The sequence below is a fragment of the Rhyacophila brunnea genome, unplaced genomic scaffold (genome assembly GCF_057557595.1).
Source record: "Rhyacophila brunnea isolate RB1 unplaced genomic scaffold, BYU_Rbru_1.0 scaffold_8, whole genome shotgun sequence".
Classification (NCBI taxonomy): Eukaryota; Metazoa; Arthropoda; class Insecta; order Trichoptera; family Rhyacophilidae; genus Rhyacophila; species Rhyacophila brunnea.
The window spans coordinates 44,923,741-44,995,829 of record NW_028233350.1 but is presented as its reverse complement, the minus strand read 5'-3'; the positions used below and the strand labels follow the sequence as shown (position 1 = coordinate 44,995,829).

General features: G+C 32.7%; 2 protein-coding genes and 2 long non-coding RNA genes across 4 annotated transcripts in view; 2 read left to right on the top strand and 2 right to left on the bottom strand.

Moving 5' to 3' along the window:
• Positions 1-11,043, top strand: part of LOC147064287 (putative cytochrome P450 4d14) — a 14,684-nt gene extending 3,641 nt beyond the window's left edge. The window contains exons 4-10 of the mRNA XM_085958686.1: positions 2,119-2,188; positions 3,579-3,769; positions 4,997-5,106; positions 5,751-5,884; positions 8,179-8,276; positions 9,705-9,884; positions 10,881-11,043. Coding sequence (XP_085814812.1) covers positions 2,119-2,188; positions 3,579-3,769; positions 4,997-5,106; positions 5,751-5,884; positions 8,179-8,276; positions 9,705-9,884; positions 10,881-11,035 — 938 coding nt within the window. The 3' untranslated portion in view covers positions 11,036-11,043. The remainder of the gene's footprint in view (positions 1-2,118; positions 2,189-3,578; positions 3,770-4,996; positions 5,107-5,750; positions 5,885-8,178; positions 8,277-9,704; positions 9,885-10,880) is intronic.
• A 5,632-nt stretch (positions 11,044-16,675) lies between these two features.
• Positions 16,676-52,209, bottom strand: LOC147064286 (uncharacterized). The gene is made up of 9 exons (XR_015071974.1): positions 52,080-52,209; positions 50,653-50,712; positions 39,014-39,171; positions 22,414-22,464; positions 21,650-21,861; positions 20,002-20,237; positions 19,375-19,610; positions 18,498-18,627; positions 16,676-17,058 (listed from the first exon to the last, which is right to left on the bottom strand). It is a non-coding gene; the product is annotated as an uncharacterized LOC147064286 (long non-coding RNA).
• LOC147064285 (cytochrome P450 4c3-like) lies at positions 22,417-62,251 on the top strand. Its single transcript, XM_085958595.1, has 11 exons — positions 22,417-22,739; positions 38,093-38,199; positions 49,505-49,595; positions 52,097-52,282; positions 52,937-53,006; positions 54,054-54,259; positions 54,728-54,837; positions 55,029-55,162; positions 55,485-55,591; positions 56,695-56,874; positions 60,185-62,251. The coding sequence occupies exons 1-11, from the start codon at positions 22,586-22,588 to the stop codon at positions 60,343-60,345; spliced, it is 1,506 nt and encodes a 501-aa protein (XP_085814721.1). The 5' UTR covers positions 22,417-22,585; the 3' UTR covers positions 60,346-62,251.
• A 2,866-nt stretch (positions 62,252-65,117) lies between these two features.
• LOC147064284 (uncharacterized) lies at positions 65,118-70,790 on the bottom strand. The gene is made up of 3 exons (XR_015071973.1): positions 70,523-70,790; positions 66,953-67,024; positions 65,118-65,459 (listed from the first exon to the last, which is right to left on the bottom strand). It is a non-coding gene; the product is annotated as an uncharacterized LOC147064284 (long non-coding RNA).
• Positions 70,791-72,089: the final 1,299 nt, after the last annotated feature.

Genomic DNA, 72,089 nt, shown 5'->3' with positions numbered 1-72,089 from the left:
GTTAAGAAAAGCTAAAAAATAAGTTCACAACTTTGAACTAAAACGGATTTTCTTATGTCAAAAATCAACTACGATAGTAAAATCATAACTTCCATTATCTCTTAAAATAAACAGACAATACCCATTTTTTTACATTTCTACCTGGAAACCGTCTATGATTAATATATTATTGGTAAAAGTTTCGGATTGATCGCGTCATTGACAAAAGGGTAGTTTTTAAAATGATATTATTATATAGTGACACATGGCTTGAATACAGGACCACCCCTAATTAATTGTTAATAGAATGTATTGTCATCTCATTAGCATATTATTATGTGTACCGAATTTCATAACTCTAGGTATACGGGAAGTAGGCGAAAATCGCGAGTAACAAAACTTAAAAGAAAATAAATCGGTGTGTGTACTTATGTACGTGCGATAGAAGTTATACTTCTTTGGCGTAACAAAACAAAAACAAAACTTGTGATAAACTAGGTTCTTTGACTAGCTCTTAATTATCTTGTTAAATTACACACTCAAGAAAAAGGACCGCTTATTGGAACGCCGTTGGTTTATTTCTATACACTTTAACTTATATTACTAAATTATAAAATGGTTTCACGTTGTTTTTATTTTTAAAGTACCAACTGTCACCGACGTTTAATCGTTTGTTTACGTAAGGAATCGCAAATGGCCGACAATAATAAATTCGCTGCCTAGGCAACGGAACAATTCTGAACTACAATATTATACTGTATAATCGTCACGATTGCAGTATCATACTGTGGCGTAAAGGTAGTGCGTTTGGCTGATAACCGAACAATCGGTGGTTCGAATCCAATCAAGTGCGTTTTTTTTTTCGTGTGAAAAAATAAATTATGTGTTACATGTCACATGCCAAAAATACACTCTGATCTGATTTCCCAAACGCGTCAAAAGAAGTATAACTTCAAAAAGTAATAGATTTTCACTTATATAATATATTATAGCAAATTAAAAAAAAACTTTGTTGTAATTTTTACATTGTAAATTCTCGTCTTATGGATTGATTACCTTAAAGTTTACATATCTATATTCAGTTATAATTGATGAAAATATTAAATTCTACAACTTTGTTTAATAGTAAGGGCTGTGTGTGAGTTATGAGATTATTTTTAATAATAATATGTTTTCCTATAAAATTTTAAGCTACGTCATAATAACGATTCTTCTTCTATGTATAATAATATATATGAGATATATGCTCTGCTGACGAATTCCGCCACCTGCGAGGTGCGTTGAATCACTTGGTTTCTCAAGTCCACCCTGTTAAAATCCATCGTCGTTTCACATCCAATTATGGTAATGTGATGAACCAGCGGAATGTCAAGAAGCGGTGTACTGAGTTTTCGAGTGGTAGAACGAGTTTTCATGATGAGGAGTGGACAGGAAGAAGGTCCTCAATTATTGACGTTTTGTTGAAAAAAATCAATGATAAAGTTCGTGAAGATCGCCGTCTGACAGTCTGTTAGCTAGTCTGCTAGCAATTTTGATCCCAGACGTCAGTAAGTCTACCATACAAACGATTTTGATAGGAAAATTGGGGTATTCAAAGGTGTGCTTGTTAGGTGCCCAAAATGCTGACGGAAACTCACAAACAAAATCGTGTGAAAAGCGCCTAGGTGTTTTTGAACCTTTTGGACTCATTAAAATGGGATGTCCTCGGTCATCCTGCTCATGATCGGAATGGCGCCGAGTCATTTCCTTCTTTTACTTCACCCGAAGCAACATTTGGACGAAAAACGACCGATGAGGACTTGGAGGAAGAGGTGAGAACATTTTTGAGGACGGTGGTGCCGGAGTTCTATTAGGGAATTGAGAACCTCGTGCAACGGCTCACCAAGTGCATCGATCGTAACGGGGACTACGTCAAAAAATAGTGGGGATATGTACCTAAAATTCCGTATGCTTTTTTCTAAAAATAAAAATTTCCTGACTTTTAAAATAAGGTCTTTAATTCTTGGACAACCCTCGTACTTCTAGTGTGAATTTAAGCTTCCCGTCAACAAAAACCACCAGCCTCTGCGTTTGACCCTCCGAATGCCTATCGACCCTTCGGCGAAGATCATATTTTTGACTAATAATATTTTGTTTCAGAAGCTGCAATGGGTGTTTCCATAAATGCTCAAGATGACGTGGAATCTGAATATGTCACAGCAGTCAAAGAGTAAACAATAATATATTTTCAAAGATACATAATTTCATTGGATTGTATTTGGCTTCTTTCTATCTATAAGTTTCCTATCCAATGTCCGATCAGGCATCTCTGGTGAAAGTTAAATTACCGTATGGTTTCACGATCAATGACTATTAGTCATTTGGGTAACCCATTGATTCTTTGCCTTGCCACTGTTAGACGTACCTGTAATAGTTACATAATATGTAATTCAAACCCCCCCACCCCCATTGGCTCAGAGATGATCATTTTTATACTACTGCTCTGTGAGCCTTAATTCAGTTATAATTTAAAACATTTGATTTATCTCTTAGTAAGCCTAACCTTGTTGACCAGTATATTAAAATAGTTAGTCAATATTTTTAATAACCATCATTTATTTAATAGAGCTCAGTAGCGAAGGGTGGAGGTAGGCTGTTAAGATCCGACATAAATAGTGCATACTAAGCTTTGTCATTCACACGTTTCTTTTTCAGTGCACGTTACACTTTGTTGGTCATACATATTTGTGTTTATTGAAATAAGACTACAATTTACAGATGGTGTTGGTTAGTTTTTAAAATTCAATTAAACCCTGCGAAGACCAAGCCATAATAGTTAATAGTCATAAAATACTCTTAATAGATTAAAATTAAATATTTTAAATTATGCAATTAAATCATACATAACTTAAGGATATTTTTATAATAATATCTTTTATATAATGTTATAGTGTGATTTAGGCAGAACTTAATGACTTAAATAAAAATAACCAACAATATGTGTAGGTAATATGTATTCTTAATCCAACGAAAACAAATATAAATGAATGAAAAACTGTGCACAATTTTGTCGTATCACCCAAAGTATACCAACACTATTATGGCTTGGTTAAGACAAAGTTTAATTGATGTTTAAAAACTAACCAGCACCATCTGTAAAGTGTAGTCTTAGTTCAATAAAAACAAATATGTATTACCAACAAAGTATAACGTGCACTATTTATGGCGGATCTTAACAGCCTACCTCCACCCTTCGTTACTGGAGAGTTGTATTGTTCGTACAAGTTTATGTATTTACTACTTGCATGGGCCCCACAAGGGGGGCTGACAGGGCTCATAAAGGGCCCGGCGTGGCAAGTCGGCCAATTAAGTGAGATAAACACACATCACAAATTTGCTGTAATAGTAAAAAGGACGATGCAATTTTTAATTGTGTATCTATACCCTACAACTCCATAATTCAAATGGATGTATTAAAATATACTATATAGCCACTCTAGAGAGCCACACTGCCTTTATTCTTAGCGATAGGTAGGGGTGGCCGGCAAAGACTCTAGCCTGGGGCCCCGCTTCAGGATGTGGGGGCCATGACTACTTAACATATTTTTTTCTGATTTCAGCATGCTACGAATCATACACTCGAGGATGAAGAACCCCTTCAGAAGGTTGGATATCTGCTTCAGATTCACAAGCGACTATCATTTACAAAAGAAATCAATTGGCATTCTTCACAAGTTTACAAATGACATGATCACAAAACGAAGAGCAATATTAGAACAGTCAAAAGAAAGCTTTTCTTCTTATACAGAAGGTTCAGAGTTATTAGGTAGCTAATTAACTTCACGCAATAACACAATATATTGAGAGAAAAAAACTCTTTTTAAAAATGATTTACAAGCATATCGTTACTTTATTTATATATATATATATATGTTACACCGAATGTGCGAAATTGACTATTACATTAAATGAGCAAAATTTTGCCAAAATTATGAAAAATGCAAGCCCGTTACCTTATTCATGAATTAGACAAAATATCTGCCGAGTACGAGAATTCGGCAGTAATTTTTCTGCCTAGTTCATGCATTGGACAAATTAGATAGTAGCGCTACGGTGGTGTTTTTTGCAACTAAACTAAATTTGTCAAATGCTCATGCATTGGTCAAAATTTAAGTATATTATATATGGTCAAAATAGATGGTCGCGCTCCGGTGTTGTTTTTTGCTAAATATATAAATTTGCTAATCAAACTAACCAAATTCGTCTAATGTCATTGATTATAGGTAATATAAAAATATACCAATCAATAACAACAATGACGTTCATATCCATTAACCATGCGCAAAAAAAAATCTAGAACTATAATATTATGGTAACGGAAGAATTTTATTAAAAGGTATTTTCGCGATTTGATTCGTGTTTGGGTATCAATCATGCAATAGTCGATTGTATATTTGTGATAGTTTGTTGACACTTGTAAGCTAACCTCAAAATGGACATTCAGTTGAATTCAGAATTACAAAACCTAACCTAACCTAATAATAATAATATTATATTATGTCCAATTATAATTAATAAAACCATCCGTATTAAATTTACTATTTCTACAGTCATGTTGACAGTTTAAGAATTCCATACCCTGACGAATTGACGTACTCGGCAGATAATTTACCTAATTCATGAATAAGGCAACGGGCTTGACTAGTACATGAATAAGCCAAATTTTTGCCCATTTCATGTAATAGTCAATTTCGCACATTCGGCGTAACATATATATCACACAGTAAAAACAAAACAGTGATTTGGTTCGTGGGTTGTATGCGTACGAATACGTATCTGGAACATGAGACAGATGTAACTTTCATTCATGAATTAAACCACGATTGAGTGAGTAGAAGTATATTAAAAAATAGTTTAATAGTACTTATTTGATAGCTATTTCGGCTGTGACATTACTTTTCACGATTCAGTCGGAAGTTTCAATGAATCATTAATTGTCTATATTCTGGTTATATGTAACAATGTATGTACGTTTTAGGTGTAAAGAAAAAGATGGCTTTTTTGGACATGTTGCTTTTATCCACTATCGATGGACAGCCGCTAGATGACATAAGTATAAGAGAAGAAGTCGACACTTTCTTGTTTGAAGTAAGCATTTTTACCTCAAGACATGGTTACTTATAATGGACGACAGAGAGCTCTGAAGTTGCGATCTTATTGGCAGGGGATTAACCATTAACCCAAACTCGTCGTTAAGATTCCCGTTGCTTAATTGTCAAGCAATACTGGCGCGAACCCAGCAGATACAGGGTCAAGTCCCGTCGGGGATCGTATTTTTGTCTACAAAATAATTTTTTCTTGTCTGTATATGCATGATATGTTTTCAAATTATGTATATTCAGTACCGACATAGAATGTCACATTCTGAAATCTTGTGTCTTATTCGTTGAATAAAATAAATAGTTTATTAAAAATATAATATTGTTAATTAAACTTAATTACAGAAGGTGGGGGGCTAAAAATATGTTTAAATATGTTCTCTAACCTCATAATTAAATCAAATTGCGTGGCTTTAAATGTTTCAATAGATGTTTTTCAACCCTTAGTTATTCAAAGTAGCCCTCTGCCAGATTATTTTAACTAGACTCTCGTTATTTTTTGTACTATTCGAAAATGGCGCGCAATTTTAAATTTATAAAAGTGACCCGAACTTAAGTAGGTCAAATTATTCCGTTCATAATAATGCATTGGTTTACAACCTTTACATTTATTTCAAATCTTGTTTATTAAAGGGTCATGATACGACGACGTCTGCGATAAGTTTCGCCCTATATTCGATTGCGAATAGTCCTGAAGTGCAAGATAAACTTTATAAGGAACAACAAGAAATCTTCTTTGATGACATGCATAGATCAGCAACACACAGGTATTTTAATTGTATCATAAAATTTTAGTACATGGTGAAATCTTCTCCTGCACTGCTATATGACGAGGAAGTCTGATGAAAATACATTAGATAGGAGGCTCAATACAAATCATGTCATATGTTCGCTTTCGTGTTCGGAAACGTGTACGTATACAGTTCGCCTTATCACACTTCACCGTGAAATGTTGTATCGGAAAAATATGGCCGTACATTAAGAGCGTACATAAGTGAAACGGCAAATAATTTTCAACGGTATGAGGGACGTAATTTCGGCCGCGTTGCCATTCGGAAAGCGATGATCGACCTGTGAGCACGTCAATTTGTTTTGTGATGGCGTCGGAGGAATATATTCTTAAATCGTATAAAGATGACTAAAAAACGTTCGCATGTAGGTACTTGCAAAAAAACATGTCAATGAATATGATATTATTATTAGTAATATAACAATAAACATAACATTAAATGGACGCATGTTGGATTTTTATGACAAATTATATATCGTTTGGCTCGCTTTATTTTCACAATCCGCGCATCGCCTAGTCACGATCTTTTTAGACCATGCCTCAGCTGAGGTATAGCCTTTTAAAGACCGTTCAACTTCTTTGGGTCGTATATTACTGACATAAAATGCATGTCTAAATAAAACACAATTCTTGTCGGTTTACACTTTACCTTTACAGGAAGCCAGCAGCAAACGAATTATGAAAATAGCCAATATAGTCGATTATTTGTTAAGTTAGGTTAGGTTAGGTTTTCATTCTTGAATTCATGAATTTTGCCATAGTCAGCTATGAAAATTGAATTAATGTTCATATTGAATCTAATAAAATCGGATACCATATAGTATACGGTCATCTCTTTCCAATAAGAAAGCTCACGGTGAACTGTGCTACGGTGAAATGTTTTACGTACAATTGTTTACATGTAACTGTTCGCTTATGGCGAGACGAGAATGCCCTGCCACCGTGAAAGAAAGTGCTCGATTTATTTCGTTGACAGCATTTTTATTTAAAAACATATTTACAAGCATGCAAACACACTCAAAGACCTGACGTTATAAATTTAGGTTTTGAGGTTATAACGAATAGGTCATCATATTATGATGTAATTTGCTATTGTTTCAATACACATAGTCTTATCAATATCGTAAATATGTCAAGTTTAAAAGAACAAGGACTCGGTAGTCTCGGTACACTGATTTATTATCTATCATTATGCATAATAATAATTCCTGTGAGCTTCTAAGAATAATTATGTATTTGTAAAAATATTACATAACTACTTATATATTTTAAATCCATCGACCTACCCAATAGTAGATCGGTTTAGTTTCATCTGTCACGTACATTCCACCATGTTGACTCAATTGTAAGTCCGAATAATGCACACCAGTTTTGCACAATAATGCACAACTTTTAGAATATATCAGAACACGATGCCAATGCATTTTTTAATACTTTTAGCCATTTTTAGGTAGACTTGAATTCACTTTTAGTTAATTCTGTTTTGTATGAATAGTTATGTCGATAACATTATTGGTTGCTATGGGGTCCTAGCAACTAAATTATTAAATAATATATACGTGCGTTACCATGGAAATCAATATGAAATGACATTTCATTATGCAATATTTCTATCAAGTTCAATTTTTTTTGATCGTTTAAGCTATTCAAGTCAAGTTTATATGATTCAACAGAAAATTTAAAAACGTTGTAAATGAAAAGTTCTTTTTATCTTGTAATTATTTTTGTGTTCATTATGGTGAAACTGCGTGAGAGAAATATGTAAACACAGTCCTCCACAATTATATTTGTAGCAATCATACCACTCAGTATTAAATGAGTGACACACTTTAATATGTAGGTTTTGATGTTAAAACAAAACAATAGAGCAATACTAATTATCATCGTTTCCTCAATCATAACTAGATCTGTTTTGATTGGTGATTACGACTATATCTCTATGTGTACTATATGTACTGCATCAGTATAATCTACGAATCCTCACTCAACTCATCGAGTCCGTCACTCGACATACTACATCCGTTAATCCATTCGAATTAAATTTCTTAGTTAATTAATCTCTTGATCATCTCGATCTTACCAGTACATCATTATACGCGATTATAATCTCACGTTATCATCCTTATTATTGTAGTCTGTGTATTCTTTTATCAACCAATAAACTCTCACCTTCGAACAACCAAGCTCCAACGACCTTCTCTCTTATCCACCTCATTCTACATCCAAATATTAATTGAATAATATTTAACATTGTTTTAACAATTCTTCTAGCGATCTTCAGAATATGAAATACATGGACATCGTTATAAAAGAAGTTCTTCGGTTATACCCGTCCGTTCCTATTATTGCACGGAAAATCAATGAAAATGGTTTCATAAGTAAGTATATTACCTAACATACATTATTATTAGAGCTTGAGATACGAGAATTTAAAAATATTTACGTCTCGAAAACTCGAGCTTGGTTTATTGATTTTTATTGTATTGCACAAAAAAAATATTTGATATTAATTATTTCCCCAAAACAGATAACAGTAGGTATGCTTACTAGACTGATGATTGTTCTAGTCCAATATTCGTCATGTTCTGGAAACGAAAACGGAAATTTATATTTTCGTAAAACTTTGCCAAATCAATGTATATTTATTTCTTATAATAATGTAGGTACCTAGCTATATCTTCTTTAAAAAAGTATTATAAAATCTTATAATAATGTGTATAGTAATAAAAAAATATTATTTTAAAATGGTTTTACATAAGAAAGAATTAATGCGTTTTATTGACTTACCAATAATTTACGAGAATAGAAACATCTGTTTACATTTCCAATATTTTTTTGTTTTCTTATTTGTTGAATGCCACTAGTGGAATTAAAATAAACGTACTTATTATAATAACAGAAAAAAAAATCTAAAATCAAAACGATCCGGTGAGCAGTTACGTTACAGTGCATGTAAGTACTTAACTGCTATGCGGGGAATGGAACAACTGGACGCCAGGACAATTGGACGCCGCATTGTCGTAGACACGTATACAGAACCTAGACGAGGAATTTTAATCAGTTTTTATCTACTACTTAGTAGTTTTAATTCCCTTTATTCTTAACATAATATTTTTTTATAGCGGATTGAGAATTACCATGCCTAAGGCTTTATATAAAAAAAAAACTCTTTTTTCGTTGGAACTTAAACATATGCACGATTAAATCATTATTTACGTGTGCATATTTAAATGCTCACCAACTATTAAATCATAATATAATAATTTAAATATAAATAATAATATTAAATATTCTTTTTAAAAGTACCTATAAGTACCTAACGTCAATTTGATTTCGAATTGCGTGGCGTCCAGTTATCCGGCGCCAAATCATCCTAGACCCGCTATGCGATGGGCCTATGGTGTGATCGACCCAAATCCATCCTGCGTTCAACGCATTAAACATGCCTGCTGTAGGAGTATTCCCATATGTTGGTTGAAGGGGTGAAGATTCTCAAGTAGGTCAGATCCTTAGTTAGACCGATCGACTATTACGACTTAGTTTCTACGAGGTGAAATTTCTCAGCTTTCAAAAAGCTTGCAGCGTCTTGCGACGAACTATACTGTTCTTCTCATCAAGATAGATTATATCAAAATATGAACCACACACACTCTAGTGCATGTCAATCAAGGTTTTGAGAAGTTAAAGAAAGGCTAGTTAGATAAATAAATATAACTTTACTGTCGTAAATTCGTGTTATGTTGCATAAATGTGTATGTAAATTAACTAAGTTGATAATCCAATTTAATATTTTTCAGATGGTATGTTTGTACCGAAAGACAGTACTGCGATGCTATTGGTGTATAATATGCATAGAAGTTCAGAAATATTTGAACACCCTGACAGTTTTATTCCTGAAAGATATCTTCTCGAAGAAGCCAACAAGAGGCACCCATTCTCAACAGTTTCCTTCAGTGCCGGACCAAGAAATTGCATTGGTACATATTTTATTTTTCTATTTAATTAATATTATTTAAAAAAAAATATCGATAACAATTTCCACTACATAAAGTACGAATATTGGTTAATCTTGCTTACTATTCACTCAATAGGTATATGAGTATGTTTAGATCGTATACAAACATTGATTGAAAAATGTCACATGAATTTGATACGATCGCAAAATTTGAAGTCATGATCTGTGGATCCGTGCCTCTGCTTCAAGATGAGCAAAATTTATTTTATACTTTAACCGTTATTTTAATACTTTTTAAAAAAATTAGAAAATAAATATATATACCCAATAATCAAGATTCAACTGGTTGTCTTTTGATTGCAAAATATATATTATCGACACTACAACTCAATAAAATTGCCGTCTTCAGAAAACTTGTCCGCTCTTCTGTATTTACCCCAATTCTCTTCCACTATCTTAGCATCAAGGATACTGCCTCTATTAGCACCTGTACACGTGCATGGATTTACTGGCACCAATAGTGTGTATTTTAAACTATCGCGATAACTATTTTCACATAAAAGCGTTAATTGTCTCACCATCTCATTCTTCAAACAGAAGCGAGACGCGATATTATCATTGTATAGTGCTATTTGATAGGTCGTGAAAATCGGTAAACATCAAAATGAGTCTGCGCGGTGTAGTTCGTTTTTTTCCCGGCAGGTTTACCACCATTGTTCTACTGCGCAAGGGCAGATATCGCACAAGTTCCAACTGTCGCGTGAAAATTCAGATGCTTCTGAACTTTTTTGATCTATGCATGCAATCTTGCAATTTGCAAAATAATACGTGTTTACACGTGCATTTTTTGCTATGGCCACAATAATACGTTCTGTCAGCAGTAAATTCATGCGTGTAAACGGGTTATAATTCTAAGTAATATAACAACCTCAGATCTTCTTTTTCTTCCCAGTGTATTGAAAAGGACTCTTTCAAATGTTTATCAATTTTTAAGTATGTATTTTACTTTGTTTTTCAGGTCAAAAGTTTGCCATGCTGGAAATGAAATCAACCCTCTCCAAGATATTGAGAAATTACAAGCTGGAATCGTCTGGTGAAAAACTAATTCTGACAGTTGATATAATTCTGAAATCTGTCAACGGAGTTACAATCAAGATTTCTCCAAGAAATTAGAAGAATTAAAAAAAAATATTTGTAAAGAAATTATGCAATATCGTTATTTGTATTGTATGAAAAATTGCAGTCTAACAAATCTAAATAAATCAATTCTATCGAAAGTATACTTCTTGAGAGTTTTGTACTATTCAGTAGGAATTAGTTTCAGAGACATCACAGACTTTTGAACATACCAAATTAACAACCTTACAAAAAACCATCCACGAATATTGTCACTCTATAGATCAGGGTCTCTTAACCTTTTTAGTCGTGACTCAGATTTGGGTAACAGTTTTGGTTTTGCATCCCAAGACAAGGATAATAACATCACTTATATATTAATGACATAGTCGTCTTTGACTCGACGATCGAACGGTTGAAGGTAACCGTAAATAGGCTCAGAGCGAACTCGAAATGTGCGGATCTCATCTGATTGCGGCTACGACCAAATCCATGGGCAGTGCTGCATCAGCGCTATCTTTAAATTAATAAAGCCTGAGCATATATTTTTGCACAAGCAACGAGTGGTCCACTGTTCAGCTGTCAAAATCAGATCCCAGATTGCTTGACATATTGATTCGCCCTTTCTCGTTTCAAATTGAATCATAAAAGATTCTCAAATCAAATATATTAACTGTCAGTGTTATTTATAAATACTATAAATTCCTGTTATTCATCAGAATATGTCAAAGTCAGACTAGACACAAAAACCGGTGGTAATATCGATTTTCAAAAAAATATGTAGCATTGATCTATGCATTACATTATTGTAGAAAGTGTGTTAATGCTAGTGTATTATTTATCATGTAACATGTAACTCATCTATCCAAATCAAACCATTCCCTGTGTGAACACAACAGACGCGTCAGTATGAGCATTCTATAGAGTAATGACAGGCAATGACAGGTTGTCCATAGACAACAACGGGAGGTAGGACCAGTCGTTGTGAATGTATCGGCTTTCTACTTGAGTCGGCAATGGCTGCTTGCATTGACGCCGATACTGCGGGCTTCCTGTCTGCCCATCGAGTAGGTGACCAGGTTCAAATACTTTGGTGCCACAGTGGCCGACGATGGTGGTTTTCCAGTGAACTTGGAATCCACATGGGTACGGCAGGGTTTAATTCAGCCAACTCGCATGGAGGTCAAAGCTGTATTCTGTGAGGACCAAATGTCGTTTATTCAACGCGTACAACGTGCTACCTGTGTTTCGTTATGAAAAATATGCATATGTGATAAACCGACATTAAAATATATATTGCAGTGAATATTGCAATACAATAATAGTTTGTGATGTTGTCAGCAATTTTGATGCTTTGATTATTTTATAAACTGAGATGTCAATACTTTCTAATGATGAGATAGCCTCGTCTGCTCTCAATAGTTGTAATACTTTTATTCGTCCCTTCTTTCGCCGTCCATATACAACGTATGGCCTTCCTACCTATACGGGACATAACTGCCTACTGTTACCTTCAAAACTACTCTCCTTCTTCATCTGTACAATGACTCAGACGGCGTTCCCATTTCTGTTTGTCTGTTCTTGTATCGGAGTATAATAGTAAATAAACCAAAAATTCCAATTTGTTACTGTTTAACAGTTTAAACTTTAACTCAACAGTCTTCCTCTACACTGCCTTAACAACTTTAAATGTCACCGCACACTAATGGAGATTGTATTTGGAGAAATAAAAAGTAATTGATTGTATATACTAGCAATAATATTTTTGCCAATTATAATTACTCTCTGTTAAAAAAATAATAATATAATATCTGTGGAAGGTTAAATATAATCCGTAGTGCCTTAGGATGTTGTATTTTTCACCATTTGAATTGCCCTCCGAGCTGTGTAATATCTCTTCTTCTTCTTCTTCGGCCATATCCGCTCCTTAGTTGGAGCATATGGATACCAGTCTTCTTGCTTCATTCCAGGTCAAACCAGCATCCCGTAGCTCCACCAAATACACTCTATAGATAGTATTTAGCAGCCTTCTAGGACGCCGAATCCGGTCGGCTTGAAGAATAGGCAAGCCAGGCTGAGGTTCTCTTCTGGAATCCGCAGCACGTAGCCGAGCCAGGTACAACGCCGCCTCTTCAGTCTCGTCTTGATGAGAGGCTGCTTTGTGCGTTCAGTTACCTCCTCGTTAATCCTTAAGTCGTACCACCGCACACCCAGTATCCATCGAAAACATCTTTTTTCGAAGCTCAGTATACTGTCGCTCTTCGTAAAATGCCATGATTCGCTACCGTAAAGCAGCACCGTCAGAATGCAAGCATCGAAAAGGCGGCATTTGGTTTTGACCGAGTACAATCGTGAGTTGTTGCTTCATCCATTCCCATTAGGATAGCAAGGTCTCGCTCAATTTACGACATTAATATGGACGAAGCATCTGGAAAAAAATGACACTCACTTTTTTTTCGGGTCTGCCGAATGGCATAATCTGTTCTAACGCCATTACAATAAAGGTGATATTGCTATTAATTCCCGATGCTTTTTGTCGAGTCTGCCGAATAGTTTGGTTCGAACGGGTTCGCTCAAATTAACATTGACACTAGAAACACTGTTTTAACGCCATTACAATAAAGGTGATATTGCTATAAATTCCCGATGCGTGATATCGCATAATGGAAATTGCGTGACGTCTACCTATACATGTGCGAATATCGCTATGCGCGAATTTACTTGCTTACACTGTATTGAGTGCGTTGTCCATTAATAATGTCATTGGTCTCGCTGCAAAATTCCATCTCTCGTGATGTGTACCCCCAGGTATTTGAAGCTGTAAATGTGTAATATTAGATATATAGAGATCTCTAAGACCGATTCTGATGGCATAGTATAATACAAAAAAGCTCTCATCAAATATAATTCCGAATTAATGCAATTTTGACAATAATCGTTTAATAAAATATCTACACACTTTTTATACAATTGTGTGATTTTTTTGTTTATATTTTGTATAAATTTATCTAAAAGAATTAATTTATATTAGTAAATAATAAGTAATGTATTTAAGTATTATAAATATTCATATTATCTGGTGAGGTACAAAATAATTAATTGTAATAATATATTTATCATTTACAATAAATTTATATTTTTCAATGTTGTATTGTAATTTGTCTAATATCATCAACATTAAAAAGTGTTTCAATATCGTCGCCCCAAAAGCAAAAGGGCAATTGTGCATAAATTGAGTTTTGAGAAAAACGCATTTCAAGTGTTTTTGGAGTGAAAAAAAATCTTGGAGAGGTTATTACCTAATATTTTGAAATGAAATTTGGAACACATGGAACACATGTGAAATGCAATTAATTTTTTTTTTTATAATTTGTCAATTTTTGATTTTTAAGAGGTTTTAAGTCACATGTTACCCTTTTCCTATATGCATTTATGAATAGCTTTATTTTCATCTTTTGATTTGCGAGCGTCCACTTTACGCTTATTGTGATCTTCCAAAATATTTATTTGGGCCTCTTTGTCCGCTGCCAACATGTTTTTAAATTTTTCACAAAATTCACAAGTGCCCTTTTTCTGCAACCAAATTATTTTTTTTTGTACAAAGGCCCTTACTCACTTTTAAATAATTACACTTGTTACCTTTTTCCTACATTATTTTTGTAAACATTGCACATAGTTCCTAAAATCGTGTACTTGTTACCTTTTTCTTATACATTAAAATAAATGAAGATCAGTTTACAAAAATACACAAGTAACCTTTATTTTCTTTGCTCAAAAATTACGAAGAAAACTGCATTCATAACTCAAAACCGTCAAATTGCACATGTGCCCTTTTGCTTTTGGGGCGACGATATTATTATCATATATTCGTGTGTTAATAATATGACATTGACAGGTATTTCAATGATATTATTATACCGCGGTGTTTCAGGTGACAGCAAGTACATACAACTACAAGTAAAGTATTTTTAATTTAGTGAACACCGGAATTGAACCATACTTATGTTAGTAATATATTTTTTATGACCTTGATTATAGAGTTAGAAATAAAAATAGAGAGGCAATATTATTCGACTATATGCGACCGTTTTCTATACGAACACGACACTCAGAGGAAGCACAAATATCTGGAATAATCGGTATGAAAGTACAGAATATAATGATAAATCCAAACAATCGAAGAAATAATATTGATTACTTCTAGAATATTCGTTTTTATTGTATTTTTATAAATCATACATTATTCTTATAATTGTTACACCGAATGTGCGAAATTGACTATTACATGAAATGGGCAAAATTTTGGCTAATTCATGTAATAGTCAAGCCTGTTGCCTTATTCATGAATTAGGTAATTTTTCTGCTGAGTACATGAATTCGCCACGGTATGGAATTCTTGAACTGTCAACATGACAGAAGAAAAAGTAAATTTAATACGGATGGTTTTATTAGTTATAATTGGACATAATATAATATTATTATTATTAGGTTAGGTTAGGTTAGGTTAGGTTAGGTTAGGTTAGGTTAGGTTTTGTAATTCTGAATTAAATTATTCAACTGAATGTCCATTTTGAGGTTAGCTATCAAGTGTCAACAAACTATCACAAACATTCAATCGACCATTGCACAATTGATACCCAAGCACGAATCAAATCACGAAAATACTTTTCAATAAAATTCTTCCGTTATCATATTATAGTTCTAAAATTTTTTTGCGCATAGTAAATGGATATGAACGTCATTGTAGTTATTGATTGGTATATTTTTATATTATAATCAATGACATTTGACACATTTGTTTAGTTGCAAAAAACACCACGGAGCGCGATCATCTATTTTGACCATAGATAATATAAATGTACATTTTGACCAATGCATGAGCATTTGATACATTTAGTTTAGTTGCAAAAAATACCACCGTAGCGCAACTATCTAATTTGTCCAAGACATGAAGTAGGCAGAAAAATTACTGCCGATTTCACGCACTCTCCAGATATTTTGTCTAATTCATGAATAAGGCAACGGGCTTGCATTTTTCATGATTTAGGCAAAATTTTGCCCATTTCATGTAATATTCAATTTCGCACATTCGGCGTAACATAATCATATAAAACCGATGATTACAAGATCTACTGCGTATAAAGCCGCATTTAGACCAAGCGAACGAATGTTTGTTCTTCCCCCATACCAGCGAAATTCTTATGCTCGCTCAACAAAAAAGCGTTTACGTCAAGAGAATTTCGCTGGAGTGGGGGAAGAACAAACATTTGCTCGCTTGGTCTAAATGCGACTTTACAAGCTCTTTCAAGTTGTTCTAATAGAATCTTCGACTTGCTCATGTGGCAATTTTCAAAATATCGATTGCATCTTTTGGGAGTGTCGTCATACTTCTCAAGTCGGTCCGACCCTTAATTTGACTGGTCGGCCATTGCGACTAGGTATATCTACGAGAGAAAAGATCTCAGTTTTCATTTAATTCATTTAATATAGTACCAGAATCGCAATCACGCACACTCTAGTGCACGCCAACCTAGTTATTGTAAAGTAGCTCCTGCAATAGTATCAGTACAACAGAGAGCACCCAACATTCATTACGCCACCATATACACCTGAATAACGGGTGTGAACACGCCGCGATGAGTAATGGAGTTAAATGCAAATTAGACAGATTCATAACTTACTTTGCAATTGTGTTGCATTGAAAAAATTTGCGGCGTCATATTGCCAATGTCAAGATCTCTTTACTTCGATTGTTCGGCTGTTTAGTATTATATTTTGTTACTTACTACAATTTTAAATTTTGGCTATACGTGCTCCTCTCTCCCATGTACCCTTAACTTAAAGTCATGTAAATTCTGTCAAAGTACATTTGAGTAAATGGTGACCTCAGTCTTGGGTCACTGCTCCTGAGACATTCCCAGTCATAAAAAATGATGCTTTACAACCAAACGTAGAGTCCCGTGAAACGCCCGATTAAGACCGGGTGTGGTTGGGTGGGACCATATATTTGAAGCCAAAGACGCGGTGGCATCACGGGGGCCAAGACATGGTATGGAAGAGTCTTGCGGCATCTCATGTACCTATGGATACGACAGAAGAATTGTATTACTAATTTATTTACTTTTTTTTTTTTTCGACCATGTCCGATCCTGACAGGATCATATGGGCCTCCACAGAGTAGAGGTTTGTATTAACAGATTTTTTTTTTTTACGAGAAATGGATGTCAGCCACTTGCTCAACCTATTAGGTCCATACCCTGACTCACACACAAATTGAAAAACAATATGTGTACTTGCCAGACCCAGGATTCGAACCTGAGACCCACGGCGTGATAGTCCAACGCTTATGCCGCGCGGCCACCGTGGGCGTTTTTTTTTTTTTTTTTACTTAGGCGCCTATTTTCTTATGACTTTCTCTTATATTCCAGAGGTTTTTATTACGTTATTAAGTGTTTTATTTAGACATGGATTTAATCTTAATCGATTTCCGATACGATAACTCACGGTGAACTGTGACACAGCCAATTGCATAATATATATAAGTACAATTTTCCGGACACGTTTATCGGCATATAATGTAAACTCTGTTTGCATTGTAACTAAACATATTTTGTTTATATAATATTAATTATAGATCAGGGCTTCTTAACCTTTTTAAGTCGTGACCCAGATTCGGTAAATCGCAAGCCTAGACAATTTTAATAAAATGACACATACAGATAACTGAGATAACATTTTGTATTTTATATTACCATATTGCAAAATATATACAAACTTATCCAGTATGCAATGGCTACAATATAACATGCACAGTGTAGTTATTTTGACATAATTCTTATTAAGTCTGGGGGTGGCGAGACCGATAAACAAGGACTTGTATAGAAGACAGACAGTGTCCCTACAATATTTACATAAATTTTACTATTCTATACATCACGGAATTAAAAAGAAGCGACGTTACCTGTAATATTTCTAAAGCAACATCAAGCAACATTAATAAATTCTCGTCGTAAGTAGAAATAATTACAAGATAAAAAGAACTTGTTATATACAACGTTTTTAAATGTTCTGTTGAATCATATAAACTTGACTTGCTAGCTTAAACGATCAAAAAAAATGTACTTGATAGAAATAATAATGAAATGTCATTTTGATTTCCATAGTAACGCACGTATATATTAATAATTTAGTTGCTATGACCATCCGCTTAGCAAACAATAATGGTATCGAAATAACTTTTCATACAAAACAGAAATAACTGAAAATGAATTCAATTCTACTAAAGATGGCTAAAGGTTCTGATAAGGTTAAAAGAATGCATTGGCATCATGTTCTGATATATTTTAAAAGTTTCAAATGTCTAGCTAGTCGGGAAGTTAGTTAAAAATCGATTGCAAGAATTGTGCCGGACAAAGAACCACCGGACAAATAAGAATACAAGCTAAGAAAAACGTTGTAAAATAAAATAAAAAATAGCAAATCATGATTCAAATGCCGCACTATTCAAAGTGGACAGTACCTCTTATATTCCGGACTGCTCGGGGTATAGAACGATATCTGCATTTTCCATGATATACATTTTTTATTGTGGTTTATTATGATCTCAACATCCGTTTTTTCTTTTTTTTCAATCCAACAGCCACGTTTTTCTACAAACAGTTTACCATATTACAGACCATGTATTAGCAATATACAGCACTACGATCGGAATTCAAAGTTTCGTAACGTGGCTGAATATAGTGGATCTTGGGTACATAATAATATGTTTTATAATGATTATTAAAGAATAATAATTTTTAAATTGAAAAAAACATAATGGCATATAAATCTTTCAGATAAAGTGTATAGATTATTCAGGCTTAACTCGTAAATATACCGCAAATTCGTAATTTTTTATCTTCATGTGGTACCAAGCTCTGGAAATGAATAAAATCTGAAGGCTAGTATTAAGTTAATCGTCAACATGACAATATTTACAATACAAATGCTTTCGATGCAATCTTTCACCCGAGACCTTGAATTATTACATCGGACTCTAATAAGAGATGTGTCACATTACCGCTCGACGAAAAGATTTAAAGAGATCTCGATCGGGTTGGACAGTCGGTAGGAGTCGCCGAGTCAGCTCGTATACTTTGGGCATAAGTAACTAACGATTATATAAATGATAGTATTGATAACTATCAATTACATAGGAATTACCTGGAAAATAACCAATGCATATGTGGCTATTATAAATACGTTTTTAATTACGTATCAAAGTAATAAGCTCACTATTAATGACTAAGAGATCATTGTCACGCTATTGCTATTATATTGTAATATCGTGACAAAAATACTTAGGTCGAGAACTTACGTTAAATAGAACTAAAATGTAAGCATCCATGCATACATACTATATTCATCTTCTGAGCCTTTGTAAAGTGCCCTGATTCGCTAACATAAAACAGTACCGTCAGAATGCAAGCATGTGAGTCCCAGACATTCCGCATCGAGTTGAATGTTGTCACAGCCATTCCCATTCGGATAGCGAGCTCTTTCTGCAAAATGCTACTTTCCGTGAAATTTACCCCGATGTATTTGAAACTGTGGACTCTCTCGATGTTCTGCCCGTCGCTATTCAGAGGAAAATCTGCATCAGGACATGTATACAAATAAAACAAAATATAATGTCAGCTGTCAAAATTTTGATTAATGTGAGAATACTGTTTACTGATATTTTCATTTTAAATAATTACTTACCTTAAATCTTAAAACATTAAAATGTATTTTTAAGTTAAAAAAATACTATATAAAATGTGGATTCTTTTGAAGCCAGGTTGTTATTAGTACACCGTATTTAGTGCGAGAATATTTTTAATGATAAGTTATTTAGATGGTGACATAACGATTTTTGAATATTTCACTGTTTTAACGTATTTTTTCAATTTCAAAAATATCGATTTTCATAAAAACTGCAAATTCTTTTTCAAAATTTTATACTTTCAATAATACGATTATTAGTGTTGAGTGTGTAATACAACCTGTTCTTCTTGTTGGTTCGTATCTGCTCTTTAGCTTCAAAAAATCCTTCTCATTCACCAAGTTGTCTTTTAGCCTCCCAATTCACTCCATCGCCCTGTAGTGTATCTCCGCGGTATATTTACACCTGTAGATCGTATTTAGTCACTTTCTAGGACGCTTCAATCCGGTTGACCTTAAAACGGGACAGATCGGGTTTTGATTCTTTTGAGGCTCACGCAACTCGATTACCTCGTCGCTCGTGTTAATTCATAAAATTTAAAAAAAATATAATATTATTAAATCCAGGGAACACAAAATTAATCGGAACTGATTTTCCCTATCTGATGTGGTATAACACAAGTTAAATTAAAAACGAAAACAACAGATTTTAAAAAATCCTGTAGAAAATAATGTCATTAGTAGAATATAAAGTAAAGACGAGATGGTTCTTGACGTGAAACTAAAAAAAATATTAAAATTATACTAACAATAAAATATCTAGCAAAATTAAATAAATTGTATATGACATTTTTTTGGTATAAGCATTAATAATTTTAACACATTTTTTTCATTAGGCACAATTATTTGATGCATTTTACTGATAAGTGATAACTATCATGTTAAATATTCATTTACATCTAGGAATATTATGGGTTAACCCATAGCTTACGGGCCGCACAAAATTGTGTTTTTGCTAATTACTTTTCAAATGCAAAAAAACTAAGTAAGTACTTATATAAAATGTGCATTCTTTGGAAGCCACGTTTTATTAGTACATCGTATTTCATGAATATTTTAAACGTAACAATGTAGATTGACAAAGGTGACAAAATGATTTTTGAAAATATAGGTTTAAACTTAAAATACCTATATAGATTTTATAAAAAATTGAAATGCTATAACTTATTTTTTTTATATAGTACCTACCTATAAAATCGAGCTTTGATGCCGTCACAATACCGAAGCTTGAATCGATATAAATAAAAAGGATTTCAAATTATATAATATTATGATTTCTAGAAAAATCCATGTGTTTTTAAATTAGAAACAAGATGTTTAAACTATGAATTTTCCATAAATTTATTTTTCATATTCTAAAGAATTTACCTACCTAAATTTCAATGAAAAAAGCCTACTTTACTTTGAAGACGGTAGCTGAGATCGATCGTCGCGTGACTGATAAAACAGGTGAGTGCCTTTCAACTGAGTACCTGAGACAGCTAATAAGCATAGTAGTCCAAAGAGGTAATGCAGTCGCTGTTTTAGATACTTTTGAGGTATCCAAGACACTGTAGGAGATATTTTATATACCTACTTGGGTAAATCTAGTAAATCAATAGCTTTGTAATTATTATTTTATTGATGTATATATAAGTATGCACTTATATCACTTTTACACATTTTTCCGTTATTTTGTTTTTAATTTATTTAAGTATTAAAATATATACATATAAATAATATAAACCAAAATCCTTTAAAGTTGATATAAATATATTTTATTCGTTTATTAAAATTTAAAAACCAATATTTAGAGAATATATTTTAATTAAAAAAATATAATCTTTGTAATGTTTTCAAATAGGTACGTATTGATTACCTATATAAAATTAAAATCATCAATAAAATCGATACCTTTGTTATAAAAAAAACAACTCAAAATACGAGTACCTTGTTCTAAAATAATGGCGTTTGAAAATTTTGTACAAAAATTCTTATTTCAATGCCTTGATTACTGATAGCAAATGTGTTTATTTTTTATTTAGTTCAATAATGAACTTAACAATGCACAATACAATTTTACAATTTAACAAGTAATCAACCCAGACATTCCCATTCATAATTGAATTAATAATTAATCCCAGGTTATTCGATTGTGTGACCTGTTGAAAAAAAATGATTATTTTTTTATTGAATTATAAAGAAAATATTTTTTTACATCGAATGGCATTATTAACTCAAAACAATATTTTTAGTTGTTTCTCTATAGAATTAGGGTACCTATCGAAATGTATTGAATTAAAATTGTCAAATTCACTCGCAGAGGTATTGCTATCACCCTTAAATGAGCATTCGTGTAAATTTCATTTTTCTGTATAAAATTGTACTTAAGTATATTATGTCTTTATTATTATGTATTATTATTATTATATAATACTCTCATCTTCTCTCTTGTGAGGGTACCTAATATTAATTTGTTATAATGTAAATATCATGTTGTGAACATATTTTTTAGATTTTTTATGTCCACAATGTTTTGTTTTCTTAAATAAATAAAAATAATATCTTGTACAATTATTATTCTTTACTTGGGTTAATAACAGACCTCTCCCCTCCCTTATCACCTCATTTGCAATGCAACAATGCTGTGAATCGCAACTCAATTTATTAAGTATTTTTGTTTGTTTATAACCTATATCTGTAACTACCTCTACCTTAGTGTGTGTCCGATCGCCTTTGCAGTGTGTTCGATTGTATCGCTTCCGCTGAAACCAAAACATTGCAAATAATAGCGATATAATTAGTTACTTTAATAAATTTAACTAATTTTTGACTGGGTACCAACTAATAAACTAAACCATTAGGAAGTACAGTGAATAAATCACCATGTTGCTGACAATCGCCATTGTGTTTGTGATTTTAATTCTGTTTTGTGTGTTTTTTAATAAAAAAGCGAAGGATGCTGCGAAACAGTTTCCAGGACCTGACACACTACCATTTATTGGAAACGGACATCAATTAGCAAAAGGAGGTTCTATCGGTAGGTTGTTTAATCACAGAACAAAATCCTTTTTAATTTTTGGTGCCTTCAATTCAATTCAATTTCAATTAAATTTATTTATATTTACATATAGTGGACATTACAAATTATAAGTTTAAGACGTTCACAACATGACATGAAACATGATTATAAGGAATAAAGAAAAACAAAAGTTCTATTAATTAAGGGTTGGCTACAGTGGCAGGCTTAGAAACGTGGATGACTGATTTTGAAATCACATCCCTTAACTAAAATAATTATTATTAACAATAACAGTGATGACACCTAAAAGTATTATTATTTTTTATGTACAAATATATCTCTGTTTGAGTTCTTATGTCATAGGGTCCTCTGATGTTATTTACTAATATACTGATATTTGTATGCTTCTGGTTATATTTGATACTCAATTGGGAAGAAATACGTTTTAATAATAATAAATAAATACGAGATTTTAGTATAATTTATTAATAATTATATGGCCGAACCGACCTGTTTCGAGGCCCCCTTTAATATCTCCAAATCGATTGCGCTATTTGCGCAGTTCCATCTTTTCACGATCTAAAAATATTTCTGGATTCGGTTGAACACTGGAAGTTACTTATTTAATACGTGCACAACATGACTTGAACCAAAATAAATTAAACAACGAAAGCATTGAAAAATAATACATATATAATTACAAGACAAAAAGAACTTTTTATATACCACGTTTTTAAATTTTCTGTTGAATCATATAAACTTGACAATTCTATGTATTAATAAAAACTTTTTATTGTACTTGATAGAAATACTGAATAAATATTGTAGAATACAGAAATGTCATTTTGACATTTCATATTGATTTCCATAGTAACGCACGTATATATTAATAATTTAGTTGCAGTTTAGTTGTAGTTTTAGGACCCACTTAGCAATCAATAATAGTGAGTAGTAAATATTACTTTCAACGATTTTTTTCCGAAACATACAAAACAGAATTAACTGAAAATGAATTCAATTCTGCTTAAAGATAGCCAAAAGTATTAAAAGAATGCATTGTCGTCGTGTTCTGATAATATATACCAAAAGTTTCAAATGTCTAGCTAGTCGGGAACTTAGTTAAAAATCTTTAACAAACAAGAAAAAATCTGTACCGGACAAACAAGAATACGAGCTAATAAAAACGTGGCAAAATAATAATAAGCAGTGTGAAATAAAATAGTAATCACAGCTATAAGTACAAGAAAATACATCGAATGCATGAAATGTATTACAAAAAAATGCAAAATAACGTCAACTTACACTCACACAAGTGGAATATATCAATATCCGAAGCGATTTGATTTGATACAGTCGTTGCCCTCGCAGTTGGCTAATGAGAGATTAGCTCTGCACTATAGTAGAACAAACAAATCTTGCTCCTTTTGTCATGGATACTCGGTCACACGTAAATAATTGTGCGCATTACATTTTGCTGTATCACAGTTCACCGTGACCCATCGTACTCGAAGGAGATGGCAGTATCAGAAATCAAAAAAATACGCGTTGTTCGTGGAGCATTGCAGACAGGATGTTCTAATTTTATTAGATTCAATAAAAACATCAATTAGATAATATTGATTGGTATTAAATATCTGATTATAATGCTGTCATTATTATCAGATATTTGATTGATGTTACTTAGGATCACCAACTTGATAACCTACTTTTCAATCACTTGAAGATTTTTTTATATAAACACATAGGTAGGTACACTATGATTTTATCTATTTATAATTTACTTACATATCTATTTTCTTCTATCTTTCCTTTGTATTCCGGTTGTATTTTTTAAATGTTTTATTTCGACACGAATTTAATCTCAATGTTATACGGTCATTGGACTCCAATATAACGTCTCACTGTGAACTGTAATACGGCTAACTGTATTCTTACGGGATACTCATCCAGGATATAGATAATTGCTAGGACTAGGGTGACACGGTTCTCATTTACATCTATAAGTCGGAAAAAATACATGGCCAAATACAAATCTTAGTATACCTAGATACCTAATAAACATGGGAATGGGGCAACTGGACGCCGGGACGAGGAGTTTTAATAAGTTTTTATGTACTACTCTTAGTAGTTTTAATTCATTTTGGTCTTAACATAATGTTTTTTAATGCGGATTGAGAATTATCATGCCTGAGTCTTTATATATAAATAAAAAAACTCTTTTTTTGTTGGAACTCAAACATAATGCACGCTTAAATCATTATTAACGTGTGCATATTTAAATTTTCACCAAGTATCAAATCATAATAATTATAATAATTCAAATAAATTTTTAAAAGTACCTAGACCTAGACCCATAAAAATGATGTCGATTGTAATGGAGCTTCTCAATTCTGCCCAACTTTTAGTTGGGATGACCAGCTATAGCAACTTGATTTCTATGAGCGTAAAAAAATCGGCTTTTATTAAATTTGATTTGAGAAAAAAATCTCGTCCTTGTTGCCTAACCTAGGGTGAAGTAGTATAATAATTATATCAATCGAACTAGGAATCTTGCAGACATTTAGAAAAGTAAGGTCGTTTATTTAACCACGGTATAGATAGGCAATTCGCTGCTAGACGTATAATGTGCTTACTGAGGGCTTCTTTTTTTTTTTATTTGTCCGTAATACAAAAAATACAGGTAGGTATACGCTAAAATTAACATACGCTGCTCAAGGTCCTCGTCTGCCTATTTTTTATGCAGATGCAGGGTTAAATATAACTGGTACTGCCGAGCACCTCGATTGCCAACTGTCCAGCAGTGCAATGACGTTTATTAAATTTAAATTAATAATGTTTTTTATCATCACAAACAGTTGGTCTTGGAACCTTCACAGACCTATCGAACTGCAGATACTTCACATCAGTATTTGTGCAGTTCGATACACGCAATTATAACCGAGTGTCGTCCAATTATACTGTATTTTTTACTCAGTCATTAATTAGCATCATTTAAAATTATAAAATGTTAGTGCACTTTTCATTGTACTTTATACGTCGCTCAGTTTTAGTCTCTGTTGCATTCTTGCTGCATGTTTCACATGCATTTGTTAAGTCAGTCATGCACCGTACGCTTTGGGTTCAATGAGAGGTCATTTTTTTAAATAAATGTTCAATGTAACAATATTTTAATACGCACACTTGCCATTACAAATAATTGGTTTTAATTCAATCCTTGATCGAAGGTCAGAGGAAATTTTTATTGACGCCAAAACCTTTATACATATACATATGCAAAATAAATTATGTATCTGAAAGTAATAAGTACAACGTATTTTTTACTATTTTCTTTTTTTGCGTAATTATAAAATTACAATAATTTATCTTCCATTTAAAAAAAATACCAGTATTCAAGTTCATTTAAGTTCAGACTCTACAAGAGAACTATTGACTAATTGAGTTTTATTATTGTTATATTGTCATCGTAAAACTGAATCTATCTACTACTGGACGTGGGGAATGCGACAACTGGGCGGCACACTGTCGAATAAAATAAATAGATGTCCATACGATGTTATACAGAAAGTAGACGAGGAATTTTAATCAGTTTCTATCTACTACTTAGTAGTTTTAATTCATTTTGCTCTTAACATAGTGTTTTTATTGTGGATTGAGAATTATCATACCTGAGGCTTTATATAAAAATAAAAGAACTCTCTTCTCGTTGGCACTTGGCAATATGCACAATTAAATCATTATTTACTAGTGAATATTTAAATTCTAAAATAATAATATAACAATTTAAATATAAATAATACTCTTATATATTTTTTAAATATCTATAAATCACGAACGTCTATTTATTTTTGAATTTCATTCGATTTCGAGGCGCCCAGTTGTCCCAGCGCCGAATCGTCCTGGACCCTGTATGAATGCCTCTCCAGGCCACTCCTCACGGCTATGTGCCAAAAACTTTCACAGATATTACATATTTCGTCAATTGTATTCTTAAATAAATCTCTGGGTGTACCTTTCGAACGTTTTCCATTTCTCGGGTTACTACTGGATAGCTAAATTTTTCCACCAATTATGTACCTATCTTTTTTGAGATACATGTTCCCATTTGAGTTTTTTTAGCGAATGCTCTTACATCACGTAGATACCCTTGTTTTTTATTATCATTATTTAAGTCTGTTAAAAATTATTAAAATTTATGCATATGAGCTAATCTAAGATTGAACAGAAAAAGCCAATAATAAGAAAGGGAAATTTTAATTCGATTAATGTCAATTTATCAACGAAATAGGTGAATAAAATTATTGAAAGGATCAACCGTGGAGAAATACATATTGTAATTTAAACAAGAGAGCCGAATAAAAGATTTTTGTGCATAATTAGAATCACTACGACTGAGCTTTGTTACCTTTCCCAATCATTCCGATTTTCTGCCTTTTCGTGTTATGCCCAATTTGCACATCGTCATACCACGCTATGTGACCATGATAAATAATTTTTGTATTGTTTGACAGTTTAAAATATTATGCATATATTTAATTCACGTGTTGACAAAATAGTATTTTGAAAGGGTGCTTAAAACCACGGATATCTGATGTTACTTGCCAAATATGGTTTAATTCTCAATTGTAACAGAACGATGTTTACAATAATAGTCTTTTATGGTAGGTATTCATATATTATATGTGGTCATGAAATGAGTCGCTTAAAGCCTTAACTCACATTTTACAATTTTAGATTCAAGTGATTCTAAGGGCATATATACAGAAAAATAGTTGGGTATCAAAAGTCACTTTATACCACGTGAAAATCGTTAACTGAAAAATTTTAATCTGTTAATCGAAAACTGTTAGTGTCATAACTCACATTTTTCAGTGAATAATGTGAGTTCTGTCATAAAGGCCTTTATAAAAAAAACAGGGAGCTCTATTTCTCACAGTGTGCCGTACTGTGTCTGCAGCCTTATTAGTATTTTATAAATTTAAAAATGTAAATCGACTCACTCACTCATTGATATTCAAATGAGTTCAATATGTCTCTTCTAATTACAAAAAACAGTGCTCTGGTGGTTTTTTGCGATTATCTCAAAACTCGGTTTTTGGAATATGTGAGTTATGTTATGACTCTAGGGCCTAGACAACTCAAATACTAATTTCTGTGTTGAAGTCAAAGTATCGTAATAATGATACATTTATAATTCAAAATCTACAAATTATTGAGGCTAAACTCGCAAAGAAACCTAAAATTCTTCGTTTTCTCAAACCGAGTATTTGCTGTTGATGAGAATCTCTTTTCGGTTAGTAAAGCAATTAAATGTCATGATCTCTGTCTTTGCTAAGCCTCCGTTAAAAAAACGATAAAAAAAGTAACTGATAATGTGTTAATTTTAGGAAACACTATAATAATTACCAACACTAATTATTACGAATTACCCATCTAACAAAGTGGGATAATTATTATGCCTGATCGACACGCGATCGGACTCGTTCGCGATCCGATCGCCATATTTGTCACAGCCTTGCCTCGGTCAAAGGTGACACTTTTTCCTAGGTCGTCGTGTTATAAGATAAATCTAGACTTAACGTCACATGCCAGATGCTATTTTTACAAGCAAAACAATCATGACTAGTAAAATCTTATAGATCTGGCGAAAACAAATGACAATTTGGCAACACTGCTGCATTCACGAACGCTATGATTTCCCAACGTACGAGGTGCGTTGCAGTAGTTATGCATTTTGAGCAGGCCCGCCCCATCCATGCGTGCATCGCACAAGATCGGCTGAATTCAGAAGACGGCCAATATATTCGCCATTTTGCCATGCAATATATTAATTTCCAATTTGAAATATTAAGTTTTGTGCCATTCCATTTGAGTCATTTATTGCGACCCGGGTTTCGCCTTTCGGCATCTTAAGGTAATATGCGCGTTCAACAATGGCAAATACATAATGACAATAAATAATTCAATTTCAATTATAGATATATAGGCACCAAGGCCAAACGGCATTTTATCCTCGTCATATGTAGTACTCGCGTTTATATACCTATTAACGAAGACCTCATGGCCCTTCGTCGTGGGTCTGAACGGAAAAAAAGAACTGAAAAAATAGGGGTTATGCAGTGGTTTCTCCTTAGAATTGATGGAGTCAGCACTGAGAAATATATATGCAGAGACAATGAAAACAGTTACCTATCTCTTGTCTATATAATAATTTTATACAATAAAATAAAGTAAAGTAGTAGTATAAAAAAATAGAATATTTTTAATATTTGAAATATTTGTGAAAACCCTTATTAAATATCATAAATAGGTAGGTAGGTAATATTAATATATTCAGTACGTATGCGCATTAAACTGTCAAAACTGTTGAAATGAAGTAACGTGTTGGTAATTTAATTCCGTCAATTACCCTCAGTCTATAGTATAAATTTTTTAATATATTAATATTGCCAAAGATTGACAAAGACCACCCTACGCAGAGATATCATCCCAGTCTCCACCGCTTTCGAAAAACTGACAAAACTGTAATATATATTTATTGTCTTAATAAAAAAATGAAATGTTTTTTTATTATTTTTTTTTAAGATTTTTGTGATTTAACAAGGGGCGTCTGTGTCCATTGTTTTGGTCCTGATCATGAGAGTATCTATTACTAACCAATACCAAACGATTGTTATTAATTATCATAATACGCCGTTTTATTATTACTGAAGGCCAATGTCAATCCGGAGTCAATGAAATTGCTGTTCATTACATTTTACTAGTCTGATAATTAACTTGTTTTTTTATTCTGATATTATAATTTATAACTTATAACTAAGTTAAGCGGCAAGATTGGCGCAGTGCATTCATATCGTAAATGAAATGACTTTAGGCAGAGACGCCTCGTGTGGGTGGGCAGGCGATGCGTTGCTTAGGGGTGATGAATTATAAAGGGTGTTAAATTAAAGAATGAATTCTGTTTAGTGTTATAAATAATATTTTCCACGATTCGGACGATGCAACCCCTTCGTTAAAAAATACCGACACCTTGGTTTAAAAAAATCACAGGGAGGCCTCCACAACTGTCAGCCCATCAGACCTACACGTACCTAAACAGCGGTTTGACAGGAGGTGTCTTATAAATACTTTAATCATCAGTGATGATACACGTGTAATTTTTTCAAAATTTTTGTTTTATTTGCCTGTTTAATAATATTAAGTACATAAAATTGCATACAATTTGAGTCTAAAAATGAGTCTAAAGTCACTGACTTTAGGTATCTACCTACTTTATTATTTGTATTGGTATATTAATATTCATTAATTATTGATAGAATTAACATTTACTTAGTAGAATTCCATTTTGTAATATATTGTTAATTTGTAATAATATAAATTATTCGGTTTTGGTTTGTTAGTCGATAATTATTTTTGTTGTCACACAAAAAGACTACTTACAATAAAAAGAGATAAGAAATTAAAATTTGATATCGTCTATAATATATGAATGATCTTTCCGATAAAAGGAAAGAAAAATATTATTTTGGTCGGGTAAGTAGTCAAAATATCCAATAAATTGTAAAATAGTTTTTCACGTAAACTGCTAACAATCATTTTTTGGGGGACTATAATATTAGCGCCCCGCACACAGAGGCCTCGGACACATGCTCCAATCTGACATCGCACTTGTTAAGACCGGCCCTGCCTAAGTGTTGGGCAAAGTTTAGTGCTTGTTTCCAACGTAGGTAATCAAAAAAACATTCGAATGACGTTCAACATTCAAATGACTTTTAACATGTATCAGTTGAATGACTCCGGTGCTACTGTGATAAAAATAGATATTGAATGAGTCGCGTAAATAATTGAAAGACGTAGTGCATTTTGTAGATAGATTATAAAGGAACAAATAAAAAAGAGTAAACAGATGATATTCTCCAAACCCATAAACGCGATGCAGCCACTTGGAAATATAATCATTCTGAATGACTCATTGAATAAAACCGACCACTTAGGGGCGCGTTAAGCACGTTTAAACTCGTCTCGTCATCAACATGTCGATGTGACGTAATCGTTGTTCAAAAAACAACCTAATGGAGCTCCACACATTGGTTGAATGTGACATTTTAGTTTGAAAAAACATCTGCTGTCAATAGCAACAAATTGCACGCAACTCGCGCTGCAGATCAGTCACCGTCGGTGTTGCAGTCAGCCAACTCTCACGTCTAAACCTCTTCTACCGCACAGCCATAAATCAAACCTTCTGTGAACGTCGGTCCGGTGTCGCATATGAAGCACATCTACCTAGCGACAGTCGCACGTAACCATCGAAACGTATAGATATTTGGATGTGGCTATCGGCGAGCCGGTATAGGAATGACCAATTTGTAGGTGTTCGTATGCGTCCTGGCGTCTTCGACTCGCATCCCGAGAAGCATGCGACTTGTGGATTGCAACATGTTTTTTTTTTTTCAAACTTAAAACTCGCATTCGACCAATCCGCGGAGATCCATTTGGCAACGTGTGTTTTGTGAATAACGATGACGTAATTATCGACTTATTTGACATGTTGTAGGCGAGACGAGTTTTGATGTGAGAGCTGGTTTAGGGGTGCGAGGCACTCTGACGGTAGAATTTAAGGGATGGCAAAACTCCCAAGAACCAGTCACCAGAGTCATAAAAGTGCAATATTTCAAGAGAAAACAATTTGTTTTATGAGCTTGTTTCACGGATAGTAAAAAAGTAACCTGCGGCACAATTTTCTGCGATGTCATTAAAGATTATTTTATAAATTTGGGCTTATTGTATAGCAATCGTTTCAAATCGCTTTTCATTATAATTCAGAATGTTGTATTGTTATTAATACTTAGTTCAGATTTAACATAATTTGTGTTATGAATATTTTGATGACTATAAAATATTTTTCAACTGTTCTTTGACTTTTATCATATTTCCATTACTTGGGGGGCGGCAATTTTTGGTTAGCACCCGGGCGGCTAACACCCTTGGCCCGTCCCTGCGATCACTTCACAATTTTAAATTATCCGCTAGTAACAATATAGAAATAAAAATCCAAAGATATATATAGATGGCCAACAAGTATTATTTTTGAAATCGTAAACATCTGAAATCCAAAGTGCGATCCCGAAACACAAAAATACAGAAATACAAAACACAGCTAAGGCCAGTCCTTGCATGTGGATCAGAATGTTGGATCATCAGCAACTTACATAACATCATTGGAGATACGTTTGTCCAAATTTAGCCTGTGCGATAAGCCATCATTAAAATATGTATTTCAATACAACAATTATATATTGAACATACATAAATTGAAAACACCTCACATAATTATAGATAAAATCACATTTGAAGAAAATACGACGCCCGACACGATTTGAACCCGTATATCTACTGGTATCGCGCCAATATGCTTTAACCAATTGAGCTACGGACCTCCTACCTAATTACGATAATTTAAACTAGTAAATCCTCCGTGTAATGCTAATCAAATTGTGTTATTATTGACTATCGGTTCTCGCCAAATATTTAGTTGTAATGTCTACTTGAACTTGCTAACAATTTTTAATAAACCATTTCTCTTATTCAACGAATAATTCACAATATTTGAGAGATATGTAGAATGTTACATTCTCAAATCTTATGAATTATTCGTTTAATAAAAGAAATGGTTTACATATTAAAAACAACTATTATTAAAATTATGTGGCTAGGCTTGTTTATTTTATAAGCTTCGATTATTTTTTTAAGCCTACTACGCAGTTCGTTCCGTGTTCAAGCAAATGAGTGTATCTGAATGTCGCATCTAGGGCAGTGGTTGTCACGTGAACTTTAACTGTGGCCGAACAATTGACATTGACAGTTCTATGGAAACGTCTGGTGGCCGCACCAAATTTTACTTTTGTTGTGATTGAAAAAAATAAAACTAATTTTATTTAACTAGGTACTTACTGAAAAAATGGATCAATTTATTTATAGACAAGTCCATTTTTATTAAAAGACATTTGAACATTTTAGTACATATCTATTTATTTAAAAATAATGCAAATGGAAATTCCTCAATACCCTTTTTTCAAATGCGAGCCGCATGGCTGCTTCTAAGTTTACATCTGTCAACTGGCTTCGATATTTGTTTTTTATGAAGTGCATTACACTGAATGATCTTTCACAGTATACAGTAGTCGGAAAAATCGGCAATATTAACAAAGCGATTGTTGCCAATTCTTTGAATTGACTTGAATCTTGGTCAATGTATAACTTCGACCAAAATTTTTCGACCGTGGCATTATTAAAATGGTTTTTAAGTACTTGGTCCAGACTCATTTCCAATAACGCATATTTAACTTTAGCCCAGTTAATTAAATTAAATACTGAAAATGATGCTTGTGGCCGCAGCAAAATCCTTTGGTGGCCACATCATGGCCACTGATCTAGGGTCTATATACCGCTCTCACTACTACGGAAATATTACCTATCCTCGAGTGATTTGACCTTAATTATAACATATTATTTACAAAACTTGGTACACACTCTTCATTATTATTGTTATGTTTGAGCGTTTTATTATTGTCGTTATCAAAATATTGCCAAATAGTTAGGATAATTTCGACCTTCACAGAAGCGAACTAGTAAAACGTGTTTGTTTTCAAACAAACGCGGTTTAAATTACTCATTTTTATTTCCATCACATTAAAAGTGAATTCAAAATTTTAAAATCTTACATAACTGGTCTAATTCAAGGTTAAGAACGTATACAAAAGTTGTAGGAAACGAATGTATATGTTAATTCACCAACTTCCTATAAGAAATGCCAAAAACGGTTATGTAGATAAAAAAATGAATCGTACTATAATTTAATTCAATCCCACTCAACAATGCGCCTGTCAAAATTTAATACCCAGTCAAGGGACTTGAGAAAAAATGTTCAGGAAAGCCAAAAAACCTAATTTTATCAATCCCATTGCTATAATTATCATAAAATAATATAATAAATACGCATTATATAGAATTTTAAACGTCCTATCGATATATTAAACCAGCACTCAGAATAGAAAATTCTACGAATCGGAACGCTTGATAATTTTACGAAAAGTTTAACATAGTTATATTTTGATTTTATAAGTATTTTATAAAAATAAGTGTGCTAGATTTTTGTTATATGGCATATATAGCTCAGACGCTAAAATATTTTTTTTCCACGAGACGGAGCGATAGTTTTGGGGATTATATGAACCGGAACGGCGCTCCGATCCATTTCGAGCCCTGTAAACTTAAACAATGTTTTCTCATCGTTTACACTGTTTTATGGCTTTAACTAATTATTATCAATATGGTATCCAATAATATAAGAATTAATGGATTCCTAAATAGAAATATATTATGTACTTACACAAATTTGATTCGAAACCTTGGTATTATTAAAATTTTAATGATATCAAATGAATAATACATTAATTCGATAGATGTCTTTATTAAAATTATTTAATTCAAGCATAAATTTCCAAGAACTGGGTAAATACCGTGGGGGAAAACCCAACTAATATGCCACCTTAAATATCATTACTTAAATAATATATTTGACTTAAATTAACTCAATATCGATAGAAAAAAATACTTATAGATAATTACAAATACATCATTTATTGCGTTTGTGAAAACGATGTGTTTGTATTTATCAATATTTTGTGTTTATCAGTATTATATAGAATTAAAACGGTACTGCAATGAAGCGCAAATAATTTTCAACTATAGGTGCGACGAAATTCCGGACTGGCTGGCAATCGGAGAGCGAAAGTCGAGCTGTGAACACGTCAATTTGTTTTGTGATGGCGACGGGGGAATTAATTCTTAAATCGTGTAAATATTACTAAAAAACGTTACCCATTTACTTGAAAAAGAAAACATGTCAATGAATATATTATTATTATTAGTAATAGAACAATAAACATAACATTAAATGGACGCATGTTGACTTTTTATGACAAATTATGTTTTGTTTTGTTCTGTACGCGTCATTTGCATAATCTGCGCATCGCGTAGTCACGATCGTTTTATACCGTGACCCAGCTGAAGTATATTATAGCCTTGTCTACTTCAAATCACAGTGTGGCCATAATTAAAAATAAATTAATAATTTCACACAGTGGCGCGTTAAGGTGGTGAAAGCCCGACGCACTGACTAATTTCGAAGCCCCACGATAAAAATAAAAATAAAAACCATCAAATATTTGGTATTTGTATAAAATTTAGTCTTGTTTGCATTGTTTTTCGTAAATAGGCTAGGTACTTTTATAGAACTTAAAAATATTAAAATACATAGGCAGGTACCTATTTTTTTATAAAAAATATTAAAAAACATTCTCTTCCTTCCTTAACATTTGTATGTGCAGATTAAATAAACAAATAACTTTTCACTGTTCATTGTCTAAAATTTTTAACACAAAATCTACTACCTATCCAGTTGATATATTTTTATTTGACTAAATAAGGTAGACACATTTTAGATTTTGGTATACATTAATAGTTTATTCTATATTAGAGGCCCCCTTTTAAATCTTATGACGAATTTATACGTCATTCGCGTTATATAAAACTCGCCAGTGATGCCACAATTCAAAGCAGTGTTAGGCCCGTTTCAGACGGGACACCGGTGTCGCACTCGTATATAATAAGGAGGCCTTTGTAATCGAATAAAAGGGCCTTTGTATTATGTTTATGAACGCCCCAGAGCTAATGAGTCAACGCGTGTCCGGTACACTTTTCCGTCGGCCGCTACATTCTCAAGCCGCCGATACACTTGTTTTTATTACCGCAGCCTGTTTTATGTTCTAATTTATAGCACGAAATTATGCGTTGATTCATTAGCTCTGGGGTGTTCATAAACATAATACAATGACCCCTTTATTCAAATACAAAGGCTTCCTATATTATATCAAGCGCGACACCGGTGTCCCGTCTGAAACTGGCCTTACTCCCCTACTTGGTTTCAAAATCGTTTTTCTTGGATACCTACTTTGTAATGAATTATTTGTTAACCAGCGGTAAGGCGTAGTTGCTTGGTTTTTTAATGTTGACTATCTCTAAAATGAATCAATTATTTTTTTAAATACAAGAATATGCATTAAGCGATTGTGTATTTAAAAATATAATAAAGCGCGTTTTTTTAAATGTCACTTGCTATGTTTTAAATTTGAAACGCCAAAAGAAATATTTCGATTCCATTCTCTTACTTCTAGGAGAACGATATGGACAGAATCGATTCAAAGTTCGATTAAATCGAGAACAAAAATCAATTTCATACCGCATTTCTTATCGCATATCCTTATAAATAACATCAACTCTAGTCTAAAGTCCTCACTAACAATCTATTTTTCGAAAAATATTAAATATTTTAGGTGCGTACTCAATATTCATGAAAAAATATCTAAGTATACCTACCAGTATTCAGATGTAAATAATAATATTATCCATGTACGTAAAAGGATCGCTAGTAATTATGAAGCATACATCAATATAGGTATATTATTATATATTATCATGTTTTTTGTTAATCATAAATCATATTAATATGTTTAAAAGCTGCAATATGAAAACATGAAAACTGAGATAAGAGAGAGGTCTCTGCAACGAGCCCGAAACGTCTAGGAAAGAAGGAAGAAGTACACGCGGTGGAAACCCAAAAATCTATTACGATTAAACGAATAGCTAACAAGACGTCCTCTTAGATACATCGTTATGAAATGTCTTGGGTGAACAAAGAGTACTGTCAGAGATTTGTAGTGTTATACAATTGTTACTAACTTTATATTGTTATTAAATAAAATGTCTCCAGAAGAAATTTCTTCGACATCTTTATTTCAATGTATATAACTATTTTCCTTTTGATAGTTTCTCAAATGAGTATTTTCCGACTACATTTATTCAAGGCATGCTCGCATTTCATTCTCTTAACCCTTAGAATGCTACTCAACGATATATCGTTGTTTTTGATAATGGCCAGAAAAGCTAACAACGATCGTCGTTTTGCTTTTGATGCCTGAAATGTTAAGTTAATTTGGGAACATACTACTGCACCAGTGGTACGAAACATTGTTTTATATATTTAGTTTTATTGTTGTGTAATATAACCCGATTCATATATGTTTTGTGACTGGGTAGGTTTAGAACTTATAACTATTGTATTTTTTTTCATTGCATCACCCTTTTTACAATAAAAACAATTCCAAATACAAGTTTCAGTTTACCATATAAAATTTTGTTTACAGTCAAATTCTTGGTGGAAGGACAATGTTTTATTTTATTTTACGCATTTGAAACAATGGGAAAGTCTTTTACTCAACTCAGTGTTTAAAGTAAAGTGGATTTGTGCTTTATAAAAACCGTTTCATTTATAAAAAAAATTAAATAAAATCATTTGCAATACATATTTTAAATGTTTCAATAAACAAACACCATGACCTTTTTCACAAATCACGCATATTGTACGCGATCTTTTCACGAAGCCACCATGCAAAAATTTTCTTTTCAGCCGGGTAGTTTCCTAATTCCACTACTTTGTATTATCCCTCGTGTGGGATATCCGATTGTTTCCAATAACTGGTAAAAATCAAAACTCTGTGCGCGGATCGTGCATTTCGCTCGCACTCGCGATCGCCCGTACGATAGAGCGAGAAAGAGATATGTCGATTACTTTTATCAGTAAATGCAGCGCGGGATATCTTATTGCCTCATTATCTATTCAAAACGATAAATTAATTACGAAATGTGTTTTTATAACATTCCGATTTCGCAGAATCGATTAGAGTGGTAAGGTGTCTAAAAATAATACAATACTTTCATTTATCGACAATTATTGGTAGCAATCCTCGCCCGGATTTTGAAAAACATCGTAGCAGCCAAAGGGTTTTAAAGCTCATAGGTCACTTCTGCTCTTAAATCATTTTCCCTGCTCTCACGTAGTATAGTTTCCAATCCTGATATTCTAGAAAATTTTAATTTATATGCACCCGTCAACCAGATAACCTTTTTTGGATGAAAACTGTTTCCTTGTGACTGGCTTACCAAACACCAATAGCGAGGACTATGCGGCTGGTCAATGCACTCCTTAGAGACTTATTTTTTAGTGGTATACGCTATGTATTTTGTTTTTAAAATACTACTTTATTGCTTAATATGTTTTTTTTTTCTTGAATTATTTTTCTATCTAGGTGTATATTATGTTTTAGCTTGTTCCTTTACTAACTTAATTTATCTGTTATTTTCAATCTAAAAGTCATGTTGTGAACGTCTTTAATTAATAATTTCTTATGTATGTACTCAATATTTTTTTAAATAAATTAATTAATAATATAACATAAATTATTCGTATTTTACAGATTTCTTTGAAACAATCAATACATTTTGGAAGGAATATGGTTCAAGATTTCGTATATTCATCGGCACGCAGTTGTACCTCTTAATTTCGGACCCTACTGATGTTGAGGTATGTACAGTTATATTATTCATACCGTTCGATTAAACAGTTCACTAACTTTGATCCACCGATATAACTGTGTCCATCACTGTGCTCATTATATTTTGTATAAAATAAAATAGGGCCAATTCACTAAAGAAATACTTGTAACTTATCTTATGACATTGAATATTAGCTAAAACTAGACTACATTAGATCAAAAAAATACCGGAACTAACTACGTAATGTAATTAGTGGATTATTTATTAGTATTACTATAATTATGATATTATATCATTTAAATTTATAGTCTTTTATACCAAGGTAGCTACATTCATCCATCAAATTATTACGCATATTTTAAATCAAGATGGATCGGGGAAAATGTAACATAGAATGAAAAAACCAGAATTTCAACGTGGTTTATGATGAATGTGTACACAAGGCGGCTATCGGCGGTTATCGACGATAGTTTATCATATGTATGTAATGAGGTGTTAATGTGTTATACCTAATTGTTACAATAAGTTAGCCATATAAATTGTCAAAACTGTCTATCTCTCTCTAAAAATTAACACAGCCAAGAGAAGGGCATTTAAAACATAGCACTTTTTGACAGTTTAGAGTTCAGTGCTTCCCAAACTCATGGGACTCTGGGAAACTCAAACATGGTGAAATGTTTCAGTAGAACTACAAATATTAGAAATATTTAAATGTGTCAGATAAGATCACACGTTATACAAAAAGAAGACAGCAAGAATATCTGTCTAAATTGCAAAAGCAGCATTGGTATCCAAAATTCTTTTTATGACAACACAAATACCTATACGAAATAGCTACTCACAATAAAAAATAAGTACAGATCTTGCCTTTCAGCGGAGACTGGAAGATTCCCTGCGAATTACTATATTTTCTGACATTGGACCCGATATTGTTTTGTTATATAAAACATCGCAAACACATCCCTATCATTAAGGGGGATCCTTATACCAGCAGAGGCACCTAGCGGGAAAAAAACGAAGCTTGCAATTTGAGACATTTTTTTTGATAATTTACAATTTCAACTGTATTCATTAATAAATATGTATCTGAAAACATTAAAAAGAAAAATATTTTTTTAAGTCAGATAATCTTACAATTGTAAAAAAATGAGAATTTGTTACATATTATTATTTATGTCCACAGTTACGTTATTATTACATTATATTTTATGGTCATATTTATTATTAAAATTTAGTTTATTAAGTTTTCAATTTTTCACCGTGTAGATTTTTAACTAATTCATCGTTTTAATATTTTTTATATTCATTTTAAAAAGCATCGATTTTTATAAAAATATAAAGGCGAATAACTTGAAATCCTTTTTATTTAATTTTATTTTTGGTTAAACCAACCTTATAGCGGCCCGTGACGTACGACGAGCGTCATAGTAGATCGCGCGATACACGCCCGTGACGTACGAAACACGCATTCATATTTTCGCGCCTTTTTAAATGTCAAATCGACTTTTTCTCAATTTTGGTGTTGCTAGTGACATCTATTGAAATAATTCAAAACAAAAATTGATTCAAATCGTGGGTAAAACAGTGACTAGACATATTTCAATTCTACGAAATTAGGGCTGCCAAAATTGGGAAATCCCAAACTATCGCCCGCCATTCTGCCCATATTTTTAGTGTTGAACGCGCGCGCTCGGAATATTTCATTGATGTGTATTATTTCACATGCGAATGATCATTTTTCAGTTATTTTAATTTTGTTTTCAATATACAAGTTCTATAACCACGTTTTATCAAAAAAATCTGACATTTATTGTGTACTTTAGTGTTATTTTAATTTGTAACGAAGTTTTTTACGTGATATTTTAGTAGAACTTTGTGTGATTGCTTCGATGTATTTAGTTTTGTTATAAATATACAACACTTCATTGAATATTAGTGTATTCTTAGTGTTTTTGTGATTTTAAGTTATTTTACACGTGTTTTTTGACGATTTGTAATCAAAATGGATGAGCATTTGATGCAGCATTCGGATGATAATTTGATTGAAGTGCTCGTGGAAACAATCGAATCTGAAGACGAACCGAGTGAGGACGAAAATGATATTGAAGATTGTGATGACGATATTCCTGCAGACATTTTAAATGGTATCGAAAGACCATCGTTTTCATGGCAATCGGACCCATTTGATCCTCGTATCTTTTCATTCGATTCAAATATTTCGGGAGGCAAATCAGATTTGCCTTCTAATGCTCGTGAATCGGATTATTTCAAATTATTTGTTAGTGTATCATTTGTGGAGATGATAGTTCGTGAAACGAATAGACAATTTGTGTTTGCCACCAAAAACATGCGTGTACTGAGTGACCGTTTGAAGCGATGGGTAGACTGTACCACCGATGATTTTTATACCTTTTTGGGAATTTGTTTATTGATGTCACGGAATTCTCGAAATAAAATAACAGAACACTGGTCAACAAAACGATGCTTATTTTCACCGTATTTTTCGGAGTCTATGTCAAGAAATCGTTTTGAAATGTTGCTTCGTATGCTCCACTTTTGCGATAACGAAGCACAGGTTTCAGGAGATCGTTTATTTAAAATTCGACAGGTCCTAACTTCATTGAAAAACACTTTTCTACATCTATTGTACCCTCATCAAAACATATGTATTGACGAAAGTCTTCTTTTATTCAAAGGTAGACTTTCGTTTCGACAATTTATCCGAACAAAGGCTAGTCGATATTTGTAATGGCCGATTGCCATACTGGATTTGTTTTAGATATAATTATATATACGGGAAAACAAACGGAGATCGACAAGCTAAACTATATTGGCATATCAGGAAATGTTGTGGCCACTTTACTGAAGCCATATTTGAACATGGGCCACACGTTATATATCGATAACTGGTATAGTAGTCCAACACTGTTTAAATTTTTGCATGAAAATGGGACAAATGCTTGCGGAACAGTAAGACGGAATAGACTCGGGATGCCAAATTTCACCACCAAATTAAAAAAAGGTGAAACCGAATCGTTTCACACGGACGATATGATGGCTCTTTCTTGGAAAGATAAAAAAGATGTGACAATGTTGACCACTCTGCATACCAATGTTACTAAGCCGACAGGAAAAGTCGATTACAAATCGAAAGAACCGATTGTGAAACCCGAGTGCATAGTAGAGTATAACAAAAACATGGGTGCAGTGGATCATGGTGACATGGTCATTTCTTCCGTCACATGTGCCAGAAAAACGATCAAGTGGTACAAAAAGGTATTTTTTCACCTTATTGATCTGTGTCTACTGAATGCCCACGTCATCCACCAAGAAAAAACTGGCAAGAAGCAACCCTTGGGAGATTTTCAAATACATGTCCTGACACAGTTGATCGAAGATCATAAGACTGAACCACGGCAGAATTTGAAACGGAAGGCTCCATTGCCAGCTAGGCTTACCGAACGCCATTTTTTGGGCAAAATTCCGTCGACAATAAAAAAAACCAATGCTACTCGACGATGTTATGTGTGTTTCAATTCCAAAACTGATAAAAAACGTAAAGAAACTAGATATTTATGTAAACAATGTGACATTGCTCTATGTTTCGAGCCTTGTTTTGAAATTTTCCATACGGAAGAAAATTTTTAGTGTTTTTTTTTTTGTTTATATGTGTAAATATAGTATAAATATAGTGTAGTAAATATATTTATAAACTTTCTTTATTGTAAATATTTATCGTTGTCTGTTTGGTGAAGTTATTTTATTCGTGAAACTATTTTTTTTTAAGTGAAGTGGTTTGTGGCAACCCTAATTCTAGTGCAAATGTGATGACAGATTTACGAGATTTCGTATGATTAATTTGTTTTTGGAGCTTTTCATGACATCATATCAATGTGAGTGCTATATTTTTATATTTTTATGTAGAATTTTTTATTTTATTGAAATATATAATTCTTGGGCCCTGTTAGTATAAACTCTGTATATCGGCCGGGCAGCTGAAAGGTTAACCAAAGTTATACTTACCATTCACCTAATAATTTGTTGTTTTATATTTATACATATTCATAAATCATTATTATTACACATCATAATACTATTATTTTCATAATGATATGTTAAATAAATGGACAAAACAGAACAGTGACAAAACAGAACAGCCAGGGCAGTGCTCGAAATGGAAAATTTTACGAACAGGAACGCTCAATAATTTTTCAAAAATGTGCAGTATTAGATATAATATAAAAACATATCTTAGTTTTACATAATGTACTTTATAAAACATTTTCATCATTACCTTCGCCCGAATCAGTTGTTTGTAACATAAAAAATATATCATAATATAAGTTTACTAAAAAATACTTCATTCATAATAATAATAATAATTATACAAATATGTACATCTAAATGTAAGTATATGAATCTTATTGGAGTAGGGAACATAAAAATATATGAAATAATGGACAAACCAATACAATTGTCCATTTGTTTCGTCATTAGTTTGAATAAAAACATGTAACTAAGTGTAAATGGAAACATGAGTGAAGATACCCTATCGTGATTGATTTTTGGGTTTTCACCACGTGTACTTCTTCCTTCTTTCCTCGATATCATATAATATCTCTTGATAATGGCCTCTGCAACAAGCCCGAAACGTCGAGCAAAGAATGAAGAATTACACACGGTGAATACCCAAAAATCAATTACGATGACAAACAACCGTGAAAGTCTCAAACAGAAGATAAGTACATTGGTTAAACCAAGTTACATGCTACTTTATTTAAAGCTAGTACCTAAATTGGAAATATTTTGATTAAACTATTTTTTAATCACATCAAAATCCATCATGTACGAAAAAGCAGGAGCATGGTTCATAATAAATTAATTTAATAAAATTAAGTACTTAATGAATACACAAGTTTTACGAATGTAGCATTCATCATTAAATATGCATAATTTTAAACAACCCCAGACTTGTAGATATTAGAAAAAAATATTCAAATATTTACACTACGTGGGCATGTGGGATAATTTTATTCTAATGGGTTTCTGATGTTGTTGAAACTATTAATTATTATGTAAGTAAATTCCCATTGGATTCCTCTATGATTTTATTTAAATGTATGCTACCTCTTTTATTTCGTCAACATCTATCGCATGAGTTTTCGCAATTTATTATTTGCTCAATGCAATCTATATGTTATGTATTATATAATATATGTGTTCATATGAGGGTGAGAAGAAACACGTCACACAGTGATGTTCCTAAACAAAATGCCGCGTCAATTTTTCTACAGTATTTTAAATCTCCCTACGATGACTCAAATACCTCTGTAATAAGGAATCTGTTCTATGAATATATAACAAAAAAGACCTTTGCGATAATAGGTATATGAAATTAGTAACTAATACATAATATTTATTCGCTTTTTATGTTACTAGGTATAAGATAGAGTTTAGACACTTACCCAAGTCACCGGAGTGTAAGGTCCTATTCAGTACCCAACTTCTATAGGGAAACAACTCAAAATACATTGTTGTAGGATTTCGTCGTTACCACTTGGCAATACCTACACAGTTTTGTTATTTTTACTCATTTGTACTCTGCTATTATTGTACAGTAGGTACCTATATACAAATCTTTAGTACTATCATAGTACCACTATGTTTGTGGTTTGCATAGTATGCGACAAGTTTCTCCAATCACAAGACAAACAATAATTCAAAACACCAACAAAACCTCACAATCAAGACACAATAATTATTATAGTACCTACTTGATTTAGGTGGGTGTGTACTTTTTTATAATTATTATGGTTTTATAAATAAATACTACGACGATAAACGTAATAAACGACCACGACCTCTTGCTGGTCGAGGATTGCTGATTAAACTAATATTTTGTAAGAAAATTTATTCTTTCAAAGCCCTCAAATCAAAAATTACATGTGCTATTAGTTATTGTTTATAAAACCTTTTTTGAGAGAAAAAAATCTCTTCGTTACGTAACATTTCTTTGGATTTGAAAGCAATAAATCTTCACCGACAATATTTTTTTCAATGCACAATTTAGGTAGGATTCATTGTATTATTATTGAATAGTAAACAGCTTTGCTACGTAGAAGTTTTGTGAAACAAAAAATATGAACTAAGTAGGTACCTACCTATATTGATTTATTTCAAAGGACCGTATTACTATAGTCAGGGCTTTTTTTTCCATTTAACGCGGTGGAACGGCGTTCCGGCACCTTTTTTCACGGTTTTATTTCAAAATCAATTAAACGAAAAAATATTTGCGCTTAAGTAATTACAATAATAATTCGTTAAAATGATAAAATAAGGTACAGGTGGAAGCCATTTTGAATGTTGGCGTGTTAGTGTTAGTGAAGTAACCGTATAGTTTAAATAACAAACCTGCGTATGTAACTAGCTTCATACGTATGTCTTTGCGTATTATGAATTTGACAGTTTGACGTTTATCGCATGGCGGCATCTGCGTATTATTTAGTCAGTTTGTGTTACGATTACGTGTTGTGCAACTATTTTATATATTATTTAGTGCAACCCCAAGTTTAAATATGAAAAAAATTTCCTGTTACTTCTCAACCACCGGCAGCGGCGCCGATTCCGCAAATAAAAAGCTCAAAACAGTAACAGAAACGATGACAGAAGATATGGAAATATCGGTACATGTAGATGTTCCTGAATCATCTCGAGCTGATCTCGGGGATCAAGGTCGAACTCAAAACGATTGGCCAGACTGCTGGTCATTAGATCAAAAAAACGATTTTTGCTCAAAAAACGAATGGTTGAACGTACACAAAATGAAACTTGGCTGCACAATTTGTAGAAACGTTGGAACTCTTGGAACTGAAACGACAATGGGAATGAAAATATCCAAAGAATGGGCCAATAATGAAATCACGTATTCTGGGAAAGAGAGGAAGCTACAATTGGGGTCACTTCGAAAAAAAATTTTCGATCACAGAGGATCTATTGCACACAAAGCAGCGTTAAAAATCATTTCTGAAGCCAAAAAAAAGCAGATTGAAAATACTTTTTTAAAATCGTTATCTCGCGAAAAAGTAATAACAGCAAACATTTTTCGAACTGCATATAAAGTAGCTAAGGAAAATCAATCATTCAATATGTTTGAAAGTGAAATTAATCTCCAAGAACTAAATGGGATCGAAATGGGTCATATTCTCCATTCCACTAACGCATGTATTAACATTGTAAATCATATATGTGATGAAATGAGAAAAAATGTTTTCAAAGAAATTGTTCAATCGAAAAATATAATTTCTTCTACCACCATAAGCCAAAAAACCACCCTCATTGTGTATGTTCGATGCTGTGTCTAAAGTGTTGGAATGAATTCACCAATTAATTTGTTTTTGGATTTGATTGAACTTAAAGACGTAATGGCAAAAGGAATATTTGAATCATTACTCCAATCTCTTGATTTATATGGGATGACAGAAGAATAATTAAAAAAATATTTAGTTTCGGTTGCATGCGACGGCGCTGCTGTGATGTTAGGTTCTAAAAATGGAGTGAAAAAATTGCTGACAGAAAAATTTCCTTCAATTATAGTTTGGCATTGTACTAATCACAGATTAGAATTATCAGTAAGTGATGTTGTAAAGAAAATTTCAGGGATCAATAGATTCAAATCATTTATTGATAAACTTTATGTTTTATACCACGCGTCGCCGAAAAATAATAGAGAGTTGCATTTATGTGCAGAATCACTAGGCGTTGAGGTACTGAAAATCGGAAGAGTTTTAAGTACCCGATGGGTGGCATCTAGTTTTCGTTCAGTTTCGGCTGTGTGGAATAATTATGAATCCCTTGTGCGTCATTTTGAAGAAGCGATGAATGACCCTACAAGAGATAAAAATGACAAGTGTACTTACAGTGGCTTAAAGAACAAAATAACATCAACAGCATTTTTATTGGATCGTAGTTTGGACCTACAAAATCGCAATGTGAACCTTTACATTGCAAATCGAAAAATAAATGAACTCGTTCAAGTTTTTGAAGAAAGAAAACAGAATTTTGGACCCTATTATAAATGTGCTGCAGCTGCTATAAGCAATCTGCATTTTCGTGGAGTTTTACTTCACGAAAAAGTTTCTAAAAATGATCCTCCTATTGATCCGAAAATATTTTATTCCACGTTGAAAACGTCAATTGAAAAAAGGCTGCTAGATAATAAAGATGTTGAGTTTGCACTTTGGGCTCGCGTACTTGACCAAAAATATTGGCCTGAAGACATTGATAATCGGTTGACATTTGGAGAGATGGAAATTAGAAACATTTCGATCAGGCTACAACTAGATGAACGAGAAATGATTCGTGGATTTCGCGAATACATTCTCGAAAAGACATATTCTGAAAAACTCTTGCGTTTGGTATATGCTCTGAATTCTATTCCCATTTCTTCAAGTGAATGTGAACGGGGGTTTTCGCAAATGAATCTTATTATTACCCCAACAAGAGCTTCGTTAAACACTTAAACAGTTTCGGCACTCTTGTTCATCAAACTCGTGGGACCACCCTTGACACTTTTCGATCCTTCAAAATATGTTGATAGGTGGTTACTTAAAGGAAGACATTCGGCCTTAGACTCTAACACTAAGAAAAGGAATCGAGATGATGTATCAGACGAGAATTGGAAAAAACTTTGGAAATCACTCTAAACTTTTATTCAAGTTCATAAATAAATACATTACATATGTATTTACAATTATATTTTAAATTTAGTCTTATTTAGTCTTATTTGTACAATATATTTCAAATATAATGTATGTATTTTATTGTTTCTGTAGCTTTGTTTTGACTAAAATAAAAAATTATCGTAAAAATCAACCTTTTTTTGTTCGCTTCGTGGCATAGCTCCTTTAAATTTCATTTAAGTGACATTTGAATATAATTTTATTTAGTAAAAAGCTTGACATGAAGTGAGTTCCGGCACCTTTTTTTTTTTAAAAAAAAGCCCTGACTATAGTTATTTTAATGTCCTCAACAATATATTTTTTCCATCAGCTTTATTTTCTGTATAACATGAAGGATAGGTAAAGAGTTTAGGTAGGAACCTACCTACGAGTATTTTTTCACTGCAAATTATTTCTGCCGAACTAAAACCGAAATAAAAAAATAAGAATAGGTACCTAGCCCAGCATGATATGGGTAATACTATGAACGTTTAAATTTGTTCGTTGCCCTGATGAAGATGCCCATACACGCAAAAATTGTACAGAGACCACTGATTTACTTGCACAATAGCGATATTAAACCTCCTCGAATGTATATCGCTCCATACCGATGGGAAGACACCTCGTTGGTTGCATACCATCTAATATCAACAGGTCGACTAATGAACGGCCTCGGTTGTCTTATGATGTATTGTCAAAACTATGAATGCGTTAAGCCTACCTAGTACCTAAAGTTAGCTATCCTATATCCTATATTTTACGCAATCGTCAATCGGACAGTTATGGGTTTGTTTCTCTCATTCATTTCTCTCCCGTTTCATTCCATAAAATATTGTGACTTCCACTCCCGTATTGATCACAAATTTAATGTACTCAAAATCATAACTGTTTGGGAACCCGCGATTTACACTCTTACCCGAGTCAGCTAAGCCCTGTGGTTCATACCAAAGTGTCGAAAATCCAAGCCTTGGTAGATACCTACACAGAGGTAGTTTATTTATTCATAAAACATTAATTAACAAATGAATTATTTTTCACAATACCTATGTAGATATTTCATGTGTTTTAATTGAAAATCAAAAAAAGGTACGTAATAATTTAACGTTATTATCGATATTGGTAGTAGGTACCTACCCTAAATAAATTAATGATGTATTTTGTGATTTTGTCTGCAAGCAAAAAAAACTTGTTGAATAGCTAAATAGAATAATATACTATTATCTCACATTGTCTTAAAGAAAACGGAAGAGAGCAATACAGTCATGTAAGGGTGCTTTCTTCAATAAAAACTGTATTTTTTATTATCAGGCATGGGTTGTCTAGAAATGCATTGTTAGGAAAAAATATACCTAGATGCATTTCTAAGAAGAAATTTGGCTGACTGTGGCACCCATTTGTATCGACATGTTTATTAAAAATTATTAAAAATCAGGGGTAGTCAACAAGTAAAATCATTGTTTAATAAAAAGATTTTTTTTTAAATATATTTATAAACCGATTCATATTCTTCAATTTCAACACAATCTGAACCGGAACGCCATATTGAATATTCAGATGAGGCTCAAGAATTTTACGAGACATCTCGCTATCAGGATTCCACGAGAAGGAACGATAGATTCGAGGATTCCACGAGACGGAACGGAATTGTCAAGGAATTCACGAACCGGAACGGCGCTCCGGGGCGTTCCGCTCCATTCTGAGCGCTAAGCCAGGGGAAAAATGAAACATTAATTTTTGTGGAATCTATTTAGGTTAGGTCATTATTTCGTTGCACCTAGTCACCCAATCATTTTGAACATATTATATTGATTAAGATGCGATATCCTAAGCTTGCCGTTTATTTGAGGCTTTCTAGCAATTAGAAATGCAGAAATTAAGTATATAATTTGATTTATTATGGCGTATTGAAAATCTGTGCTATTAAAAATCTATCAACATAATAGAGATAGGACAATTTATTTCAATATTAAATTTATATTTTTCGTGAAAGGTCATAGTTATATTTATCGTTGTTCTATTTTGTCACTGTTCTGTTTTGTCATGTTCTGTTTCGTCACTGTTCTGTTTTACTTCATTACTTTAATTTTTATGACACAAGGGGGAGGTTCAGTATTTTGAGTTCCCCTTTTGTTTATAATATTGTTCGTCACAATACACATAATAAATAATATAACAACCAGTCAAGAATTAAGAAATATTTTATCAACAATAACAATAAACTGGTTTTTATGTAAATAATGTTGATTGACTTTATAAAAATTTTATAACAAAACCACATAATGGCTCAAATAGACTCTATGACAATCGGTCATATAAATGCCGAAAAACCCGTTTCTTATGTTGGCGTCCTGTGTCAAAGGGTGTCACAGAGTGTAAATACGATGTCATAGCTGTCATACAATATGTATGTATAAATGTCGGAATGGCATAGATTTGATCATAGACACTAAAACGCTCTTAGCATATATGTGCCCGAACGTCATATAGTCTATTTTAACCATAAGTATTGATTGTTATTATATTATATATTTTTTATGGATCACTATTACATTATGAAAGGGAAAAATTTTGTGATAATTGGGACCTGAATCATAACAATCTAAAACTTTATTTCAGGTGTTTTTGAGTGGTCAGCAATTCATTGAAAAATCATATGACTATGATTTTATTATGCCTTGGCTGGGAAATGGACTGCTTACAAGCAAAGGTAACAATAATATACATACAATGTTAGTAGCGAAAGGTGGAGGTAGACTGTGAAGATCCGATATAAAAGATGCACACTAAACTTGATCAGTCATACTTATTTGTTTCATTAAACAAAATGGTTTTTAAAATTCAATTAAGTCCTGCCTAAATATTAGATATTGCATAAAAAAGATTCTTCTATATATTATAAAATATCTAAAATTATTATGCCATTAAATCTTAAATTTTTTCAGATATTTCGGCGTAGTATAATTGATTTTTAAAAAACATCTGCAATTTGTATCCAAAGTGGAATGAAAAGAAATCGACTTTAGAAAAGAAAAAGGACATAATCCACACAAATCAAATTTTACAAAAGGCACAAAAACGTTTTTATTATGGTTTTCGTTCAAAGTTAAAACACAAAATAAGCTACCTTAGCTAAATAGCAAAATACCTTAAAGTGTATGATAGTTAATAATTTAGTTTTTATTTTCCCAATCTGATATTAATTATTATTAAGTTAATTAAAGAAAAACCAACAAAAATGACGGTTAAGTCGTTTTTCCCACTTAACTTTTTTTTTAATTCTCTGCTAAATTTAGATCATTTGGTCATAACATGTATTTTGTAGTGTACAACATTATTTTTCAATAAAACCTATTTTGAAAAACTGTTTCACGTCTTTTACCTTTCTACAGTTGAAATAAATATGACTGACAAATACCTCCACGCCATTATACAATATAATATTTATGAAATAGGTATATAAGATTCTCATAAGTAATAACATAATATTTTAGCCTTTTACACTAAAGAATTAGACATGTGATTAAAATCATCAAATTTTAATTGAACATCAGGGCACCGATGTCATTAGAAATGATATAATTCTTTAATAGCTCGTCGAGTGTTAAACCTACAAAAATATATTGTGGAAATAAGCACTATCAATATAAAAATCAGATAGGTACAAAGCTAATAATAATATTGAGAAAAGTACATGAAGCCATAGACCGGGCATGTCAACTTCAAATAAGTTGTGATATCCACTATCAAAACTGGCAGTGACCTACCAAACTCTACCATTGCAGGTGCGCACACAGGGGGGGGAGTTTATGTGCTCAGACCACCCTCTAGAATGAAAAAAAATACAAATTATTAACCTTTTCTGTCCCTCACGATATTACTATGGCAGTATCTGACAGGCTGCAGATTTTTAACGACACGTGTTAAATGTAGAGCGAAGCTTTTACTACATTCGCTGTAATACCGATAATTTGTCGCAGTATTTCATAATTATTCAAACAGATGTCACTGTGTGTTTAATTTTTTAGATTATGTAAATCAATCGACAGTGGCTAGTAATTTTAATTTAAAGTCGGACGAGAAAATTTGCGAAATTTGTATGTGAGGCCTGTCGATCACGGCCTCATAGAGCGAGAAAACTCGCTGAAGGCATAGAACCGGTTAAGTCTAAGATAATATAGTATTACTTCTTCTTCTTCTTCGTCGGCATCTTATGGTTGAATATTGTGACCTAGATGATTTAGCTGTCGAACAGCCTTCTCAACGTGTTGACCTCTCTCCTCTCGTCATTATACGACACACAAAACCTGTGTCTGTGGAAGGGCGGTGGCACGCATGAATAGGAGCAAATATCGTCACTGTTCTGGCAGAAGGCACTAATTCGAAAAAATGACATTGAGTTAGTTATACCAAAATGTTCCTTATTTCAAACTTTACCGTCTGGAAACCTTCTTAATAAATAAACAGTCTTTATTTTAAAGTCATCCTTTTTACAATTACTTAATAAACTCACATGATAGACCATTTCAAACATTTTAACAACTTCAAAGTCAAATTACTCAAAACTAGTATTCTCCAGTTAGTGTGTTCTGCCAGAACAGAGACGATATATTGTTTTAATATTCCAACTATTGATCCAAAGTTTTGATTTTCTTTTGGGTACTCATTGCACTAAAGAGTCTACTGCAAAACTATAAGGAAAAATTTCACCTCAGTTTAAAGTACTGGGTTTCACCTCTTCTCTTTCCTTCATACTCCTGCGGCAGATCGTAAGTGATGCAATACGAAATGGTACGGGCTTCCTGATGGTTAATTTGTAAACAACTATCATGTAAGCTGGTTACGGAAACAAAAATTGGAATGGTTAATGCTTCCCCTTAAATCTCAATGAAATCATATTATATTACAAGCTTTTTATATATTCATGACTCGATTCCTATGGGCATATAGTGTGATCGGTGCGTTGGACATACCTGCCGTGTAAAAATGCTCAGTGAACAGCATTCATCATATAAACATCGAATACCTCGCTGGAAATACATTTGAATCAATGAATCAACTTTATCTGTCGTAATACATATCTTTTTATGACAGACTTAATAATTTATTACGATCACGTCATGGTGAACATAGTGATTTAAGTCTATGTGTAATTAAAGAAAAAGAAAAATGTCTTTAAAATGTTATTACTTACTGTGATTTTATTTTCAGGTACCAAATGGCAGAAACATAGAAAAGTTATAACACCAACATTTCACTTCAAAATTCTAGAAAATTTTCTGACTGTATTTAATTCGCAAAGTGACACACTCGTCAAACACCTGAGCAAACATGTAAATAAAGAATGTTTTGATGTCTTTCCTCGCATCACACTCTGTGCTTTGGATATAATGTGCGGTAAGATACTAGTTTTTTTATTACAAATATCTTATTATTTTCAGCTCTTTCAAGTCTGATTTTCATCCAAAATGAATTTCAATGGCAGTTTAATCATTGATTTACCAATAAGATAGGCTTTAAGCTAAATTCACATAGATTTGATGCATACTCAATTTCTGACAGATCGTAAGGAAATCGGTGCCGCTCATTGGTCGGCCTATTGGTATTAGGCAGTACGCAGCCAATGTGGTGTCAGCTAATTAGTTTGGAGCGGTTTTCATCCAATGAGATCTTATATTACTGCATATGAGCCCAAACTGAACGTGGGCTCAGTACAATTTTCGTTTGTAAGGATGTCTCCATGGGCACAGTGAAAAATTTCAAACCTCAATACATAATACCACATAGTAGGTACTCATTAAATAGCCTCCATGATTCTAACTAAACTATGAAAACTTCTAAATGTCATTACTTTATTTTATGTAGATATTGGATTTTATTAGTCTCTTAAATAAATCAGTAATTGACATTTTATTTATACAATAGATTGAATTTTGAAGTCGAACACCTTACAACTGTCAAATAAATAGGTAGGTAGGTACCACAATATTGTTAACTATGTACCTATCTATATGTAACTAATTTTCGTTTTACTTGTTTATTTTAATATAGAGGCTGCGATGGGTGTTTCAATAAATGCTCAAGATAATGAAGAATCGGAATATGTACGAGCTGTGAAAGAGTAAGTATTCAATTCCAGCTTTGAAACATTACCTACCATAGACATAAGAAAGGTATGTATATATTACCAAAACATAACAGGTATGAAATCTTAATAATTAAAGTCATATTCTGGCCATCACACTGCAAATTAATTATAATTAATGTCAAGCAATACAACCTGTATACAGTCCTACAAACTTATCTAAAGAACGGTCAAAAATGGAACTACGAACTACCATATGGACGCTATAATGAAAACGCCATTCGAATGTCAGATTCTATCCAGTTGTGAGTCTTGATTGGGTAGTATTCGACTGTGACTCCCGCATTAATTCTTAAGATAAGTTTGTAGGTCTGTACCTACTGTGAGGGATACAAGTCTGAAAAACTATAAACAAATGAATACTCCAAATGACTTAATGTAATATTGTCTATGTAAGTTCAATACCGCAGAAGAACCATCTGTCAAAATGTTCAGGGGGGACTTACAACTTCATCAATAAAAAAGATAAAAAATAAATTTATATGCAGTTTATTGTGTCTTCCTGTTTTATATTAGAAAATATATTTTTACTATCGTATGCGTCAGTGGCCATATATATTGCCATAGGATTATTTTGTAAATCAATAGGACCTTACGCGGTATTGCCACAACTCTGCACTCGTCCGCTGTATTGGATCTAGGGATCTACGCGGTTTTGCTTGCTTCTATAGTATGGATAATTCATGAGCGGTATTGATTTTAACCGAGTGCAAGTAATTGGTCAATTTCAAAATTTGAATGCACCAATCAATGCGGCTTGTGCCGTTTAACCGAGAGCACAGAGAACTTACATAGACGATATACATATATAGATGTGTAAAGGAGAAAGAGGGTGAATCAACTAAAAGAAACTAAATAAGTCAATGGCATACACAAACTTAATATACACTAACTAACCTAGTAATTTTAATATCTCCCTTTGCCTTTTGCCCACTGACATTATATTATAAATTGTACAATGTTTTCATAATTTTATTCCAAATTATTATTTCATTATTCAATTAATTGTTTTCTCATTTTCAGCATGTGCCGCATCATGCATTCTAGAATGAAAAATCTTTTGAGAAGATCAGATTTCATGTTCAAAGCGACTAGTGATTATCATTTACAGACTAAATCGTTGGCTATTCTTCACAAGTTTACAAACGATATGATAATAAAGAGACGTGAAATATTGAACAACTCTAAAGAAAGTTTGGCATCCTATACGGAGGAGTCAGAAATATTGGGTAAAGATTTTTTTTTCCAATTAAAAAATCCAAGCAACTCGCCCTGCATCACACTCAATCTTAAGCGCCAGGTAGATGCTCATGCTTTACCACAAGCTTACATGCGCAAACCGGTTTGTTTCGATAAGCCCGTGTGTATGGATGGGAAAACTGTACCTCGCGAAAACTAAAAGGTATTCTGTATTTTTTACACAAACTATACCGCGCCGACAAGTCGCTGCCGTCTAGCCAGCGCATCAATTGAGCGTATCACGAGATTCCACGTTTGATGTGAGCAATACCAGTTTTTTACACCTGGGAATGTCTCAGGAGCAGTTACCCTTGATTGAAATCACCATGCATTCAAGATAATATAAAAAATAATACAAAACAAAGCTAATTCAAAACTGACGAACATTCTATGTGAAGAAATCTTCAATGTCTGCAGTAAACAATGATTTTCAACAAATCTTTCTGTTTAACTTTCAGGTGTAAAGAAGAAGATGGCATTTTTGGACATGTTACTTTTATCAACAATTGATGGACAACCATTAGACAATTTGAGTATCAGAGAAGAAGTGGACACCTTTTTATTTGAAGTAAATGTTAAATATAAACCAATACTTCCAGAACAAGTAAATTTAATACAATCAAAGCTGACAAATCAGACAAACTTCGTTCAATTCTTGACAAACTTGTTGATAAAAACATGCATATTTACTTTATAGCGAACTGGTTCATAATTTATATTAATGCATTTTTTTATTAAAATATTTATTTTTTATTGTAGGGTCATGATACAACCACTTCTGCGATCAGTTTTGCACTTTATTCAATAGCCAATAATTCCGTCGTCCAAGAAAAGCTGTACCAAGAGCAGCAGGAAATATTTGCTAGAGATATGCATAGACCGGCAAGTTATAGGTGATGACTTAACAGTATAAAACCAGAGACAATAATATTATAAGTAATGAAATATGTTAATTTTTAAACTGGAAATTACAAGACAGCGATTTTACTGTTTTTATATTTTGTCCATTTTGCTATGCATTTTGACTGAAATATTGCAATGTGATCGTCGCATTGGTCGATTTCGTTTATGCGATCATTGCAAGCGTCTCACATGTTTCAAATCAATCATACATAAGCGACACATGTTTATTTAAAAACCAATAGTCATTTTTGGTAACTGTCTGAAATTTTTTTTAAATTGAATCTGTCTCTAAAAATCTTTGATTGCTTACAGCGATCTCCAAAGTATGAATTACATGGATCTTGTTATCAAGGAATCTCTTCGACTGTTTCCGTCTGTGCCATACATAGCCAGAAGAATTGGCCAAGACACAAATATAAGTAAGTACTTATTCAAGTATCTTTCTACATAAAACTGTTGCAACAATATGTGTTCCTTTACAATCACATACCTACTTTCTTCACTCTACCATGCTCCTGCATCAGAGCACAGGGCAAGCAGTAAGCACTAGGTATGCCACTTCCCTTGTATCATCGCCACGCGAGACCTGCAGTGTAATCGCTTTTGTAGCATGGCTGCATGGTGAGGGTGGATCGACCATGACAGAATCTGATGCAGTGTCGCACTTTCAGAGGCCCAGTCAAAGCTATTGCCAATAACAGATTATCTTGGATTATAAAATAGTTTCATATCAAGTAAATACTATCTCAAGTAATCACACCTTTTCATTAAATTTATTCGTTAGTTTCTTTTCTCAGACAGAATATTCAATATAATTTGAAAGGAAATCACAGGACTATGTCCGACTATGCCAAATAACAGATGTTGTGACTCCTTGACAACAGAGAGATCTTAGAATCAAGAGTGGCCTAATGTTAAGAGTTATGGAAATATATAACCAAAGATCTTATATTCCTTGCTGCCCCCACTCGTTCCTTAGTCTTTGTTACCACATACTTCCGCGAAACTTAATTATCTCATCAATCTAGCGTGCATGTGGTTTTTACCTACTTGGGATCCGACATAACACAAAAAATAAGAACTTGAAGGACTAAGAGAATATTAGCTGCAAAGAGGTCATACTTCTCGTTGCTTCAGATCCTTAAGTCCAGAAGTGATCACAGAAATACAAAGATTAGTCTTTATAAAACTGTCATACACACAGTGATGGCATATGGAAATAAATTGTGTGTCGGCGAAAGCAGCTGAACCAATCGATAGCTTATTTTCACACAATTAGGCTACATCTCAATAGGAGGTTCTCTTCAACACCTTTGATCATGTCAAATTTTAATATTACATTGATCTTTCGCGAGCCTAATACTGCAAGGTTCTAAGTGTTCATCCTTGAAAAAACAAACTCAACAATGAAGTAGTATTCTAAGCTGCCTCGTTGTTACTTTTGTTTAGTCAAGGACAAACACTTAGAACCTTGCAGTTCTCCACTCGCTCTCAGTTAAAAATGTTCCACGTCTATTTACAGATGGTATGTTTCTGCCAAAAGACAGCACTGTTCTGGTACTGGTTTACAATATGAACAGAAGCGCTAAAATATTCCATAATCCTGATGAATTTATTCCGGAGAGATTTTTACCTGAAGAAGCCAACAAACGCAATCCATTCTCAACTGTGTTCTTCAGTGCCGGTCCACGGAATTGCATAGGTATCTGAATAAATACAATATCTATTACTTAAGCTTTTGTAGGTTTATCAATGATGAAATTATATCAATAATTAAAAAAGGCACGATGTATAGTAAGCAGTGGCGAAGGGTGGAGGTAGGCTGTTAAGATCCGCCATAAATAGTGCACATTGAACTTTTTCAGACATACATATTTGTTTTCATTGAAATAAGACTACAATTTACAGATAGTGTAGATTAGATTTTAAAATTCAATTAAACCCTGAGAAACCAAGCCATAATAGATATTAGTGAAAAAATACATGTCTATCTATAAAATATCTAAAATTATGCAATTAAATCATACATAACTTTGAGTATTTTATAGATAGAATAATATTTTTTATTTATTATAGTTTGGTTTACGCAGGGCTTAATGAATCAAAAAAATGAACCAAAAATATGTGTAATATGTAGTTTTAATCCAACGAAAACAAATAACTATGAATGAAAAATTGTACACAATTTTGTCGTATTGCCCAAATTAGACCAAATCTATTATGGTTTCGTTTAGGCAGGGCTTAATTGATTTTTAAAAACTAACTAATACCATCTGTAAATTGTAGTCTTAGTTCAATAAAAACAAATACATATGACTAACAAAGTTTAGTGTGCACTATTTATAGCGAATCTTAACAGCCTACCTCCACCCTTCGCCACTGATAGTAAGTACTTCGTAATTCAGTAACCATCAGGAATGGTTTCATCTGCTTAGAAGAATACTGTTATCCGATGAATGACCATCTACGCAGAAGAAGCCGGTCCGCATTGTTCTTTCACATAAGACAATCTAAGACGAGCTAATGGTAAAAGTAGACATGCTTTTTTTATGTACGACTGACTTAAAACATGTGAGTCAGAGGCTGCCCCTGGAAGTCATATATCAGGTTTTATGCACATGCATCATGACTATGAAAGCAGGAGTGAGTCAGACAATACATAGTGAACGCTCTGAAGACAGAAGCATGTCCGAGTAATCTACATGAATTACCTAATCAGTAAGAATGAGACATGAAATGTAATTGAAGTGAAGATGCATGTTTCAATTTAAGTGACTGTTTCCCATGACTACCAAGTTGTTTGCTTCTACAAAACCTGAAATTTTGATACATCTTTACTTCTGTCATTAGAATGACGCCATGTGTTGCTGCTTCAAGGAATCCTTAAGGCGAAGTCTTCACTGAGCCTTTTTTAAAGAGACACCTAGCGAAAAAATACGAAGCTTGCAATTTGAAACATTTTTTTGATAATTTACAATTTCAACTGTATTAATGAATAAATATGTATATGAAAACATTAAAAAGAAAAATATTTTTTATTTTAAGTCAAAGATAAACTTACAATTGTAAAAAATATAATAAAATGTGAATTTGTTGAATCGGACCGCACCCTATTATTACATATATTTTATGGTCATATTTATTTTTAAAATTTTATTTATGTATGGTCCTAATATTGAAGCTTGATTTGATATAAATAAAAAGGATTTCAAGTTATACACATTTATATTTTTATAAAAATCGATATTTTTAAAATAGATATAAAAAATATTAAAACTATGAATTAGTCAAAAATCTCTTAGGTGATGCTTAGAAAACTTAATAAACTAAATTTTAATAATAAATATGACTATAAAATATAAATATAATAATAGGGTGCGGTCCGATTCAACAAATTCATATTTTATTACATTTTTTGCAATCGTAAGTTTATCTTTGACTTAAAATAAAAAATATTTTTCTTTTTAATGTTTTCAGATAACATATTTATTCATTAATACAGTTGAAATTGTAAATTATCAAAAAAATGTCTCAAATTGCAAGCTTCGTATTTTTCCGCTAGGTGTCTCTTTAAAAAAGGCTCAGTAAAGACTTTGCCTTAAGATGTTTATTGGAACATTGCTTAATCTGTCATTTTTAATACATGCAGATTTACACAAACAAGTTTAACCTAAACACGAGTGTAGAATGTCACTGTATCTTCTCAAATCGGGAAAATTTTGTCTAGGCACAAACACTCGAAATGATTCTTCTCCTGTGTGGGCCCCTTAAGAGAATTCAGTTATTTACTCATTTTCGATTACACACAAGTAATTTTGATTCCCATGCGCACAATGGCCGACCAGTTACCATGTCAGCTTATAATGTTATGGATTGTACGAGACAGGGATTGGTAAATTCACATGTTACTATGGTTTTTCAATGTGTTTGGACCTAATAGGTTGAACAACTGGCTAACATCCATTTCCCGTAAAAACAAAAATAATTTGTATATATAACCTCCACTCCGTGAAGGCCAACTTATTAAAATAAAGAATAAAATCGGTCCAAATCGGATTTGAATGGAAATGAAAATCTTCAATTGAATAATTTTTTTAAAGGTCACCGAATCTCTTTTCTAACTCTTGAATAACAGAACCAATTTTGGCAAAATACTTCTCTCCTTGACTCGCTTTTTATATTTGCGTTGTTCAATGCGATTGATATATTGTGGACATGCCTGAACTTCATCCTTAAATCAATAAAATGCAATACATAATTATTACTTACATAAACCGGCGCTAGAAACCAAGTGCTGTCTTTCTCCAGTCGGTCACACTCAGCCTCCGCCTCCCTCTTCACATTATACACCCATCTCCTATGGTGGTGACCCGGAGGCCAACTAACTGCCTTATGAAGAGCTCTAGATCTATCGCATATGATAACATGACTGGCCCTCAACCTTGGCAAAATACAAACTATAATGGGCTTAAATTGCTCAAATTTTCTATGGATATGCCACTTTTGGTTTTCTTCAACTAGTCCAAATATTCTTGAAAAATCTCATTTTTTAATACTTGGATAACCTTCTTTTGTATATCCGTCAGACTTCACATTTAGAAACATTGGTTTAACAATACAGAATTGTTATAAAAGCCTTGGAAATTTTATTATATTAGCATTCTCTATCAAGCATAACCATTAAAGCACCCACAACACTATAACAAGTAATCTTGCAATCGTAATTATTATGCTTACAACGCCAGATTATATTAAATAAACAGATGTAAGTAGTGTTTCTATACAAAAATATTATAAAATAACTTGCCACAGAATTTTACCCAACTCCAAGAATTCCAACAGCTCTATCTTCTAGTCACATTGCTCTACCTAATGTTAACAAACAATAATGCCCTACAAGTTTGTCCGATCATTGAAAATGGTATACTAATAGTTGCCATATCTTCAATTTGATTGATGCTCTGAACTTATTTACAGCCTGACAAACTATTTACATTTTCTTATATTTTCAGGACAAAAATTCGCCATGTTGGAAATGAAATCTACCCTTTCTAAAATCCTACGAAACTTCAAACTAGAATCGTCAGGTGAAAAAGTTGTACTGACGGCGGATATAATTCTGAAATCTATGAACGGTGTTAATATTAAGATTACATCGAGAGAAGGAACGTAATTAAGAAATCAATGATTAAAACCCTAATTTTAATTTAGAATAAGAATTAAATGTACCAACATAATAGTTTTATATAAGATATAAGTACGTATAAAATGTCATATGGCAGAACCAATTAATCAAAAGTTATCATTAAAACCATCACTTGTGATGGATCTACTAGAATTCATGTGGCAAATTTGATTCAGAAACACAATTTCTGTTTTTGAAAAAGAAGTCTCACATTTTTAGCTATGTCCACACTTATGTGTTTTATTGGCATATTACATTGACTGCTGAATATATAATTACTTTTTAATTACCACGTTTAAATAGTATGCTAATTATATCGAATGGCCATCTTAATCGTTACACGCTGGGCACGTCCAATGTATTAAACTCTATTTGTTATGTACCTATAGTATGCACACAACTGACAAAGATTAAATACATACCGTTTATATAAAAATCAATTAAAACCCTAATTTTATTCAAATTTAAAGCCAACGATGGCCGAGAGGCTAATGTGTTAACTTATAATGTCGTAGGTCCCAAGTTCGAATCCTGCGTCTGAGGAATACATATAGTGATTATGGGGACCTAATAGGTTGAGCAAGTGACTAACATATGTTTCTCGTAAAAACAAAAATTTGTTAATACAAAATTTCCAGTCTGTGGAGCCCATATGATCTTAGTATCGGACATGACAAAAAAAAATGTATTAAATAGTCTTGTACAAATAAATTTAGAATAATGAATAAAATTAACTGATTCAGTGTACTATGTACCTATTTCATTAAAACTGCAGTAATGTATATATTATTAATTTACACTGTTCATAAGATTTTATTTTATTTTCCTTCAACAGGGTATGTCATATTTTGAAATATAAAATGGATGACAACTATATAAATTTTCCTTTTTATTGAAAATAGATATTAGCTACAGAAACATAACCATTAAAATATCCTTGGAAAAATCTTACACTGGATGGGATTCGTTATTACAGTATACAGTGCGACTTATAATATCGCGACCCGAGAACTACAGAGTTCTAAGTGAACAACTGCAGCAAAAAAGTTATGGGCTGTTGAAGTTTTGATCGCTTGTATTTTGTTAATTGTGAATGTTTTCAATTATTTTTTTGATTGAATATATCAATTATGGTACTGCTATGTTGTACGTATCAATAAAACTACGTTAAAACTAGTTTTTAATGGTTAATTTTATATATCATAAATTCAGTTAGAACATTGTCCACCTGAAACTCAAACAAATCGCCTTTACTACAAGGTTCTAACTGAAATTTGTATGGAAATCCTGGTAATTCAGGACGCATAGTTTCACTTTTCATGTTAAAATAAATAAAATTCTTGAAAGTTATCTAATATAATATTTTTTTCCGGAGAAAATGTATGGAAATTGTTGGGAAAATGGGAAATTCGGAAAAACTTAAATATTTTTTTTGTAATTTTTGTTTAATACCATTTTAAAATGAAAACTATGTTGAAAATATAATTTAAAAATACAAAACTATTGTTGATGCAACAAGCCCAATGTTCATTGTTCAATTTCAACTGGCTCGTTGTCTTCACATCAGATACATTTATTGTAATTGTGTATACAAGATTGTTGTTACTAATGGCTGAGTGAATGTTGTGTAAAAATTCTTTTATTAAATTATTCGCCTCAGTTTTAGAATAAACTTCAAGCCACCAAGAGGCATATCTTTCAGATCCATCATAACATCATAATAATATTCTTCTCAATTCTCAGGAATAGGGATTTTAGAATACAACATAACCATTTTTTCACCTCATCTACTGAGATTTGAAACATCTCAAATATTTATATCACTTTCAGGAAGACTTTTAAGCCTGAAACATTAAATCAATGAATGAAATAGCCTTAAAATACTCTCAATATTAAAAAAAAAAATAACGATAATTTAACCTTACTTACGTTTCATAATATTAAAATTCATCTATTAGTGAGTTCACAATTTACTGTTGATATCAAATATCACGAAACCTTTTTTTTTGAGGTTATGTATCTCGAAGTTATAGTAGTTTATTTAAATACTCGTGGTTTCTAGTTAAATACACTGCATGGAGTCCTAATAATAAATTTAAAATACAAAACAACAACATTTTACTCTTCATATTGCAATTAAAACCATTTTAACAATTTTAAATGTATTCACAACCACGAAATGTCAAAGCACATAGAACTTTGTAGAACGACGGATCTTTTTAGATTATGGTAGAACTCTGTAGTACCACAGATATTCTGTAAAGTGCACATAGAACTCGGTAGTATTGGGGTTTAATGAAAAAATATAAAAAATATCGACCTCATATTGATATAGTATGTAGATAATGTGACTTGGAAGACTGCCTCATTATTACTTTAGTTTGGCCAAAAATCGACACTTAGAACCTTGTAGTTCTCGGGTCGCGATATATCAAGTCTTCCACGTCACTAGTTGTTACTGGAACTAAAACCCTACTCCTGCATTTACTTTCCCGATACAACATTCCCTGTGCCCATAATTCAGTGGGTGTTCGATATCACGTGGAGTTTCATTAACATTAAAATACCTAAACCTTTACGGAAACAGGTGAAGAGTATTATTTCGAATGTAGAAGTATTGTGAGGAGGAAAAACAGAAAAGAAAGGTTATCTCATCTGAATAGTACCAGAGATAGAATACAGTACACCCTCAGTAATCCGCCGCTCGATTATCCAACAACTCCTATAATTCGCCGTTATTTTTACTAGTTGAAAGCACAAAATCAAGCTCTATAATTTGCCAGTATTCGATTGTCAAATTCAGTAGTCCGCCGCGTATACGTATACAACGCTAATGAGACGGGTTTATTTTGGTAACTTCTCCTTCGTAAAACGTACGTTCATCGCGAAGAAAGTAATGTACCAGTGGGTCTATTCTATACTTATCGAACACTAAATTAATAAATAGTATCAAACTTAGGGTAGGTTTGTATTAAAATATTAGCACTTATTGTAACAATTACACGAAGCTTGTATTTATTGTTGCAATAAGTGCGATATTTTAACAGCAGCAAGATAGGTGCTGTTAAAATATAGCACTTATTGCAACAATAAAAACCAGCTTCGTGTAATTGTTACAATAAGTGCTAATATTTTGATACAAACCTACCCTAAGTTTGATAATATTTATCACTTTATCACTTTAGCGGTCGATAAGTATAGAATAGACCCACAGGGAGGAAAGTGCCCAAGGACCGCATCACAATAATCATGCCGTGCTCTAATGCAACCGGGACACAAAAAATTAAGCTTAGGTCATGGGGAAAGCCAGGAATCCTAAGCCATTCAAGATTATCTGCCTCACTGAACAACTGGATGTGTCAAGTGATTTACTGTTTGATATTTAGTTAATAAACTTAATTTATAAATATGTAAATAAATACTTGATTTTGATTATTAATAAAACCGCAATTTGCTGTACATCTTTCTCAAAAAAACTATTTTTACGAAATACCTGTTCTAATTTTTACCATATTTTGTATGTATGCACTATAATCCGCCGCTTTCACTAATTGAACACTTGTCTGGTTTTTGGGGTGGCAGATTACTGAGACAGTACTGTATTTGCAAAGCATTATGTCAACACGCAAAGAGCATGTGACGTAATAGAATCAACACACCAAAACCATGTGACATAACAGTGTCAGCGCATGCAGCGCTGTGAATTAAAACTTCACTCATTCTGCAGTGCTATGAATTACAACTTTTTTTATCTTCACACATTTTTAGCAATTCGGCTTTTACTTCTGTTAATACAATAGTAATAAACATAAATGGAAATCACATACAAAACGTCATATTATAAAACATTAACGCTTTTGATTTTAAAAATGTTCAGAACAAAAGCAACAATGTTTGTTATGTTTTATATGGAATTTCTATTTATGATTCTCATAAATACTGAAATATTAAAAAGTTCAAACAAATGCCTGTGTAAATCGTCGGTGTTTTGTAAAAAGGGCGAATTAACCAAAATGCTACTTTACAGGAGGGTTTTTAACTTTTGACATTTATTTGTTGTTTACCTGTAGATGATTATAAATATCTAACAAGTTTATAATAAAGCTTAGAAAGAATACTGTCATTATAATAGGTATTATCATATAATATTTTAAAAGGCCTAATATGTCACATTTGCTTTTTATTTCGTAATTTTAATTAATTTAATTTTAGTCGATTATCGTTTATAAGTACTTTCCTGTGGAGATAAAAATTTGCCGTTTTTACACAACAAAGCTAGTGGGGTACATATTGTATTTTCATTAAAATCTCGATTTCGTCAAAATGGTTGATTCGCCCTTTTTACAAAACACCGACGATATGGTATATTATGAAAACTGTGAAACAATATTGCAGCGGGATGAAAACTCGGAAACCCAACTTTTGCAGTAGGTAAGACATTAAATCTGTACCACCGGAAATGAGTGGTTAAGTCTTATTTTCAGATTATCATAAGTCATAACTTCTAAATTAAATAAGTTATTAGTTATTTAACAAAATAGGTAAAATACTTGTTTGTATAATTAAATAAACAGATTATTGTATAATTAAATATAAAATAACAAAGCTTAAACCGCTCCTCTGAAAAGTTGGTTTTCGTGTAGTTACCTACTTCTTCACGGTTGGTGCAGAAATAATATCGGAATATCATATCTGTCACAATAGTTGTTGCCGATTCATTGTGACGTATCAAACCAACAACAAAATAAAACTAAATAAATTAGGTAAGTAGGTATATATTATATATTTCACAATATCTCGCCACAAAGCCGCCATTGCTATCTGCGATATTCAAATTGATCTTTTAATTGATTAAATATTATGGTGCATTTATAGGAAGCAATATCAAATTGCGATTGGTAAGAAAATTTTCTTGCATTTTTCGGTACACGTAAAATATCATTTATATCTGATATTTTTGAACTCTCGTGGCTAAGAAAAGATTTTATGTACTTTATTGCTATTGCCGTATACCACTTCTTTGGCACGAGCTGGTCTTGTCGGAAGAACTGTGTGTGACATATTAATAATCAACCCCCCCTTTAGTCCATATCCTTCTGCACCTGTATAAAAGAAATTGTTTATTTAATTTTTACTTTTATTAATTATGTTTTATTCAAAACCTACTATATACTCACAAGGGTTTTAAGAATGTAGGATTCTTTTTAATCGAAAATGATTATTAGAAACATCGAAAAGATCACCTAAATTCTTACGCGCGTGCTTTTGCATCAGCAGCGTGAAATATGAAAAATTATCAAAGAGTTTGGACTATAAACAGAAGGAGCCTGAAACGTTATTTCTGTTGTGACATTTGAAACTATTTAGCAAATACATGAATCATGGTTTCGTTGGTAGACCCCATAAATATTAACATCGCTCAGTTGGCATTCCGATTTTGGCTGCCATTGTGATTTGTTACTCATCTGCAGTTATAAACAGTCTTTCTTTTCAACTAAATAATAATGACAAAGTGTAGGATTCCTAGCTGCTTATCTACAAATTGGTAAATAAATGTCATAACAGTAGTGTGAAGTTCTCTGCACATTAACCTGCAATGCGAAGTCCTTTGTAGTTAACTTAATCAGTGGACAAGTGGTCCTTTTCATTGCTTCAATTTCATACATTTAGCTCCATCTCTATAGAAGGTTTTTTTCAACATTTCAAAAAGATTTTTTCTATTGGTTTTAATATTTTCTCAGAAGTGCTTTCAAAAATTATGTATGTTCAATAATTAGAATGTTACATTCTTAAATCTTGTGAATTGTTTGTTGAATAAAAAAAGTATATATTAAAGAATATAATACAATTATTGTTATTTAATATTGTTTGCAAAGAAATGAGGTGCTTTTTACAGATTCTCCGTCATCGTAATCTGACAGTCGCCATTTTGGATTTTAGCTATCTTTTTGTTATCGAATTATAGTACGCGGTCCAAGCCATTATAGTATTTCGGCAAAAATTATAGGACGTGTAGAAAATGAAATTTTTTTGTTTGTCACATAAACATAACGGAGAATTCGAGAAATTCCGATGCCCTGCTTTATTATAACACCTCTTACGACCGAAAAATGCTAACACCGGCCGCCGTCATTAACTGTCACGTTAGTTTTTTAGAGTAGGTATACAATGCAAAACCACGTCCATAGACTAATATCGCACACTGAGATCTTATATTATTTATATTATACACCTAGATTATACTTAATACGTCCCTCGCTTCACGTTATTACGATTTGCTGTGATTGAAATACGAACATTTTACGGAACTTTAAACATCGCAACATATGAACCCCTAACCAAACCGGCAAATTCAATTAATAAAATTTTTAAAAAATGTGGTATTTTTGACGTACTACACTTTTTTAATAGTATGCGGACGAAAATTTCACTTTTCGAATAGTACGTGAACCAAAATGTACTATAATTATAGTTCAGTTGGCAACACTGCGCTCACTGACAGATGATAGAGAGCGGTGGCGGAGAACCAGTAAAAAGACCCAGAAATGAATATGCAATATAAATTGAACAAAACAGTGATTTAAGTAATACATACCTACCATTTTTTTGTATATTATTTATTCTCATTTGGGGTTCATACCCGTGATCACCAAAGATAGAGCCGCCCCTGCAAAGATCAATTATTATTTGTTATAATGTCATGCATTCAGGCTCAATCTCAGTAATATAAGGTTCTATCATCAATTAGGAAATCGTCATCCTAGAACAACAAGGTATCATCTGGCATTTATACCAAACTGAGATATCGAGCTCCAAAGTTTTGAATATGAATAAAATCTTAACTATATGCAATGAAAATTGGTAAATATTAACAATACTATTATTATTGCATTATGTTTGTATTTTCAAAGCATTGTATACTAAATATATCTAATATTATCTAATCCAGACATTAAAATTTTGTGATGGAACTTAATTGCTCTGAAAATCTAAAAAAATCAGAGCAACAAAGTTCTATCTGATTATTAAACCTTGATGTTCTGAAAATATTTTGCTACAGGGCTTTATTATTGTGTTTAAAATTGAATAAAAATACCTTTTTCGATTAATTCTTTATTAGAACAACATTAAATTAAACATAGTTTATGAAAAATGACAGGACGTGGTATAAAAAAATGTTTCATAATACTGAAATTTAGAACAATATTAATAGTTTATAAAATGACATGAAAGTATCTTCACTTTCAAGGTTTTTGTTGTTAGAATCCATATGATCCATGATGGACTCTCCAGTGTACTCACATAACTTCACAGCTCTGAAAAAAAAAGTTTTTATGATAATAGACTGGCATAAAAAAATACTTTGACAAAACTATTATTACAAAACCTCTCAAATTACTCAATTTTTAAATGAAACTTAATAAAGACATCATTGTATTGTCACTGCAGTGATTCATGAAGTAATAATTAAATAGTTTATGAAAAGAGCTATTGCAACCATTGGCGGCTTAATCCGGAAAAACCTAGCAGGTCAATTTTGAATATATTATTTTAATTTGCCTTTTCGTTGTATACTGAAAAGACGTATTGCAAATTGACTTTTTATACATTATAGAATAAGTGCTAGAAATTGTTATAGGTCGGTACCTACTAACCCTTCAAAAAATGTCCGTTTTTCATAACGCCAACCCATCGTTAACCGAAATTGCACACAACGCGTTATAATTTTTTGTAAATCAGGTCCACTTTTCTTTCTTTGCTTTTTGAAAAATCATCAATCACATGATTATAAAAATTGTCTATTTTTCCCACATATTTTTTTTCAATACTGAGCATTGCAAGAGCGGTCAGTCTATCCTGGCCCTATTGCGTAGAAAGGTTTTTATTCTTTTGAGAGTGGAAAAACATCTTTCACTTTCAACTGTTGTCATTGGTATGACGCAAATAAATTGGAGAACTTTGATCGACTCGGAAAATGTTTCGTTGAAATTATTGCTGAGTAAAAAATGTAGAAGAGAAACTGCAGTAATAGCGCCATGCAAATCATCTCGTTGATAAAACACCAATAATTCATTTTTTAACTTGATTATGTTTATTTCTTCTAACAGTTTTACCAAATTTACTTGACGTGTGGGAAAATTATTTTTAAAATCAGTGTAATTTTCTTTATTGAACAAATCGGATATAATGAGATGATCGTTGGATGCAAATCGTGCTTCCATTTCCATTATAATTGTATCACAGACTTCAATTGCTACTGCGTGCGTACTAACTGCTTCACAAAAATGTTATAAATCACCAAAAACTCCTTATGTATTATTAAAATAACCAAAGGCATTCGTCAAAACCTGTTAACGAATCCGAACCGCATACACAGTTGCGTCTTGAGACCAATTATCTAGTCAGTGTTATCATTCTGTTTCATTTAATTAGGTGAAAAAATCTTTTGTCTCACACTCGGGCATTGCCGATATTACAGTAATTCACGCACCGTTACAAGCTTTGATCTCGTATTTTGTGTTATATCGATCTCTGTCTTATGCATGAGAAACGAGAGAGAAAATTTTATAAAAATATTCAATTTGGGTCAATTTTCAGACTGCCGGCGAACACAATATTTTTGTTCGGGGAATTATCGCCCAAACAAAAAAAGCCCAATAGACTGGGTTGACACAATATCGCGCGCCCTATAATTTCAAATCCACCGATTATTATTAATATTATTATATATGACATTGCACATATTATTAATATTATTATGTCGATTGTAATGCCGGGTCCACACCGAAAACAAGTCGCGCGACAACTCGTTAAATTTTACGATAAGCATGATAATTATCGTAAAATTTCTTAAGCAATTATGATAATTATCGTAAAATTTAACGAGTTGTCGCGCGACTTGTTGCCGGTGTGGCCGCACTTTTAGGTATTTATTTTGGCAGGTCAATGACCGAATGACCTATAGAGGGAGCCGCCAGTGATTGCAACTATTATTATTTAGTCAATATCATAGCCAACATCTATGTTTTCTTCGCAAACAACATACTCTGACCTTTCTCCAAGTACTTCCACCTATCTGAATAATAAAAAGGAGAATATATATGAAATTATGACGTATTCTAGAAACAATTTCTTCAGATGTAATGTCAAATTTACAAAATATGAAAGAACAGCAAATAAATTAAGTACTCATTTGAAAAGAAACATAAGTACCCAAAATCCTCATCAATTGTAATATCATCAGACAGTACATATAACTTGAAGATCGTTTATATTATCCAATAAATTGAGATTGTTGCTGAAAATAAATATATGAAACAAAATAGAATAATTAATTACAATACATGAATAACAAAAATAATACAAAACCTCAAATTTACCTTGTATTTGAAGCAACGATATTGTAGGTTGGTGAGGTATATTCGTAGTATTATCACCCTCTTAAATGCCCACAATACCCCTTTCACTTAAATTATTGCTCATCTGTATGTTATTTTAATTAAATTGTTGAAAAATGAAGCGCGAATATTTGAGAGAAACGTACTAGTTTGACAGCTGAACGGAAATGAAACCATATTGCTCCAAAATTATTTTTTTTATAGCAAATGGTCTATAGTTGCTTTCAAATTTTAAATCGAACCATATTGTTCCAAAACAAATTACCAGTGCATCTGATATAGAACTTAAATGCCCTGCTATGTCATAAACCATAAAGATTTTTAAAAATCTTGTAACACAGTTTTAAAGAGAAAATTATTATAAGAATTTTGGTACCAAAAAGTCAAAATTGACCAAAATGCCAGATGATACCTTATTGTTCTAGGGTGACGAAATATTCACATGCTCTTGACATTATTTTTATAACAAAATGCCATTAGCAATGACCTGTTGAACTGCTGAAGAAAATTGGTGTGGTGATTAAATTTGTTATCACTCAGAGGACCGAGTCATGCATTACTGATAAAGGTGGACGGGAGGCTGACACCAACATGAAAATCGCAGTAGCATTTCACATTAGCTCGTTATCTTTCTTCATTTTTTATGACTTTCAATTGCCACTAGCACTGCCAAAATTCAGAGACGGAATGTACAACATCGACGTATTATTTTACGTCTCGGCAAGATATCATTTGATAATATACATAAAGATTCGTAAAAACCTTACCTTTTCAATAATAACAATTTCCGCCTCAACTGACAGTGTGTACACAACGTGTAGTTTCCAAGAAGTGCTGTTTATCTGTTTTTTGTTACGTGGATAAATTGACTAATTGCGATGATTAGATGAAATACTTTGTATAATTGTAATTAGTTTTGTTCAGTATCTTGTCAAAATATAATGAAAAACTAATAAAGATTGAAATTGACGAACACGTCGGTACCATCCATAGACTATGGCAGCTGGTATCATCTGTCAAAGCGAACCATAGACTAATTTCAAAATTCTAACACGTCATAACCATAGACTATACAAATACAATACAAAAGACGTGTCTATTATAGTCAATGACATTATTAATGGACGACGCACTCAATACAGTAGCTAGCAAGTAAATTCGCGCATTCGCATGTATAGGTAGACGTCACGCAATTTCCATTATGCGATATCACGCATCGGGAATTTATAGCAATATGACCTTTATTGTAATGGCGTTAGAGCAGTGTTTCTAATGTCAATTTTCATTTGAGCGAACCCGTTCGAACCGAACCATTCGGCAGACCCAACAAAAAGCATCAGGAATTTATAGCAATATCACCTTTATTGTAATGGCGTTAGAACAGATTATGCCATTCGGCAGACCCGACAATAACGTGAGTGTCATTTTATTTTCCAGATGATTCGTCTATATTAATGTCATTGATTATAGTCAACTATAGTGAATAGACGATGAAGACTATGGATTCCAATGTGTGCATACTCAAACTTCTTCTTCTTCTTCTTCGATGGCGCTACAGCTCAAGTCGAGCCCTGGCCTCCTCCACCGCTGACCTCCAGCCGGAACGGTCCTCCGCACGTCCTTTCCAGTTCCCGACCTTTAGCAGCTGGTTGGCATCCTTTGCAACACTATCACCCCATCGTGTGCGTGGCTTTCCCACTGGCCTTTTCCCCCGTGGGTTTCTTTCGAGGATCTTCTTCGGTATCCGTGACTCAGGCATGCGCTGGACATGGCCTGCCCAGTTTAGCCTCTGGAGTTTTATGAAGTTGGAGAGTTTTGTATCTTGGTATAAGCGGTATAGTTCCGTGTTGTACCTAATTCTCCACTCCCCACCATCATTCATGGTTCCGTATATCCGCCTTAGGATCTTTCTGTCAAAGCAATCTACCATTTCAGCTGCTTTCACATTTAGCGTCCATGACTCGCACCCGTATGCAACGACTGTGCGTATGACGGTTTTATAGAGCCGCGTGTTAGTTTTTCTGTGGACATTTCTAGATTTGAATATGGGCAGCAATGAGAAGTACGATTTATTTGCAGCGGTTATTCGGGCTTTTATTTCTTCCAGTTCCTCGTTCTCTTTTGTAATATTGGAACCCAGGTATGTGAACCGGTTGACAACCTCAAATTGATGGTTTCCAAAACTGGAAATTTAGCCTAGCCTACTCTGATTTTGTCGGCTTTGTACCATGACTTTGGTTTTGTTTTCATTTACTCTTAAGCCAATCTCTAGTGCGGCCCTTTGGAGGTGGTCAAATTCTTTCTTCACAATCTGTATTTATCTACCCATCATGT

Bases quoted from the DNA above. Each gene is read 5' to 3' on its own strand.
- LOC147064285 (XM_085958595.1), top strand. From the start codon at position 22,586: ATGTTGCTGACAATCGCCATTGTGTTTGTGATTTTAATTCTGTTTTGT. The intron at 55,163-55,484 runs GTGATGACTTAA...GATTGCTTACAG, and splicing joins CATAGACCGGCAAGTTATAG to CGATCTCCAAAGTATGAATT. The intron at 55,592-56,694 runs GTAAGTACTTAT...GTCTATTTACAG, and splicing joins TGGCCAAGACACAAATATAA to ATGGTATGTTTCTGCCAAAA.